The sequence below is a fragment of the Henckelia pumila genome, chromosome 4 (genome assembly GCF_033568475.1).
Source record: "Henckelia pumila isolate YLH828 chromosome 4, ASM3356847v2, whole genome shotgun sequence".
NCBI classification, from domain to species: domain Eukaryota; kingdom Viridiplantae; phylum Streptophyta; class Magnoliopsida; order Lamiales; family Gesneriaceae; genus Henckelia; species Henckelia pumila.
In genome coordinates, this window is record NC_133123.1 from 96,034,104 (window position 1) to 96,106,192 (window position 72,089).

General features: G+C 40.8%; 1 long non-coding RNA gene across 14 annotated transcripts; it reads right to left on the reverse strand.

Annotated features, from left to right (window-relative positions):
- Positions 1-25,420: 25,420 nt before the first annotated feature.
- LOC140865335 (uncharacterized) lies at positions 25,421-32,688 on the reverse strand. 14 transcript variants are annotated; one of them, XR_012144577.1, is made up of 12 exons: positions 32,439-32,688; positions 32,250-32,341; positions 31,997-32,151; positions 31,833-31,902; positions 31,590-31,736; positions 30,781-30,878; positions 27,894-30,310; positions 26,754-26,836; positions 26,048-26,149; positions 25,844-25,899; positions 25,703-25,745; positions 25,421-25,613 (listed from the first exon to the last, which is right to left on the reverse strand). It is a non-coding gene; the product is annotated as an uncharacterized lncRNA (long non-coding RNA). The 14 variants fall into 14 exon arrangements; XR_012144572.1 differs by having other exon boundaries at positions 26,048-26,836; positions 27,894-27,986; positions 28,112-30,310; positions 32,439-32,687; XR_012144574.1 differs by having other exon boundaries at positions 26,754-27,986; positions 28,112-30,310; positions 32,439-32,687.
- Positions 32,689-72,089: the final 39,401 nt, after the last annotated feature.

Here is a 72,089-nt window from a genome sequence, read left to right on the forward strand (position 1 = left end):
ACCCCTAAAAATGTATCCCCTACTTGTCATTGTTATTTATTGTAAATGCATTAGATTTAGTGGGAGATCAAGATTTGAAGATGGTGGGCCCAGCAGACAATAAAGACTGAAGAAATGTAAATTGGAAGCACATGTAATAGGATTGCATTGCATACTGCATATTACCTAGGATTGGACTAAGACCCGTGATTGGCAACCACGGGTCAATTAGAAATGGAATCGATCATCCTATATAATATTTGATATTATGATTGTATGCATGTTTATACATAATTGCGTGAATCCGGCAAGCATGCAATAAATTAAATATGATGAGACAAATATTTTTATAATTAAAAATCCCTCATTTTAAATATGATTTAAAATTTATATCAAGATAAATAAAGGAAATTTAAATTTGTTTAAATGTTCCCACCTTCCATCAACGGTCAATGTATGTGATGCTACCCGCGGATACGGTCCGGCTCATATTATTGGGGGGGCCCGTCCGTCGGAAAGCTGTACATTGGATCGACAAATGTTGTAAGTTGGGTGGAACTCCCATGGGATCGGCTCATATTATTGGGGGATCCACATAGCGACCGTCCATCAAAACTTAATATTGATGGGTCATCTTGACATGTCACTTTAAACGGCGTCATATTATTGGGCCCTTATTGGACATGAGGTAAACACATGGGGGTTGCTTTGGAAGCAATTGGGCTCTACCTTTTGAGAATTATGGTTGGCTGATATTATTCGGGACCATAAGTTTGTCAATTGGACTCCATGTTCTCACTAAGGAAAAAGTTTCCCGTTTTCACTAGAGGGTGGTGAAATCGTTAAAATAGTGGGAGTGAGATTCATAAAATTAAATTCGCCTATTTTATGTCTTAGTAAATTGTTAAACAATCATTGATATATGTCTGTTTTCCTTTTCAGTATTTCATACAATGAATTCGCGAAATCCTTTATTCTCGATCCTCGAACAAAACAAGTTGACTGGCGCCAACTATACGGAATGGTTCCGGAAGTTGAAGATTGTCTTAACTTCGGAGAAAATGCTCTACGTGTTAGAGAAAGCACCTCCGAAGGAAGCACCAGCTGACATAAGTCCGGAGGAATTGGCCAAACTTGATGCATGGTGTGACCATGACATCAAGACCAAATGCTATATGCAAGCCTCGATGTCTGATGAACTCCAGAGGCGATTTGAGGACACGGTGAATGCTGCTGACATTCACACGCAACTCAAGGAACTTTTTGGGGCTCAGTCGAGGGCTGAAAGGTTCGCTACTGTTAAGGAGCTGATGACGTGCCACATGCGTGAAGGGACTTCGGTCCGTGATCATGGGGTACGAGTGATTTGGCTCATACAAAAGTTGGCGACCCTAGATTTGGTGTTGGAGCATGAACTCAATGTGGATTTATTGCTTCTGTCTCTTCCTTCTTCATTTGATGGATTTGTGATAAATTTTAATATGAACAAGATAGAGGCCACCCTTGAAGAGATGGTCAATATGCTCGTTACATATGAATCCACACTTAAGAAGGATAAGCCAGGTTTCTTGGTGGGCTCCTCATCTTCTGCGAAGAAGGGGCCAAGTATGAAGGGCAAGAAACGTTCTACCCCACCCAAGAAAGTCGAGCCCGAGAAGAAGCAAAAGACAAAGGCTTCAAACAATGGAAAATCCAAGGATGTTTGCCATTACTGCAAGAAGCCGGGTCATTGGAAGCGCAACTGCAAGGAATATCTTGAGCAGTTGGGAACTGCAAAGGGTATGTTCTATATTGAAATAAACATGTCACTTAATACAACTTCTTGGGTATTGGATACCGGATGTGGATCTCACATTTGCAATGATTTGCAGGTGATGACAAGAAGTCGCAGGCTTAGAATGGGTGAGACCCAGCTGAGGCTCGGGAATGGTTCCAGAGTTGAAGCTACGGCCATTGGAGATGTTTGTTTGACTTTGCAGAATGGTTTTAAATTATTGTTAAGAGATGTTTTATTTGTGCCAGATTTAATTAAAAACATTATTTCTATTTCTATGCTTGATAGAGATGGTTATTCTTGCAATTTTGTGAATGGGATTTGCAATATTTACAAGAATGAATGTTTAATTGGAAATGGACAACTTGAAAACGATCTATACAACTTAAAACTAAAAGACGTTCCAATGAATTATGTTGATAAACCGGCGACAACAAACAAAAGGAAAATCGATAGTCAAAACCCGGCAAACCTTTGGCATGCTAGGCTAGGTCATATTTACTCAAGGAGGATGAACAAGCTAGTGGGAGAGGGCATGTTTGATATGTCTGATATTAATTCTCTACCTACTTGTGAATCCTGCCTAAAAGGAAAAATGACTAAATCTCCTTTTAAGGGGAAACCTGAGCGTAGTCAGAATCTGTTGGATTTGATCCACACAGATGTTTGTGGTCCATTTAGAGTAGGGACTCAACATGGCCACACCTACTTCATTACCTTTACTGATGATTATTCAAGGTATGGGTATTTATATTTAATGAAATATAAGTCTGAAGCATTTGAAAAGTTCAAAGAATTCAAGGCTGAAGTAGAAAACAAGCTAGGTAAAAGTATTAAAGCACTTCGATCGGATCGAGGTGGAGAATACTTGAGTACCGAGTTTTTGGACTATCTGAAAGAGAATGGGATTCTCTCTCAGTGGACTCCTCCTATGACACCACAGCTTAATGGTGTATCGGAGCGTCGTAATCGAACTTTGTTGGACATGGTTCGATCTATGATGAGCTTCACTGAGCTTCCACCTTCGTTTTGGGGCTATGCGCTTGAAACGGCGGTATTGTTGTTGAACAACGTCCACACTAAAGCAGTGGACAAAACACCATACGAGTTATGGAATGGCAAAGCTCCTAAGTATTCGTACTTGAGGATTTGGGGATGTCCTGCTTACCTGAAGCGGACAGTGGGAGATAAGTTGGATAGTCGATCCAGCTTATGTTATTTTGTAGGGTATCCGAAGAATTCAATCGGATATTATTTCTATTATCCTGCTGAAACAAAGGTGTTTGTTTCTAGGAATGCCACCTTCTTGGAGAAGGAATTCTTATTGGATAAGAAAGGCGAGATGATGGAACTCGAAGAAGTTTGAGAAGAACCCGAAATACAAAATAACGATCCTACACCTCAGGAACCATTGCTGGACACGCCTGCACCTAGAAGATCCGAAAGGACTTCTAGACCTCCAGTTCGATATGGTCTTCTTCTTGAAGGGGATCAAGATGAACCCGACATTGGATGTGATCCAAGAAACTTCAAGGAAGCAATTTCTGATGCGGATTCGAATTTATGGCTTGAAGCTATGCAGTCAGAATTGGATTCGATGCATACAAACCAAGTTTGGTCTTTAGTAGATCCTCCCGATGGAATTGTTCCGATAGGGTGTAAATGGATCTACAAAAGAAAGCTTGGGCCTGATGGTAAGGTATTGACCTACAAGGCGCGATTGGTGGCTAAAGGTTATACTCAAAGGCAAGGAGTTGACTATGACGAAACCTTTTCACCAGTTGCAATGTTCAAGTCCATAAGAATCCTAATTGCCATAGCTGCATGGTATGACTATGAGATATGGCAAATGGATGTGAAGACTGCTTTTCTTAATGGAGACATTAAGGAGGAAATCTATATGAAGCAGCCTGAGGGGTACACATCCATGGGAAGCGAGCATAAGGTATGCAAGCTTCAGAGATCAATTTATGGTCTAAAACAAGTATCAAGAAGTTGGAACCAGAAATTTGATGAAACAATAAAAGATTTTGGTTTCATCAAGAACCCGGAGGAACCTTGCGTGTACAAGAAAGTAGTTAAGGATGCGGTGACATTCTTAGTACTTTATGTTGATGACATCCTACTCATTGGGAATGATGTAGGGATGTTGCAGTCAACAAATATATGGTTATCAGGTAGATTTTCGATGAAGGATTTGGGAGAGGCATCCTACATTCTTGGGATACAGATCTATAGAGATAGGTCTAAGAGAATGATAGGACTCACTCAATCAACCTACATCGATACCATATTGAAACGGTTTTCAATGGATGGGTCCAAAAGAGGACATCTACCCATGTGTCATGGAGTTTCTCTATCCAAGTCTATGTGTCCCAAGACTGATGAAGAGATAGAGAATATGACACATGTACCATATGCGTCAGCTATAGGTAGTATCATGTATGGGATGATATCTACCAGACCGGATGTAGCATTTGCTCTGAGTGTCACGAGCAGATATCAGTCTAATCCTGGTCAAATGCATTGGAAAGCCGTGAAGGACATTCTTAAGTACTTGCGAAGGACTAAGAATATGTTCATGGTTTATGGAGGACGAGAACTCAAATTGGAAGGCTATACCGACTCTAGCTTCCAAAGTGATGTGGATGACTCGAAGTCAACCTCTGGATTTGTGTTCATGCTCAATGGCGGTGCTGTCTCTTGGAAGAGTTCCAAGCAGGACACCACAGCGGATTCCACCACTGAGGCTGAATACATTGCAGCATCAGCTGCTGCTAAAGAGGCCGTTTGGATGAGGAAGTTCGTCCAAGAGTTGGGCGTCATTCCTGAATTTGTTGGTCCAGTCCCGGTGTACTGTGACAACACGGGTGCCGTTGCTCAAGCAAAGGAACCAAGGTCTCATCAAAGATCCAAACACGTACTGAGGAAATACCACATAATCCGGGAGATTGTGGAAAGAGGAGACATCATTGTCGAACGAGTGGCCTCTGCAGACAATATCGCTGATCCGCTTACTAAGCCCTTGCCAGGACCATTGTTTGACAAACATCGCGAAGCAATGGGTCTACGTAGTATGACTAGTTGGCTATAGGGCAAGTGGGAGATTGTAAGAGTGGGTGCCCAGTGAGCCAACTGTGTGGCTATGGGCTTTGATGACTCTTTGTATAAACAATCTTTTGTTTAATATTATTTACACTTTTATGGCAATGACTTTATATTACTTCATATTGTTATATTGTGATATACTATTGTTGTTTTGATAAAGACCTTGAATATACTATAGTGTATGTAAGATGTGGTAGAACATGGAGATGTCTATCATGAAATACATCTTATAGTCACTGTATATTCTAAAAACCGTTCCTAGTCGATTGAGCCGTCCGATAATAAGGATAAGGATCGCTCGAGTTTGAGACTAGCATTTGCGATGCGGAGTACCACGTTTCATTGGTAGGGAACATGGAGATGTTCGAAGCATGCAAATGGATATTCATAGGATGAATAATCGAACTACCCTATCCGGACTTTCCAAGTGGTTATCACTTATCGAGTGGATAAAGTCCGCGGTTTTGGTTGTACACCATTAGTCCTTACGACTTGAAACATCATGGAGACTCTATATGCTAGTGCTGTGCTTTGACTCGTTTACCGACTCTATGGGGGTCATCAGGTGTCGAGATTGGGTACAGTTACGACACATATAGGAGTCAATGCATTGTTGTCAAGGATTCACCACATACTTACGAGTGTGGATATCCTATGCGATCTGAGGAGATATTAGTGTGACAAATCTCTGGCCAGAGTACTTGATGTGATTTAAGAAATGGTTTCTTAGTAGCACATGCGATGTCACTAATTTGATCTTCAAGATGTATTTCATAGTTATCGAATCTTGAGCGACTCTCGATATACCAATGGTTGTTGATTCGATCGGGATATATGGATGAAGGGACCGTACTGTACGCTAACCAAAATCTACTGGTTCTTGTAGGCACTATCAGTGATACCTAGGGAATCATGGGGCGATGTTGCTAGGCGCTTTACCGTGATTCGTTGGGCAAGTCGGAAAGTGTTGTTCCGAGTCACAAGGAGTTGTGAGCCCACGGCTAGCTGTATCCCTGAACCATTGAGGGTCACACAGTGTAATGGAGTTTTAATCCCCGTTGAGATAGTTAAATTTAAAGAGTTAAATTTAATGAACTAAGGAGTTGGACTTCTTAATTAAGAGTAAGGGAGTAGGGTTTCCTAAAATGACATAAGGATGGACATTTTTGGAAACCACTGAATTCGGATTCAGGAAAATTTATTTTGACTTTAAAACGTGCAGAAATGGTTTCTGTGCACATTGGTGAAATCGTTTCATCAATCGGAGTCACGATGAATTTTATATTAATTTCTGAACGAGCGGGCTTTGCTTGTCAGGCCCCAGCTTATGATTAATGGGCCCTAAGGTGTTAGTGGCCTGCATTATAAATAAGTTATTTCAGTACAGAAATTACACACAACAGGTCATAATTTTTGAGAGCAAAAATCAAAAACCCTAGTTCCTCTCAAAGGTTGTTTCGGCCGAACCCTCCCCATACTCTGCCCGAGATTTTCCGGTCTGTGATTTTGAATCGCAGTAAGGAATAACGAATCAGATTCGTTTATTCTCTTCGCAGAAAACTTCTGATAGATTTTCTAGTGCAATCTATCAGAGGAATTAAACCTCTGTTCGTGGACCTGATTGAAGGAGTTCATCGGTTCCAGGGAGAGACAACAAGAGCAGATCAAATCTGTTGGTGTCCATTAATCTCGTTGCGAGATTGGAGGTAAAATTTAATTAATTGTTATTTGAATTTTACACACACAATAATTTAATCGTTGAATGGTTGATACCCACACCATGGAATTGTTCCATGATAAAATTTTTTAACTTCCGCTGCACCGGGTATCAATCGTGATTGATCTGACCGCCAGTTTTCAAACAGAGATTACTTTACATGGGATTGTATAATGTTTATTGGTTTCCGCAGTTTTATTCTGATATCTGTTTAAATTAAGTTAATTGCATGCCTAAGTTCTGTTAGTAGGTGATCAGGGTAAGGGTCACTACATTTATATCAGAGCATGGAAAAGAATTCTTGGGATTTGGTCTCATCGTGAGGTATTTTTGTAGATGGCAAATCATGACGATCGGAGTTCTCATGGCAGTGTTGGTGGGCGTTGGGGTAATGCCGACCGGGAGCCTCGTCGAGAACGGCGTCATCGTCATCATGACGACGAGCGTTTCACTGTGCGTCGATTCTTAGCTATGGGTCCTAAGCCCTTAGTTGGAGGTGAGTCTCCGGAGGATGCGGAGAACTGGTTAGACCGCATGGAGATGACTTTTCAGACTTTCCAATGCACCGAGAAGCAGAAGGTGGAGACCCTTGGCTATCTTCTGGATGGGCGTGCGCGCAGGTGGTGGAGGTTTACTTCTACACCTTTTGTTGCGGCGAGAGGAGTGGCCACCTGGGCCGAGTTCCGCACAGCTTTCCAAAAGCGGTATTTTCCTCCTGCACTCCGTCAGTCGAAGGCAGGCGAGCTACTAAGTCTACGACAGGGAGCCATGTCTATTGATGAGTATCAGCAGAGGTTCTTTGATCTGCTATCCTATTGCCCCGAGATTGCTGATAGCTCAGAGATGAAGTATAATCTGTTCCTTCAGGGCCTTAACCCTGAGATCCATGACCGTGTGGCGGTTGGCGACGACATGTCCTATGAGGGTTTGGTGAGCCGTTGTCACCAGGCGGAGGATAGCATTCGGCGAAACAGGTCTTTCCCTCAGTCAAGGCCTGCTAGTTCTTTGGGTCCCCGTGCCCAAACTTTCAAAAAGTCCGGGTCTACTTCTTCCTCTGGTTCTGGAGGTGTTGTCCGTTTCGGTAAGAAGGACAAGTGTGATCACTGTGGGAAGAACCATCCATCCGACAAGTGCCGTAGAGCTTCTGGAGCTTGTTTCCATTGTGGAGAGACTGGTCATATCCGGAGGGATTGTCCACTGTCTGGGGGAGGCGGTTCTGGATCTGGTTCAGGATCTGGTTCTCAGGCCACCGTTCAGCAGAGGTCAGAGGGACAGTCTGCTGGGAGTTCTCATTTGAGGCCACGAGCTTTTGGCCAGGTGTTTGCCCTGAGACATGATCAGGCTGTGGAGGAGAATGAGAAAGTCATCGCAGGTACATTTCTGCTTTATGGTATACCTGCTCTTGTACTTATTGACACTGGTGCATCTCATTCCTTCATTTCTGCACGTTTTGTTAAGAGGCATAAGTTACCATGCATTGCACTAGACGTAGTGATGTCTGTTTCTACTCCGATGGGCCAATCTGCTTTGGCTAAGCGTCTAGTGATGAGTTTCCCTTTAGAGTTCGAAGGGAACATTCTGTTAGCGAATCTCATGGTCCTATCGATGGACGACTTTGATTGCATTCTGGGAATAAATATGTTGACTACCTATCAAGCTTCAGTGGACTGCTATCAGAGATTAGTACGCTTTCATCCGGAGGGGAGTGAGAGTTGGTTTTTCTATGGTGAGGGAGCGCGACCCCCGATGCCTTTGGTATCAGCTTTGAGAGCCTGTCGAGCTCTAGAGTCTGGCGGGGAAGGCTACCTTATCTATGCAGTTGATTTGTCCGCTGAGAGTATTGGGATAGAGAGTATTCCTGTTGTGGATGAATTCCCAGACGTTTTTCCTGATGAGATTCCGGGTTTTCCTCCTGCTAGGGAAGTCGAGTTTGGCATAGAGTTGATGTCGGGTACTTCGCCTATTTCTAGAGCACCGTATCGTCTGGCTCCATCAGAGATGCGTGAGTTGAAGAATCAGCTACAAGATCTTTTGGACAAGGGGTACATTCGTCCTAGTGTATCTCCTTGGGGAGCTCCTGTTCCCTTCGTAAAGAAGAAGGATGGGTCGATGCGGCTGTGCATTGACTATCGGCAGCTAAATTGAGTCACTGTGAAGAACAAGTATCCGTTACCTTGTATTGATGACTTGTTTGACCAGCTGCAGGGCACATCAGTCTACTCCAAGATTGACTTAAGATCTGGGTATCATCAGTTGAGAGTCCGTGATCAGGACGTAACCAAGACTGCATTCCATACTCGCTATGGGCATTACGAGTTCCTAGTGATGCCATTTGGTTTGACTAATATGCCGGATATATTCATGGATCTGATGAACCGTGTCTTTAGGGAGTATTTGGACAAGTTTGTCGTGGTCTTTATTGACGACATCTTGGTGTATTCGCGTAATACGGAAGAACATTTTTTCTCACTTGCGGTTAGTACTACAGACTCTTCGAGATGAACAGTTGTATGCCAAGCTGAGCAAGTGTGAGTTCTGGATGGATAGAGTGGTCTTTCTTGGCCATATCATATCCAGGGAAGGGATTTCTGTTGATCCAAGCAAGATTGAAGCGGTACTTAATTAGTCGCGTCCATCGACAGTTGCTGAGATCCGTAGTTTTCTGGGTCTAGCAGGGTATTATCGTCGCTTCATTTTGAACATCTCTCAGTTAGCCCGACCGTTGATGCAGCTTACCCACAAGGGTGTGGATTTCGAGTGGTCCTCCGAGTGTGAGGAGAATTTCTGTGAGCTTCGACGGCGGTTGACTTCTGCGCCAGTGTTGGCATTACCGTCCGGATCTGGAGGGTATGTGGTATACACGGATGCTTCTCTTCAGGGGTTAGGTTGTGTCCTGACTCAGAATGGGCATGTGATCGCATACGCTTCTAGACAGCTGAAGCTTCACGAGGATAACTACCCAGTCCACGATTTGGAGTTAGAAGCCATTGTGTTCGCTTTGAAGATCTGGCGTCATTATCTGTATGGCGAGAAATTTGAGATCTTCACCGAACATAAGGGTCTCATGTATTTGTTCACTCAGGCGGAGTTGAACATGAGGCAGAGACGTTGGATGGACTTGCTTAAGGACTATGATTGCGAGATTAAGTACCATCCGGGAGCTGCTAATCTCACCGCTGATGCTTTGAGTCGCAAGGTGCGACTATCCACACTTCAGACTTGTTTGTTGTCTAGTGCGATCAGTGACTGTTGTACTTCAGGTTATACCTTCAAGCATAAGAAAGGTATGCAGAGTATCCAGATGTTTGCGATATTATCTGAGCCAGCCTTGTATTCGCGGATCCGAGATGCTCAGATGTCTGATTCGAAGACCCAGTGTTTAGCTCGTCTAGCTAACGAGGGTAGCTCGTCTGGATTTCATTATCAGTCAGATGGCTTTCTGTGTTTGTCTGGTAGGCTTGTGATTCCGCAGGATGAAGAGTTGCGAGAGGAGATTTTGTCTCAGGCGCATCGCACTAAGTTGAGTATTCATCCTGGGAGCAACAAGATGTACAAGGATCTACGTACTCGTTTCTGGTGGAAGGGAATGAAACGCAGTGTTTATCAGTTTGTTTCGAGATGTTTGGTGTGTCAACAGGTCAAGGCAGAGCACCGACGACCTGGAGGATTGCTTCACAGTCTGCCTATTCCTGAATGGAAATGGGAGTTTATCACAATGGACTTTGTGACCCATTTGCCGGTATCCCCGAGGAACTGTGATGCTATCTGGGTTGTGGTGGACCGACTCACCAAGTCAGCGCATTTCATTGCCTATAGCCGAGAGTACTCTGTGGATCGTATGGCACGGATGTACATTCAGGAGATCGTTCGACTTCATGGAGTGCCTGTGAGCATTGTCAGCGATCGGGACCCCAGGTTTACTTCTAGATTCTGGGGGAGTGTTTAGCGTGCGATGGGTACTACTCTCAGTTTGAGTACAGCCTATCATCCGGAGACTGATGGTCAGTCAGAGCGCACTATCCGTACGTTAGAGGATATTCTTAGAGCGTGCGTCATGGATTTTGGTTCAGCCTGGCAGGATCATTTACCGTTGATCGAGTTCGCTTACAACAACAGCTATCACACTAGTATTGGGATGACACCTTTTGAGGCGTTGTATGGGCGACGTTGTCGTAATCCACTCTTCTGGGAAGAAGTGGGGGAGAGACAGGCTGAGGGACCGGAGTTTATCCAGCAGGCGATAGATATTGTTGATCAAATCAAGAAACGGATTAAGACTGCACAGGATCGTCAGGCCAGTTATGCTAATATCAAGCGTAGGCCCTTGCAGTTCGAGGTCGGGGAGAAAGTGTTTCTGAGAGTGTCACCTTTCCGCAAGATTCTCAGATTTGGCCTTAAGGGCAAGTTGTCTCCCAGATTTATCGGTCCGTTTGAGATCTTGGAGAGCATTGGCGATTTGGCTTATCGACTAGCTTTGCCACCGCATCTATCCAATATTCACAGCGTGTTCCACGTATCTCTGTTGCGACGGTATGTGGCGGATGAATCTCATATTCTGCAGCGGTCTGAGGTTCAGGTAGACAAGGATTTGACTTATGTTGAGAAACCTCTTCGTATCCTGGATTATAAAGATAAGGTTTTACGGAACAAAATCATTCCTTTGGTTTTAGTTCAGTGGCAGCGCCGAGGCACTGAGGAAGCTACTTGGGAGCTTGAGGACAGGATGCGTAAAGACCATCCTGAGTTGTTTTGATTTCATTCTTTAAGTTGTATTCAGTTGCAAACTCTGTAAACGTTTGATTTGAATAAAGAATGTTTCTGATTTCTGTATTTGCATTCGGTACTTAAGATCTGATTTCGAGGACGAAATATCTTAAGTGGGGGAGAATGTAGTAGCCCGTAACCAAAATCAGTAATTAAGGAATTAATCATAATTACTTGGGTAGAGTTCGGAAGCTCCGAAGGTGAATTCGGAAGCCCCGATCAGGATCGGAAGCTCCGAACAGGATCGGAAGTTCCGATCGATATTACGTCAGGCATGACGTGTGGCATGATCGGAAGCTCCGATCCGGACCGGAAGCTCCGATCACCCTTATCCAGAGTCAACAAGTGATATTTTGACACGTGGCAGATCAGGATCTTCGGAAGCTCCGATGGTAGGATCGGACGTTCCGATCGAGGTTCGGACATTCCGATCAAGGATCGGAAGTTTTGATCGTTGTCTATAAATAGAAGGCCAAGACTTCACTTTCATTTGCCAATTCCGAGTTCTCTTTTCCATTCTAGTCCTTTTGGAGCTGTTCTAGTCTTCTTAGGCTTGGTCTGGAGGTCGGCGAGGCGTTCAGTAGTCGTAGCGGAGTTGTGCCCAAGTTCTGGAGGCATCGACATCAAAAGGCTAACGACGGACGAAGGTATAGCTTTTGCTTTCTATAAATATTTAGGAGTATGCAATAGCTTAGTTAAGGCTTTTAGAGCAATTTAATGATAGTAGTATCATTTGGCAGTGTAGAGCAGACTATAGGCGAGGACCTAGAGTTGGTAGAGCTTGCACTGTTTTGAGGTACGAAAGTACTGTTCGAGATATCCTGACTGAGTATGCATGTATTATGTGACTGCATGATTTATATGCCATGATATTATGCTGCATTCATTTGCATCTTGCTGTATCTCTTCGAGATGTCTGTTAGTAGGGTTGTACCCTATCCTGTTAGTGGATGGACTTCCATCGATTTGGGTCCGGCGTATCCACGGTTATCTCGTTATGGGAGCCACCTCCTAAAGCGACGGCACAGCGTGCTACATACCAGGGCCCGGTCTGTCTCTGTTATCTGATCCTTGACCTCGAGTCTATAGGGAGTTCACTTTGCATGCATGTATACTCATACTCTCGTACTGAGCATTTTATGCTCACGTCTCGTACTCTGTATTTTTCTGGACACCCTATTCCATGGGGCAGGTTTGCGATTGGACGAGGAGGGTGGATCCAGGAGGGGCTAGTCAGTGGTTGGCCAGCTGGAGCTTCGTCTAGGTTTTATTACTGTTGTTTGGGTTTATACAGCTATTAGATTTGGTTGTATATTATTGGATAATTACAGATTCCTTTACTTGGGATTGTATAATGTTTATTGGTTTCCGCAGTTTTATTCTGATATCTGTTTAAATTAAGTTAATTGCATGCCTAAGTTCTGTTAGTAAGTGATCAGGGTAAGGGTCACTACAGTTCACGAGCCGACTTGATTTTGATCAGGGTCCTTTTTGCAAATTTTGGATTTTTCAGGGACTAAAAGGCAAATATCGGTTTTATTAGATATTTATAAGGTAAATGACTTGTATTATTCATTCATCACCTTCCCTTAGCCGCCTCCCCTCCATTGAAACGCTTTAAATGTTTCTCCAAGCTCCCAGAATCCAGTCCGAGCTCAATCCGGCCGTTGGAATTTAATTCTGAAGGCAGATTATCGATCATTGCAGTGAGAGCTCTGTTATATTGTAAGTTCTTCGCCGATCGGATACATTCTAGATTTTGGATGTTGTTAGAATCATTCTAGATTCGAGTATGTTGTTCTAGACAGAGTTCTGATCGTTTATTACCTATCGATTTTGAAATAGAGCGACGTTCATATTTGTTATGATTTTTGGAAGCCATTTTCGAAAATCATGGTTTTGAGATTTGTTGGGTTTGCCTTGTTATGGTTGTATTGGCTTTGATATGAGTTGATATCGCTATTAAACTGCTGTCTGCGTTGTCGGTTTGTTCAGTTATAGTCGTTATGCCGTCGGTTTGAGTTTTGGGGATTTCGAACCGTTTTTGAGTTGTTGAACTTGGCTTGTAAGTCGATCATTGTAATTGATCTTTGATTTGTATCTGAACAGATTTGTTTGGAGTTTGTCAAGCCGTGTTAGCAGCATTGTTCGTCAAGAGTTGGACGAAGAACGGTAAAGAGATTACCTTGAACCGTTGCCTTTGTTGTTGGATTGTTTAGTTGTTGATTAAACCTTTTGTTGTAGCTTATCCAGAGTTGGAACTACTGCATTGAAAGGTAAAAACAGACATCGATAGCGGGATAGCATACTCGGGACAGTTGGTTCTCGAGTTTCCCTTAAAATCACATACTTGCATCTACACTCGTTCTAGCATGAGGAACTTGTGTTTTGTTGTTTTGATTGAGCTTTTGTTATATGGCTATGTTTTATGTTTCCGTTATGCATTCATCTTGAGCCAATCTTGTTTTCAGCGGGCAGAACCGCCCTTTTTGTTTAGACGTTTGGGAACTATGATTGAGTGGCCTAGGTCGTAGTCGTTTCGCCTAGTACTAGCATACTCATTATAGTTGCTCAAAGTCTAGGGGAGTGGGATACGTGGCACCACCTCGATTGGGTGAGTCGGTGATTCGTTACGTAATCTCATCCTCGAGATCCCAAAAGCACAGCAGCAATCCCTCGTTATCAGACTTGATATTCCGGTTTAAAGACATGCATTTCATTACATCGTTATTGACTTCGTTGTTGTCTTGAAAGCATGTTTATTGTTGTATTACTTGATATGTTGTTTTTACTGGGATTATCATTCTCACCGGTTATCCGGCTATTGCTTTGTTTTGTATGTGTACTTGGCAACAGGTGGGGCAGGACCAAGTCAGCGAAGGCCTGGTTAGCAACAAGAGGGAGAGCTAGTAGTGAGACCCGGTTTAGAAGTCATGTCAATATGTCTATCTAGTTATAGTAGAACATATTAGATCTCGAACTTCGTTGTTTATGTTATATCGATTATGCGAGTCTTATGTTGCATGTTATAGACTGGTTCGTAGTTGATCAACGTTATCATTTCATGTAATAACTGGAGAAGTTATGTTTTTAATGCATGAATTTGAGTTTGATGTTTGGAATAATTTTAGTTTGAGTTGCCAAGCTTTTTTTGCTCTGTTCTGTTTCTGCTGCAGAGGGCGCGCTCGAGCGACAGTTTTTGCCCGCCCGAGCGCACCCTTTTTTTTATTTTCCAGCAGCGCTGGAGTTTAGGATGCGCTCGAGCGGCAGTTTTTGCCCGCCCGAGCGCAGCCCCCTTTTAAAAAAAAAAAATTTTCTTTCTTCTTTGGTCTTGGATCTTGTATGCTTAATTGTTGTTTAAGCCGAGATTAGTTGTTTAGAATCGAGGTCTCACATTAAGTGGTATCAGAGAGTTAAGATTCTTGGTCGAACTAGAGTGAGCGGGTAGATCGAGTCTGCGTGTATTGGCTCCTCGCATGTGTTTGAATTATTTTAACTGTGTACTTAATTCCATGCGAGCATGCTTTATTATTGAGAATTATTGAATTACATGGTTATGTGATTTAATTTATAAAGCATGATCTACTTGAGATATAACTGTTTCTGTTATCGACTGGTATCCGGTATTCCAAGCGGTTATAAGGGCACTGATTTTAGCGATTGAGATATCTCGTGTCCTAACCTATGATTATCAGATGGGTCCTCGTCGAGTGATAAACAGAAACACACCGCCAGTTATTCCTGCGACTGAGCAAGCTAGCACTGAAGTTGATCAGTTGGATGCTTCAGCGACTCCTATGGAAACCTTGCTGAAGAGGTTTCAGTCATTCAATCCGCCGTTGTTGATGGGTTCAGAAAATCCAGTGGACTGTGAGAGTTGGTTGGATGATATGGATCAGTTGTTTGATTCCATTGACTACACCGATGACCGCCGAATCAGGTTAGTAATTCATCAGCTGCGTGGTGGTGCTAAGAGCTGGTGGATCATGACAAATAAAGCATTTGAGAGTAGAGGTACAGAGGTTACTTGGACTCTTTTTAAATCTGAGTTTTATAAGCGGTTTTTTCCTATCTCGTATCGCAAAGACAAGGGAGTCGAGTTTGCCAACCTGAGGCAAGGGAATCTGAACATTGAAGAGTACGTGGCTAAGTTTGATAGTCTGTTGCGTTTTGCGCCGCTAATTGCCGGGGATAAAGAAGCTAAGGCAGATCAGTTCATCAATGGGTTGAACCCCGACGTCTTCACGTTGGTTAACACCAACAGGCCTAACAACTTTGCGGATGCCATGAATCACGCAAAAGGAGCAGAAGCAGGCTTGTGGAGGCAAAGAGGTAATCAGGTGGCACCTCAGCAACAGAGGCAGTATCAGAACCAACCGTCTCAATATCAAAACCCACCATCTCAGCATCAGAACCAGCAGCAAAGGTATGAAAGTGGTAGCAGTGGGGGAAACAGAAAAGATCAGTACAAGGCAAGGGGTAAACAGTTTAAAAGGCAGGGGAACAGTTCGTCTAGTTCCAGTGGTTCCCGACAGTTTGGTTCAGGACAGAACTCTGGATCATCATCCTTGTACTGCAGCAAGTGTGGAGGAAGACACTCACCGGATCAGTGTGTGGGAGTCTTTGGAAATTGTAACACCTGTCAGCAACCGGGACACTTCTCTAAGGTGTGCCCACAGCGTAACAGAGATAGATCTCAGAGTGGGAGTTCGTCTAGACCTGCAGTCAGCCTGAGAGGCAGTCCTCTGCAGTTCACTCTTTCCAGCCCCAGCAGCAGAACAGACAGGGAGGTAACACTACTGCAAGCCAGCCCCCGAGACAGCAGGCACGAGTTTTCGCCTTGACATAGGATCAGGCTCAAGCGGCACCTGATGATGTTATAGCAGGTAACTATTCGATTTTTGGTCATTCTGCTCATGTTTTGATAGATACAGGTGCTTCCCATTCCTTTATCTCTGAGAAATTTGTATTATTGCATGCTTTCCCTACTGAGTTGTTGCCTATAGTGGTAGCTGTTACTCCACCTTTGGGTGGAGGAATTGTTTCTGTCAGATTATTCAGGAACTGTGAACTGTGTTTTGAAGGAAATTTGTTAGAATTCGACAGTATCGTACTTGGCCTGTCAGATTTTGATTGTATTGTCGGTATAGATGCTTTAACCATGTACAGGGCAAAAGTCGATTGTTTTCTGAAAGTTGTCAGGTTCAGACCTGAAATGGCAGACGAGTGGAAATTCTTTGGTAAGGGTTCTCGATCTAGAATTCCTTTGATTTCAGTGTTATCTATGACTCGTTTGCTACAGAAAGGTGCAGAAGGATTTTTGGTGTATGCAGTTGATGTACTGAAATCTAGCCCAACTTTGGTAGATTTACCAGTGGTTAGAGAATTTGCTGATGTGTTCCCAGAAGATGTTCCTGGTTTGCCACCTATTCGAAAAATCGAATTCAGCATTGACTTAGTGCCAGGTACTCAACCTATCTCCAAAGCTCCGTATCGTATGGCACTTATTGAATTGAGAGAGTTGAAGGAGCAGCTTGAGGATTTGATTTCCAAGGGATACATCAGACCTAGTGTATCGCCTTGGGGTGCTCCTGTTCTTTTTGTTTGGAAGAAGGATGGTTCTATGCGGCTCTGTATCGACTACCGTCAATTGAATCAGGCTACAGTTAAGAACAGGTATCCTTTACCCCGAATAGATGACTTGTTTGATCAACTGCAGGGTTCTTCTGTCTACTCTAAGATCGATCTGAGGTCAAGTTATCACCAGTTGAGAGTGCGAGATGAAGACGTTCCTAAGACCGCATTAAGAACAAGGTATGGTCATTTTGAGTTTATAGTCATTCCGTTCGGTTTGACTAACGCCCCAGCGGTTTTTATGGGATTGATGAACCATATCTTTCAGCGCTATCTAGATGAGTTCGTCATTATCTTCATCGATTATATTCTTATCTATTCAAAGAACCGTACTGACCATGCAGAGCACTTGAGGATCATCTTGCAGATCTTACGAGTGGAACAGTTGTTTGTCAAGCTGTCGAAATGTGAATTCTGGCTAGATCGAGTTGTCTTTCTCGGTCATATTATTTCTGAAGATGGGATTTCTGTCGATCCCAGCAAGATTGAAGCGGTTATGAATTGGCCTAGACCTACTTCAGTACCGGAGATCTGAAGCTTCATGGGTTTAGCTGGTTATTACCGTCGTTTCATCGAGGGTTTCTCGTATATTGCCAAGCCAATTACCCAGCTGACTCAGAAGAATGCGCCTTTTGTTTGGACTCCAGATTGTGAGGCTAGCTTTGTTGATCTGAAGAGGAGACTGACTAGTGCTCCAATTCTTTCTATTCCGAAGGGTACTGGAGGTTTCACAGTCTATTGTGATGCTTCTAACCGAGGCTTGGGTTGTGTTCTTATGCAGCATAAGCATGTGATAGCGTATGCATCGAGGCAGCTGAAACCGCACGAGACTCGTTATCCGGTTCATGATCTTGAACTAGCTGCGATCGTCTTTGCTCTAAAGATCTGGCGTCACTATCTTTATGGTGAGTCTTTCGAGATCTTTTCTGATCATAAGAGCCTTAAGTACTTGTTTTCACAGGCAGAGCTGAATATGAGACAGAGAAGATGGTTAGACTTGTTGAAGGATTTCGACTGCGAAATCAAGTATTATCCGGGAAAGTCGAATGCAGTTGTAGATGCCTTGAGCCGAAAGCTATGTTCTTTATCTCTTTCTACTATTGGTGTTTCTCAGTTGATCGATGATTGTTGCACTTCTGGTTTAGAGTTTGAAACAGATAGGGAGACTATCAGAGTGTTTGCTATTAAAGCCGAACCGGAGTTGTTTGTTGCAATCAGAGAAGCACAGAAGTCTGAGCTGAGCATTCAGGTTTCAGTAGAGAAAGTCAGATCGGGACATCAGTCTGAATTCCAGGTTAGAGATGATGTTTTGTTGATAAATAACCGTATTGTTGTGCCTGATATTCCGGAGTTGAGACAGCGTATTCTCTGAGAGGCTCATTGCAGTCGGTTCAGAGTTCATCCTGGAGGTCGTAAGATGTACAACGATTTGAAGATGCAGTTCTGGTGGAAGAGAATGAAGAGCGACGTAGCGAGGTTTGTATCTCGGTGTTTGAATTGTCAGCAAGTAAAAGCAGAGAGAAAGCGACCAGGATGTCTTTTGCACAGTCTATCTGTTCCTGAATGAAAATGGGATCACATTTCCATGGATTTTGTCACGAAGCTACGACGATCCGTTCGAGGATGCGATGCTATTTGGGTAGTGATCGACCGATTGACGAAGTCTGCTTGTTTTATTCCGTACAGGATGACGTATCGTCATGATCAGATGGCTGAGTTGTATGTTAGCAATGTTGTGAGATTGCATGGTGTGCCGAAGTCGATCGTTTTAGACAGAGATCCTAGATTCACTTCGCACTTCTGGCATAGTCTTCAGGAGGCACTTGCTACTCGATTGCATCTGAGTACAGCTTATCATCCTCAGACAGATGGACAGTCAGAGCGGACTATCCAGACGTTAGAGGATATGCTGCGAGCGATAGTGCTAGACTTTGGCACTAGTTGGCAGGATTCTTTGCCTCTTGTCGAGTTTTCTTACAACAACAACTTCCAAGCGAGTATCGGTATGGCGCCTTTTGAGGCTTTGTATGGTAAGAAGTGCCGATCTCCGTTGTTTTGGGATGACTTGTCCGAGTCACCATATTTGGGACCGGAGATGCTTAGAGATATGGCAGAGCAGGTTAAGATCATTCAGACCAGAATGAAGTCAGCTCAAGATAGACAGGCCAAGTATGCGAATGTCAGGCGTAGACCTCTAAGTTTTGATCAGGGAGACCGAGTCTTTCTGAAGATTTTACCTTTCAGAGGCACTGTCAGATTCGGTAAGAGAGGGAAGTTATCTCCGAGATTCATCGGGCCGTACGAGATTCTCGAGAAGATAGGCGATCTTGCCTATAGACTTGCACTTCCTCCGTCTTTATCTAGTATTCACGACATTTTTCACGTCTCTATGCTGCGAAAGTATCATCCAGATCCTTCTCATGTTCTTCAGCCTGACGAAGCCGAGTTAGACGAAACTCTGAGATACTTTGAGCGACCGATTCAGATCCTTGATCGGAAGGAGAAACAACTCAGAACCAAGTTGATCCCGTTAGTGAAAGTGCAATGGAGCCATCACGGTGTCGAGGAAGCGACTTGGGAGACAGAATTTGACATGAGGCAGCGATTTTCGGAGTTATTCGGATAACGTGAGTTCTTCTTACTGTCTTTAGTTCTTTATTCTATCTTATGAGTTGTGGTTCTTGTTGATTTTGAGGATGAAATCTCTTCTTAGTGGGGGAGAATTGTAACGCCCCGTTTTTATCTTAAATGAGTTTATTTGAGTTAATCGGAGATTACAGAGTTCACGAGTCGACTTGATTTTGATCAGGGTCCTTTTTGCAAATTTTGGATTTTTCAGGGACTAAAACGCAAATATCGGTTTTATTAGATATTTATAAGGGAAATGACTTGTATTATTCATTCATCACCTTCCCTTAGTCGCCTCCCCTCCATTGAAACGCTTTAAACGTTTCTCCAAGCTCCCAGAATCCAGTCCGAGCTCAATCCGGCCGTTGGAATTTATTTCTGAAGGCAGATTATCGATCATTGCAGTGAGAGCTCTGTTATATTGTAAGTTCTTCTACGATCGGATACATTCTAGTTTTTGGATGTTGTTAGAATCGTTCTAGATTCGAGTATGTTGTTCTAGACAGAGTTCTGATCGTTTATTACCTGTCGGTTTTGAAATAGAGCGACGTTCAGATTTGTTATGATTTTTGGAAGCCATTTTCGAAAATCATGGTTTTGAGATTTGTTGGGTTTGCCTTGTTATGGTTGTATTGGCTTTGATATGAGTTGATATCACTATTGAACTGTTGTCTGCGTTGTCGGTTTGTTCAGTTATAGCCGTTATGCCGTCGGTTTGAGTTTTGGGGATTTCGAACCATTTTTGAGTTGTTGAACTTGGCTTGTAAGTCGATCATTGTAATTGATCTTTGATTTGTATCTGAACAGATTCGTTTGGAGTTTGTCAAGCCGTGTTAGCAGCATTGTTCGTCAAGAGTTGGACGAAGAACGGTAAAGAGTTTACCTTGAACCGTTGCCTTTGTTGTTGGATTGTTTAGTTGTTGATTAAACCTTTTGTTGTAGCTTATCCAGAGTTGGAACTACTGCATTGAAAGGTAAAAACAAACATCGATAGCGGGATAGCATACTCGGGACAGTTGGTTCTCGAGTTTCCCTTAAAATCACATACTTGCATCTACACTCGTTCTAGCATGAGGAACTTGTGTTTTGTTGTTTTGATTGAGCTTTTGTTATATGGCTATGTTTTATGTTTCCGTTATGCATTCATCTTGAGCCAATCTTGTTTTCAGCGGGCAGAACCGCCCTTTTTGTTTAGACGTTTGGGAAGTATGATTGAGTGGCCTAGGTCGTAGTCGTTTCGCCTAGTGCTAGCATACTCATTATAGTTGCTCAAAGTCTAGGGGAGTGGGATACGTGGCACCACCTCGATTGGGTGAGTCGGTGAGTCGTTACGTAATCTCATCCTCGGGATCCCAAAAGCACAGCAGCAATCCCTCGTTATCAGACTTGATATCCCGGTTTAAAGACATGCATTTCATTACATCGTTATTGACTTCGTTGTTGTCTTGAAAGCATGTTTATTGTTGTATTACTTGATATGTTGTTTTTACTGGGATTATCATTCTCACCGGTTATCCGGCTGTTGCTTTGTTTTGTATGTGTACTTGGCAACAAGTGGGGCAGGACCAAGTCAGCGAAGGCCTGGTTAGCAACAAGAGGGAGAGCTAGTAGTGAGACCCGGTTTAGAAGTCGTGTCAATATGTCTATCTAGTTATAGTAGAACATGTTAGATCTCGAAATTTGTTGTTTATGTTGTATCGATTATGCGAGTCTTGTGTTGCATGTTATAGACTGGTTCGTAGTTGATCAACGTTAGCATTTCATGTAATAACTGGAGAAGTTATGTTTTTAATGCATAAATTTGAGTTTGATGTTTGGAATAATTTTAGTTTGAGTTGCCAAGCTTTTTCTGCTCTGTTCTGTTTCTGCTGCAGAGGGCGCGCTCGAGCGGCAGTTTTTGCCCGCCCGAGCGCACCCTTTTTTTTATTTTCCAGCAGCGCTGGAGTTTAGGACGCGCTCGAGCGGCAGTTTTTGCCCGGCCGAGCGCAGCCCCCTTTTAAAAAAAATAATAATTTTCTTTCTTCTTTGGTCTTGGATCTTGTATGCTTAATTGTTGTTTAAGCCGAGATTAGTTGTTTAGAATCGAGGTCTCACACAGACCCTGAAGGAAATGATCAAACTTGGCCACAGAGCTCTCAGAGATATGCGGACAATAAGGTAGAAGATCAAAAAACTTTTGCTGATACTCCTCGATAGTCATCGTCCCCTGTCGCCGTCCAAACAACTCACTAGCTTTTGCCTGACAAAGGGCTGGAGGAAAATACAATCTCTTGAAAGCGGTACGAAACTCAGTCCAAGTAGCTGTTCCTCTCGCTGCTACAAATGGTGCGAAAGTAGATCTCCACCACTTCCTCGCTCGTCCCTCTAGCAGGAAACCAAGCGTCTCCATCTTTTCCGCATCTGTAAAACGGAACTCTCTGAAGCAATGATCCATCCTCTCTAGCCAATCCTCAGCAGCCTCTGGGGTCTCTCCTCCGCTCTTCGCGGTGTCCACGGTGATGTCGACGACCGTCTCCGACATCCTAACGACCATCACCTCCAATATTGTGGCTCTTGTCGGTAATCTGCCATTTGTCAATTAATAACAGATAATGTATTAATCCTCTTTGCTAATTCCCAGTTTCAATGCGCTCTGATACCAATAAATGTAGCGACCCTACCCGGATCACTACCTAAACAGAGTTAATAAAGCGCATACAATAATACTTAAAGCGTAAAGAGAGGAATATTTAAAATACAACAAATCCAATCGGCAGAATACAACCGACGATAACAAAAGTGTATAAATACTATTATACAACCAAATTAAAAATCTTTGGGTAACAAACCCTACCACTAATGCCTCACTGCAATAGGTGACAACCTCAACCCTGCTGCGAATCACCTGAACCGTTCAGCCTCAAACCTGCCCCGTCACAAGAAATCCCAAAAATAAACCAACAAAAGGGCGTGAGAGACAACGCTCAATACGAAAGCAATGATATATATACTAATATGCAGCAAGAAAATGACTAAAAAATACTGGGTAAAACAGTCTACTCAAGGCGCCATGAATACACAGTACTGTGCTAAGAGAGCAACTCCGCGGGTTACTCGTGTATTCCCTTATCCACTATAGCGTCAACTCCACTGTCGTGGTCGCTCCTAGTTATAGCAAAACCAGGGGCTGAGTGTCCCCAGACATGAATCCATAAGGAGTAACTCATCACCGAGGGAAACTGTCCCGACTCTCATCATACCAGATGTAGTCTACCGTAAAAACATGCATGTGCTAAAGCTGTAAAACATGGTTCAACACATAGCACATATGCATGCAACATATAATCATATATATCATGTCGGCTATCTCAGTCAGTACTTACGTACCTCTAACACTGCAATAAAATCCTAGCACCACTGGTCTAGATCCCACGCCTACAGGTCCGCACTAAGGCGTCTACAATGCAAATACCCATGCATCATTAAATAAGCACTAAAATCCTTAACTAAGCTATTCCATACTCCTAAATATTTTTAGGAAGCCCAAGATATACCTGCATCCGTCGTCAGCCTTTTGCTATCGCTTGCCTCAAAACTAGGCCACAGCTCCGCTACAACGCCTAGATCACTATGCCACTTCCAGATTCCCCATAGGACGCCTAGAATTCCCTAGATCTGAGTTAAAAGGCTAAGTAATCGAGAGAAGAGAGGAGTTTGGTGCGCTTGAAAATGAATCTCGGCTCCTCTATTTATAGACGGAGTTCGGACCGTCCGAACCCAGTTCGGAGCCTCCGAATAATGATCTGATCGTCCGATCCCGACTTCAGGTCGTTCGATGTCCCATCTGCACGTAAGCAATGACGCCACCTTGCTGATGTAATTGATGAAGTAAGCCCTAGCCCTGATCGGGCCGTCCAATGCTGCCGAAGGATCGTCCGATCACGATCGGAGCCTCTGAACTCCACTTCATAGCGTTCGATTTGCGCTGGCCCATTTTTCTTACTTTTAATTAATTAATCCCTTAACCACTTCATTGGGTTACGGGTTACTACATAATATCCCGTTTATCATGTTTAAGAAGCATGGATCTAGCTCGACCCATTTTCAATCTCATAACTTACAATTGAGCTCGATTTTGAACTTGATTCAAACTTGTTAAGAAAATAATATATGAGCCGAGCCTATTAAACGAGCCACCTAAATGAGCCGAACTTGAGCTCGAGCTTAGAAGCCTATTAACGTACATGTTTTCGAGCTCAAGACAAATATCCTAAAGCTTGATCTTGGTTTGATTAAATTGTTGAACTCAAAATAAGGCTTGAGATTGTGTTGGGGATCTTGGATGTGTGATCTGCTTTCTTGAATGGAACTACTTTCTTTACTTGGTGCGAGAAGCTCAATTATTCTAATGTGTCTGCTGCTGGGCAGTTGAACTATTGTTCTTTAAAGTATGAGTCCAGTTGTGATTAGCAACCAAACTCTAGTATTTTTCGTGTGTCAATGTTAATCATCCAACAGGTAACTGTGTGGAATGAGACCAACTAACAGATTGAATAAATATCAAATGATTTTTCGGAAGAAAATAAATAACACAAACTTATTTATGGATGTTCGGAGACTTAATTACTCCTACGTCACCCCTTCTTCCTCATGGAAAGGATACAATAGAAGACTTTGACACTGAATACTTTTTGACTTTCCCCATGTATTTTAATTACCTATATAGTCTCTAAACTGGTCTAGAGTTGTAGTAGTTTCTATGTGGACCATTCATTGAGTGATTCTTAGCTCGACTGGTCTTTGGAGGCTTTCAGTCATGCCTAGCATTCGAGCTCTCTGGCACATAACCAATCCCACGCCTCCTTCCAATTGCTTGAGTTTCCACAAATTTTTCAATTTTATGGGAAATGTCACCATGATCATGTACCATAGTGGATTTCAAAAAGTGAATATACTTTTCTTTGCACATATCCAGTTTTGGGCTAGTACTTGATTTCTCGTTGCACTCACTGTTGCTAAAGCCTAGACCTATATTTTCTCCCGCAGGCCTTTTAAACTCATGAAATTCAGTAAGGGTCACTGAAGATTTGTTCCAGGTTTTTACTAGATCAGTTAACCTTTGATTCTCATTACTCATCTTCTGGTAATCAGCCAGTACTTATATCATTCTCAGTTTTAATCTTGGCAATCTATAGCGACCCACTCCCGTGATCGCCTACTAATCAAGAGCTTACAGATAGATTTAAATTAATTAAATGATAATCAGAAATAAACAACGGAATCCATAATCTAGTTACAACCCCAAAGAAAGGAATCTGTAACCTAATTAAAATTTACAACCAAATCGAAATAATCTTTGGTACTCAATTTATCAAGGTACACTACAAGAAAAACGGCCAAAGACAACGCTTTTTTCGCATTGTTAATGTCCCCGAAAAAGCGTTGTCGTAGCCAGTGTTGTAAAAGACCACGCTCAAAGACAACGTGAAAAAAGCATTGTCGTTTCTGAAAAAGACAATGCTTTTTTAAGTGTTGTCGTATCTAAAAACGACAACGCTTTTTCCGCGTTGTTTTTGTCACAAAAAAGCGTTGTCGTAGCCAGTATTGTGAAAGGCCGGGGTCAAAGACAACGCTTAAAAAGCGTTGTCGTTTTGAGCAAAAACAACACATAAAAAACATTGTGATATTTGAAAAAGACAACGCTTTTTAAGCGTTGTCTTTTTTAGTAACGACAATGCTTTTTCCACTTATGACAACGTTTAAAAAGCGTTGTCTTTTCTCAAATAAAAAACAAAAAAAAAATTAATTCACAAATTTTCAATATTATCACTCAATATTCAAAATTTTTAAAAATTAAATCTAATATACAATTTTTCAAAATTATAAATCATTCAAATATAACAAAAATCATTCAAATATAACAAATAATCGAATTCTTCATGTTCATCTCGGCCATGTCAAAGTTCTTGTCTTATCACTGCAAATGGTAGTTGCTGATCCCATAGTTTCACAAGCTGAAATCCTACGCACCTGTAGATCAATTTGTATCAGCAATTTTTTGAAAAATACAATATCAACATTGAACAAAGCCTGACAAAGAACCATAATTAATGACATACCAAGGCCATGTCAGCCATCATTTTCTTCATTGAGTAGACTAGACTGTAGGAAATTAAAGAGAAATCAAGCTCATGAATAACAAGATTGGAGATGGGAAAATGGTAGGTGGCTGATAACAGACAACTTAATGACACACTTACGTCAAGGTTACTGCCAATGGTAGCCCTCCAAGAACCGCAACAACAACAATCGTGACCTATACCAAACAACAATCAGTGGACAAAAATGGCACCAAATGAACTATTTATTCAGAAATAAAAACTCACAGCAGCAGTTATGATGTGTATAAATCTGTAAATATTAGAGTTTGTTGGGAATGTAAGAAGTACAGGTGAAGAAGGTACCTGCAACAAACTGCTAGTAATGAAAGCTGTGTTGAAGCAAGCATAGAAGAGACGCCCTCCAATTAGTTTTTCATAGAAAATTATTCGAACATCTCCTCTAATCTGCTCGAATCTCAAAATGAATCAGTTTTTGTGGTGTTCAAGTGCCAAAACAGTCGACCATTTTAAAAAATATCAGGAAATCTTAATTGTACTGGTTTCTCATAAACATAACCAAGACAACACTTTTGGTAAATTATGAACCTTTCGGTACCGAAAATCATTTTCAAAATACGTGTCAAACAAAAAATAATAATAATAAAGTAGAATATGAACTAACTTAGCGTGGAATGTATAGACTCAACAACAAAGATATTCAAGAAGTTAGAATGTTGATTCGGATCAGTGGGAAATATAACTCACTCCAGCTACTTTAAAAATCCTTATTTATTTGAGTTTCAGTATTAAAAAAATACATCAGACCACCATCTTTGTTCATGGGATTCATACGCTTGCTCACAAATATAACTCACAAACATAAATTGCAACAGTTTCGTAACCCTAGCAGAAAAAGATATGAAAATGAAAATATAACAGAGTAATAAGCTCTACAACAAAAAATACAAACAAATATTCAAGAAAATGAGACATTTATATAATTTGAATTTGAATTTATCAGTATACTTGCAAAAAATTGTATAAACGGACAACAACTTAAGAAACTTACCCCACTGGCACTTCAAGGTTGTCCAAGGCAAGCTTAGCCAGGGAAAGGAGAGTTTGGAATAATCATAATCATGTCAAGATAATCTGGCAACAGTTCAATAACTTTCATACCCTAAACACTCACGTATATCAGTGATTCAATAAAATGAAAAAGAATGACATCGAGGTACGGTTCAAGCCAAGAGCTAAGCATTCATTATCAACATTAGTATTGACTCATTCATTGATATTTGGTTTGACTTAATTCACGTATATAGAAGAGGCGCGCACACAACAAAGAATTATAGAGACTTGTTAAATTTTTTTACACATGAGGAATATTTACAACACATAAGGCTGCGAGATATAAATATTGAACACGCATAATTTGCACAAGACTATAGAATATACATACGGATCGAGAAGTCAAAAAATTAAATAATCATCATCAATGCCACCCACTTGGCCCCAACCCATAACTACATCCAGATCAACCAGATTAAGGCCTTACATCTATGGGTGAAGTCTAGATTCTGTCTCACTGAAGCATCAGGTCTTTAGAAAATATGGCCCAAATGCAATCTTGATGCATAGCAAAACAGATTTGAACACTACCGAAAATTACAAGAAAACTTGAACAAACTTTATAGATAGGTAAAATGCTCGAACAAGATCCCAAGATCACCAATAAACTAAATTCATATTTCTTTTATATTGAGCAAAGGCAAGATGGGATCAATGGGTTTAGAATAATTCAGCTAACTTATACATAAAATGAGGATTTTCATATTTAGCTCTAAATGCTAAAAACAAGTCATTTAACTCTTCTGTCATAACAAGTAATGAAGCACCTCGATAAGCCCAACAAAGCAAAAAATAGCAGAGCTCCTGTGGAAAGAGTTAAATGGCTCGAACATCATCAATCCTAGTCCATACATCAACAAATATGATGGAGAACAGCACTGGCACAACTTTCAAAGTGACATCATGTAGGGTAAGTGGCATCCAGAACTCTGGAGGCCACTCAACACAATGCCAGATCGGATGCATTTAACAATTATAAACTTTGATTATCCAAGTAAATTGCATTAACAGTTGATTCAAAAGTCATCAAGCATTAAACATTTGTAAGAGAACCCAGCTACTTACCAAAATTGCCTACCTTAATGGCATTCCTGCTAAGGTCTCTTACATTCTTCACATGAACTGTAATCTTTTTACCTTTTTCAGAAATAGGTCCACCGACGGCCTTCACCTGCAAAGCACATGAAATTAGATCTAGAGTTGACATTGGTAAAAATAAATTAAAGAGAATAAAATAAAGAGAACTGACATCGGTATATAAAATAGAGATAGAGTTGACGAATCACAAATGCATACCTCAGAGTTACCGTAACCACAAGCATCGCAAAAGGAATCCATAACAAAAACTTCTCTAAAATAAGGAATATCTGTCAATAGTTAAGGTTGTCAATTCAATGACAAATAATCAATGCATCAGAATCCTAAACAATCACAGGCTGAATATTGTATAATTGTTGGAACAAATAGCTTATGTGCCTGCATATGCTTCCAAAAGTTTTCACTCTCCATGAAAGAATTTATACACTCCATGAAATAATTTATAAAAAATAACATATGATATCATATGTATAACAATATTTATTTAAACAGTCAAAGAATCTCACACAGCCACCCAACAAGGATATATAATCATTTCATATACAATTAATTAACCCCAGTACTGTTCATCAACTAATTAATTAAGATAAATCAATAAAAACAAAAGCACCACCTGCAAAACTGAAACATACAGCACCAACTGACAAATTAATAATGTCTTGTTTCTTTCGTTATTTCTCGAGTGACAGCCTTACCATAGCAAAGGTCGCATTAGCTGCAACAACTTTCCACCCATAATGTCCCAACATCTTTGCTGAATGAATCGCAGCTCCCCCCCTCAACAAGGGGCAGAGTGATCAAAGCAGCTATGGAACCACAAAATATCCCAGTAGCTATTGAATGTACAGGACTTCACCTAAATGGACGCACTTGCACAAATTTAATTAACCGTCAATTCATCAGTCATAATCATCTTTGTTTTTTCTGACCATCAAATAAGACAAGAACTAAATACTAATAAACCAATTAGTAATTGAAATGTTACTGATATATATCTGTAATTGATTACTATTGAACCACTTGGTAAATAAATATATATGTTTCTGATAAAAATTGAATGTGTAGGTTTTACAGCTCAACCTATAAAACTTGAACATAAAATGTTGTCTATTAAGTGTTGTGAATTAAGGAATTTCTTGTAGTGACCTTTCAAAACAATGTTCATCCCCATGGCATCACCTGTGTTGCAGCTAAATTTAACGCACATATTTTTCCCCGCAATATCACACTGGATTCTGAGGAGTCTTGAAAATCTACTTGACATGTTCCAACATTGAAAATTCATACATTTTCAGTAACAGAATTAAATTCAATGCATATAACCATATCAAAACAAGAGCAACTTAATAAAGCATGGTTTTGGTGTCAAGATTACGTACGGAGTGGAACCACCAACTCAAGAAAATGCAAGAAATATCAGTGCGTCATATTGCATACGGAGTGGAAAAAAAGAGAACGTCAGTAAGAACCACCAACTCAAGAAAATGCAAGCAATATCAGCAAGATCAGAAAAGTTCAAAGTAAGCAAAATGTCAATTAATTTTTGGAATTCAGCACGAAGAATTGAGTAGCTGTTCTAGTCTATCAAAAAATTGCTAGCAAATAATATTCATATCACATAACTAGCTTAATAATAATAATATATAATACAAATCCATACACAGAAACCAATTAATCAACCTAAAGGTTAAACCGGCAATATTGAATAACAATTGAGTAGCTTGTAACAAGCTGATTAGAACCAAAAAGAATCAAAGAATGAATAGACTTTCCAATGAAATGGAGTCTTCTGTAAAATCAACTTGATCTTGAGCACTAATCATCTAAGAAACTTAGAAATTTCAATTGAATAGAGAACTTCATTAATTATTAGGTACAAACCACCCACACACAAAAAACACTGCATGCAGGAGACTTTTTCTTAAGGTAACTGTTTTACTCAAACTTCTTGTCGGTGAAAATGAGTAAATATTTGTGAAGTAAGATTCCATGATTCAATATTATACCAGTGTTTTGGAGATATTAGACGTTGATTGTAATGACCATCTGGCAAGGCAATTGATTAAAACGTGCATCAAGAGAAGAAAAAACTGATTCTCATCATGGCAGGGACTGAGAATGAAATTTTACACAGTAGAAGCACAATCTATCATGGATGATAAGAGTATTATAATTTATTTAGATTATCACCAAACATAATTGAATTGAGCACTCATGGGCATAAAGAAACACTACAAGAAAAAGTAAGTGTGATTTATTCAACATAAAATAATCATAACATGAAAAAAAAACTGAATCATTTCATAGGTAGGCAACTAACAAACCTCTATAAGTTCCTGTTATGTTCCAAGAAGTGAATGAACCCAATTCATGCTCTTCCTTCCCTAGATGAAGCCACTGATCGAAGCAAAAGGCCATAAACATTAGAACAATTTAAAAAACTCGGGAGAATAGTGAAAGGAGACAAGCACAAACACACACAGAAACAAAGTTGTACGTAATAATTTAAGCACTGAAATAATACTTGGAAAGGGACATAACAACTAAGACTACAATCCAGTGTCCACAGCTAAACTAGTTCAACAAACCCAAATCTTTTTACGCATTATGGAATTCTTACAGGAGTTATTTCTTTAATTGTCACACTTCCAGATAATGAAAATGACAAAAAATTTTATAATTCTGAAAAATTCCATTGGTATGTACAATTCCACGGCACAAGAACTCAACTTCTGTAAAATCATCGTGCAAAAACATACACAAGACCGAATAATTCCAAACCATACTTGACACACAAAATAAATCGAGAAAAAACGAAAACAACTAAAAAAATTCCCAAATTTAAAAACATATAATTCGAAAGATACCTCCAGGTTTCGAAATAAACCTCCAAACAACCAGAAAAACCTTCCTTCTCTCCTAGGCGACAGTCGGCGACGGCAAAAGGACGGCAAATCGAAAATAGCTGAAAAAAGGTTTGACGGAGCGTGCTTAAAAATTAGGGAAATAGGTACTGGAAGGAAGCCCTCGACGAGAGAATTCTAAATCTGTGCTCAAATCAATTTTTCAAGCAACGATGAAGAGTAGATCGAAGCTTGAAATTTCGAAATGGTGAAGGGAGAGAGGAATAAGATAGATCGGCGAGAGAGAGAATGCGAGGAGAGAGAATAATACTTGTAAGCAAATATTTCATTTTGAGGCCAAATTCGGTAGGTTTTAAAAAAAATATTTAATAGAAAACTCTTTTTAAAAAGCATTGTTATAGATAGTAAAAAAGACGGTCATAGACAACACTTTTAAAAAGTGTTGTTGTAGATAATTAAAAAACGCTCAAAAGCGTTGTCGTAGATATCAAAACGGGTTGTCTTTTATAAATTAAAAAAATTATAGACAACGCTTTTCACTAAAAGCGTTGTCTATAAAAAAAACACAATGCTTTTTACAAAAAGCGTTGTCTTTTAAGTGTTGTGTATGAGCTTTTTTCTTATAGTGAACCAACCACTACACGTACGTAGGGTGAGCGCCCTACTGTAGGATATCTCAACAGATACAAGATCAATATGCTCGTGAATGCGACATACCGTGATGTCATGCATATAAAGATAAAACATATAAGACATGCAACCACATAATACATGCATACTCAGTCTGGATATCTCGAACAGTACATTCGTACCTTAAACCGAAATCGCTACCGATTTCATCAACTGCGCTAGTTTATCCGTCTAGTCTCCAGGATTACCCTAGGCTTTCAAAATATGATACACACTTGGAAAACACTTGGTTCACACAATGAACCCTTCGGCCAGCCCCTAGGATTGTGCTATCCAACATGCAAAATACCATTTAACCACACTTAGTCATGCTTGAACATAATACTCAATCTTTGAGCTTAACCAAGCAATATGCCAACTTTTACCTTGTATCACTCGTTTCCACTCAATACATGCATAATCAATCTATGTGTTGATCATCATAATTTCCAGAACCTACACTTTAAAACCATAATTCATGATATTAAAGATTAGCAAGTCCTAAGAGCCAAGAATTACCAATATAAGTTGAGAGAACCCCAAGGCTCACCCCAAGCCACCTTGGCCGAACCCAGCTTGGATTGCCTAAGGGGAGGTGGCGAAACCTATATGGTGCTCAACCAGGGTGTTTTCACTTGATTATAAGCTGGTCAAGTGATGGTGAAAGTTTGATCCCAAGTTAACTACTTCCAGTTAAGCAAGTACCTTGAATCACAAGTTTATCAAGTTAAACTTTGATAAATCATTAACCTTATCATTTATGCATTTTCAGCACATGTCTTGAGATGTTATAAGGTCCTTACCACAGTTAGTATTCCCCTAGAAAAGGTGATGGTAGTCGTGCCCTTCCTTGATCCTAGGAATGCCAAATCCAAGCTCAAACTTGACTTGTTCACTAGCTTGTACAAAACCAATTATGATAAGTTAACATGTCCAGATTTTCAAGCATCTTTTAGCCAAGAGCTTAAGCATATCATAGCTTAGTTCCTTACCTTGTTCAAGCACCAACTTTCTGGATTTTTGAAGTTGATGAATGTGATCATAAGGGTGATGGCCGAACCCTTAACCCTTCAACCCTTCTTGATTTCCTAGCTTTGTGATGCTATGATTCTTGTTATCTTCAAGCTTTAACTTTCCTTGAAGCCAATAAAGCTACACAAGGCCGTAAGATATTCTCCCTCAAAGCCCAAGAATGTGTTGTATAGATAGTTGGGAAAATGGTTAGTGATTGGGAGTGAAGGTAATGGCCGAATGCATGTATTTATCTTGGCTCCACTTAATTAACAAATCACAATGGATCACATGGCATAAGATTCTCTTTTTCTTCAGATTATTTCGGCTCATAGACAACCAAGTGGTTGGAGTTTAAATGTTTGAGAAACTTTGCATCCAATCATGCAATTCCGTCGGCTAATAGGCTTTGCATTTCCTTAGGTGGCACTCACATGCTCCACTTATTTTGTCTTGCATTAAATAATTACTTGTCACCTCCTCATCATCAATCTCACGTGAATACCAAGCATTAGGTGTTGAAATTTCTATTCACCCTTGCATGCATTAATTTTTCATGACATTTGCATGTCATCTTGCATGCATTTGCATGGCATTTAAGATATTTAAATGCATGCATCCCACTACAACCTACCTCACGTTAAGCTTGTCCAAGGGATGGTGATATACATTAAATTCTTGCATGCATTTCATTTGCATGGCCTTAAATAAATGAAATGCTTTGTACTTAAGATGATCTTAAATATGCATTAAAGCTAATGTCTTATTATTAGCGTATATTGTTCGTAATTAACCCTTAATCATAAATAATTAATGATTAAGATCTAGGGTCATTACATTCTCTCCTTACTTAAGATATTTCCTTCTTGAAATACATCTTAAGTAATAAAATTCAATTCTGAAATAACATCCTTTTATTTCAACGGAATGTTTACAAGATAAGACTAATATACAAGTACAATCAGAACAATTCTGGATAATCAGTACGTATGCGACTCTCAAGTTCCCAAGTGGCATCCTCAGTGCCTCGGCGTTGCCACTGAACTAGAACAAGTGGAATCACTTTAGTGCGCAACATTTTCTCTTTACGATCCAGAATCTGCAAAGGTCTCCCCACATATGTCAAATCTGTATCCAGCTGTACCTCAGTCGGCTGTAAAATGTGAGACTCATCGGCCACATACCGTCGCAACATCGATACATGGAATACATCGTGGATGTCAGACAACTCTGGCGGTAAAGCCAAACTGTAAGCTAAATCTCCAACAGTATCCAGAATCTCGAATGGACCAATAAATCGAGGAGATAACTTACCCTTGAGACCAAATCTCAAGATCCTGCGGAATGGTGAAACCTTCAGAAATACTTTTTCACCAACCTCAAACTACAAAGGTCTTCGTTGAATGTTCGCATAACTAGTCTGTGGATCTTGTGATGTCTTAATCCGTTTCTTGATCTGCTCAACAACGTCAGCAGTCTGCTGGACTAACTCTGGTCCTTCTGCCTGTCGCTCCCCCACTTCTTCCCAGAACAGTGGAGTACGAAAACGTCGTCCGTACAATGCCTCAAAAGGTGTCATTCTAATACTGCTATGATAACTGTTATTGTACGCAAACTTGATCAAAGGTAGTTGATCTTGCCAAGTTGGACCAAAACCCATAGAACAAGCCCGAAGCATGTCCTCAAGTATATGGATAGTACGCTCTGTTTTTCCATCAGTATCTAGATGATACGATGTGCTCAAACTGAGAGTAGTGCCCATATAACTCTGTAAACTCCCCCATCGAGAAGTAAACCTGGGGTCTCGATCACTAACAGTACTCATAGGTACTCCATGTAATCAGACAATCTCATGAATGTACAAATGGGCCATCCCATCGAAACAGTAGTCTCAGCTACATGGAATGAAGTGCGCTGAATTGGTGAGGCGGTCCACCAGAACCCAGATAGCATCACACTTCCTAGAAGTCAAGGGAAAATGGGTCACGAAGTCCATCGTGATATGCTCTCATTTCCACTTGGGAACAGGCAAGCTGTGAAGCAATCCACCTAGTCGTCTGTGTTCTGCCTTAACCTGCTGACAAAACAGACATCTGGAAACATACTAGTAAACACTGCGCTTCATTTTCTTCCACCAAAATTGATAATGGAGATCCCTATACATATTATTCATCGTCTTGGAACACATACTTGTTCCATAGTTTCTGCTTTCATCACGAAATCGACCGTGTCTATCTCTGACTAACTCAAACGATAGTCCTGAGTAACCACTGATGACCAATCTTAAAATAGTGTAAACTAATCACAATTTTTTTGGTCAAACAACCATGAACAACTGAGTTCTTAACCTTCACTATCCAAGTGAATTCTCATATTGGTGAATCCAAGTTGTAACCAAGTAGGCTTATGTCATCCTTAAAGCCACTAACTAGATCTATACATCTAGTAGTTCCCAAAACCTCTCGGTACAGAATGCTCATAGTCAGAAAACACTTATCCCAAGATAGTTCTGTCCACTGAGAATAAAATCAAGCATCTCTTACAAGATAATCAAGTTGGCACTAAGTTATACTTTAACGTACTGCTGCAATGATCACCAGACTGGGGTAACCTTCCCTTCTGAAGTACAAAAGACTTCCAGAGAAACATTGGGAACACACACCACGTCTAATCCTGATCACAATCCATGTATCTCAATATGATTCATCTCTGTGTCTTGATGAAAATTGTCATTACTTGACAACCGTAAAAAATAAAATGTAATGACCCTAGATCTTAATCATTAATTATTTATGATTAAGGGTTAATTACGAACAATATATGCTATTAATAAGACATTAGCTTCAATGCATATTTAAAGTCTAGCTCAATGGTACCAGGGATCTGAAGACTTTGTACTTAAGCCTAGAGGTACAAGGTTCGATCCCTGGAGAGGGCAAAAACTCCCCTAGCCAGGTGGGGAGAAGGCCATGAGTTAGAATATGGTTGCGGGCCCCCTGAGCTGTGAAGGGACGCACCCAAACCATTACAAATGGTATCAGATCCATGTCCTTCCACCGCATCCCTCCCCAGCCTATATCATGGGCTCGGACCGCATGGTTCGATGGGCATCGCACTCATGACCTCCCCACTCCTGGCAGTGGCTTTTGCCCTCCTCAGAAATCGAACCTTGTACCTCCATGCTTAAGTACAAAGTTTTATGATTCCTGGTACCATTGAGCTAGCAACTGATGTTCCCAACTAGGCTCAGTCGAGGATTCTAGCAGATCACTTTGCTTAGCTTTAACCTTATCAAGTAATAAAGATAATCTTTGGCACCCATTTACCATATCATGAAGTGCAATGATTAAATCCTCTCGTGTAAAACTTTCTAAGCTAATGTCAAATACATGTTCACTCGTTGATGGCTGACTATCATTAGCCATGATACACTCAACTTCCTCATCATCACTGGAACTGGTAGAACATTCTGACTCTGATGAGTCACTATCAGTTTTTGCCCATTTGGCCTCGTTGTCTTCAGCTACAAGAGCCTCATGTTTCTTATTGTGAGTCCTTCTGTCATTTTGGACTTCCTTCTCCTCTCAATTGGTCTTTTGTCCTTCTCGGCTGCTCATTTTTCATCCTTCTTTGGATTTCTGTGGTCGGCCGGTCGGCAATAAAGTGACTGGTCTTGCCACAATTTTAGCAAGCTCTAGAATCCTCAACTGACTACTTCTTATGGTGTGGCGTATTGGAGTAGTGGTTGTTTGTGGAGAAACTTCCCCGATTATTTCTCAAAAAATTTCCAAATTTATTTACAAACAGTGACATGGAATCATTGCTTAACTGCTCGACAATCTTCTCAACAGATACTGATGGTTCCAGTCTCACTCCTGCTAAAGCTTGAGCGATTGTGGTCGCTGACTGAATGCCTTATCTACTCCGAAGCTCAAACTCATAAGCTTTCATGTGAGATCTCGATTCTAATCATCTAATCTCGGGATAAACAATTATTAAGAAAACAAGAACAAAGATTAAAAGCAAAGGAATTTTTTTTTTGTGAATAGTGCTCCGCTCGATCGGTAAGATCTTACCGATCGAGCGGGCAAGTTTTCAGAAAAACAGAAACTTGGCTAAAAATCACTCGCTCGATCGGTAACATCTTACCGATCGATCGGTGACAGTTCTGAACTAAAAATACAGCAGAAAACTTGTCCAAACTCAATCCAAATCATGCATACACCAATACATAATTCATCCAAACATCATACATAGATTCAAACAAGATAGTTCCAAAGTTATCGTCCATTCCAAACTATTAGAACATGCTTTCAATCTAAGTTTACAAACCAAAATACAAATCGAGTTCGAATTACAATTCGACTTCTAAAACACCAAGGCTTCACTCTATCAACTCGACCACCTAGCCATGCTGTGACGCCCCGTTTTTATCTTAAATGAGTTTATTTGAGTTAATCGGAGATTGCAGAGTTCACGAGCCGACTTGATTTTGATCAGGGTCCTTTTTGCAAATTTTGGAAATTTCATGGACTAAAACGCAAATTTTGAGTTTAATATATTATCTACACTTGGAAAAGACTTGACTTAGTCTTCACTTCTCCTCCTTCTTCCTCTCCATCGATTCCTTCCATTAAAGCTTGAGGAAACGCTTCTTTAAGCTTTCCAAATCCAGTCCGAGCTCGATCCGTCCGTTGGAATTTATTTCTGAAGGCAGATTATCGATCACAGCAGTGAGAGCTCTGTTATATCGTAAGTTTTTCTACGATCGGATACATTCTAGTTTTTGGATGTTGTTAGAATCGTTTTAGATTCGAGTATGTTGTTCTCTACAGAGTTCTGATCGTTTATTATCTGTCAGTTTTGAAATAGAGCGACGTTCGGATTTGTTATGATTTTTGGAAGACATTTTCGAAAATCATGGTTTTGAGATTTGTTGGGTTTGTCTTGTTGTTGTTGTATTAGCATTGAATTGAGTTGTTATCAGTATTGAACTGTTGTCTGCGTTGCCGGTTTGTTCAGTTATAGCCGTTATGCCGTCGGTTTGAGTTTTTGGAGATTTTGAACCGTTTTTGAGTTTGAACTTGGCTTGTAAGTTGATCGTGATTATTGATCAATCATCTCTTGTATCTGAACAGATTCGTTTGGAGTTGTCAAGCCCAGAGTTAGCAGCTGTTTGATCGTTTCAGAGAATTGGACGAAGAACGGTATATAGAGTTTTCCTTGAACCGTTGCCTTGTTGTTGTTAGATTGTGTAGTTGTTTATACAATCTCTTTTGTAGCTTATCCAGAGTTGGAGCTACTGCATTGAAAGGTAAAAGCAGTCATCGTAGCGGGATAGCATACTCGAGACTGTGGTTCTCGAGTTTTCCCTTTTGAAATCACATACTTGCATCTACACTTGTTCTAGCATGAGGAACTTGTGTATTGTTTGATTGTATTGGTTTTTGTTAAAAGGATTATGTTTTATGTTTCTGTTGTGCATTCATCTTGAGGCAATCTTGTTTCAGCGGGAAGAACCGCCCTTTTTGTTTAGACGTTTGGGAACTATGATTGAGTGGCCCAGGTCGTAGTCGTTTCATCTGGTGCTAGCATACTCATTATAGTTGCTCAAAGTCTAGAGGAGTGAGATACGTGGCACCACCTCGATTGGGAGAGTCGGTGAGTTGTTACGTGATCTTATCCTCGGGATCCCAAAGGCACAGCAGCAATCCCTCGTTATCAGATTTGATATCCCTGCTTAAACACATGCATTTCATTACGATGTTATTGATTTCGTTATTGTATTGAAAGCATGTTTGTTACTTGTATTACTTGTTATGTTGCTTTTACTGGGAATGTCGTTCTCACCGGTTATCCGGCTGTTGCTTTGTTTTGTATGTGTACTTGGCAACAGGTGGGGCATGAACAAGTCAGAAGAGGCATGGTTAGCTTCGAGGGCAAGTAGTAGAAGTGAGACTCGGTTTAGAAGTCGAATTAGCATGTTTATCTAGTTTAAGATTGAAGCATGTTAGAACTCGAACTTGATATGTTTTGTTATTCGAATTAGTTTGTATTCGGATTGTAATCTAAAATCGAAGTATGTTGTTGTTGTATCGATTTAGACTTCTAGTTGTTTTTAGGCCTTCTGAAAGCATGACTTGTTATGGCATGTTTCCCTACACCCTGTTATTGCATATGTATTTGAAGGCATGTCGGACCAAGCGCGGAATCCTTTCTTTATTTTTCTACAGCCTGAGCATTTTCTGCCCAGGCCTTCCGCGCGCGGGCGAGGCATTCCTCGCGCGCGCGCGAGCTTGGTACCTCGCGCGCGCGCGAGCCTTTGGTTGGTCTCGGTTGTTGAAGCCCGCGCACGCGCGAGCTTGGTTCCTCGCGCGGGCGTGCGGCGTTTAAAAAAAAAAAAAAAACTTTGAATTGTTTTACTCTTGGATTCTTGTTCGCTTAATTGTTGTTTAATCCGAGATTAGTGGTTTAGAATCAAGGTCTCACATTAAGTGGTATCAGAGACGTTAAGGTTCTTGGTCGAACTAGAGTGAGCGGGGTAGATCGAGTCTGTGTGCAATGACTCCTCGCATGTGTTTGAATTATTTTTATTGTGTACTTAATTCCATGCGAGCATGCTTTATTGTTGAGCATTATTTGAATTACATGGTTGTGTGATTTAAATTAATAAAGCATGATCTACTTGAGATATAACTATTTCTGTTCTCGACTGGTATTCGGTATTCCAAGCGGTTCTAAGGGCACTGTTTGTAGCGATTGAGATATCTTGTGTCCTAACCTTTGATTATCAGATGGGTCCTCGTCGAGTGATAAACAGAAACCCACCGCCAGTTGTTCCTGCAACTGAGCAAGCTAGTACTGAAACGATTGAGATGAATGCTACAGCGACACCGATGGAAACCTTGCTGAAGAGGTTTCAGTCTTTCAATCCGCCGTTGTTGTTGGGTTCAGAAAATCCAGTTGACTGTGAGAGTTGGTTGGATGATATCGATCAGTTGTTCGATTCCCTCGACTACACCGATGATCGCCGAATCAGGTTAGTTATTCATCAGCTTCGTGGGGTTGCAAAGAACTGGTGGATCATGTCAAAGAAAGCTTTTGAGGGTAGAGGTACGGAAGTTACTTGGACTCTCTTTAAATCTGAATTTTATAAACGTTTCTTCCCTATCTCGTACCGCAAAGATAAGGGAGCCGAGTTTGCCAATCTGAGGCAAGGAAATCTGAACATTGAAGAGTATGTAGCGAGGTTTGATAGTTTGTTGAGGTTTGCACCTCTAATTGCCAACGATGAAGAAGCAAAGGCAGATCACTTCATCAATGGGTTGAATCCCGATGTCTTCACGTTGGTTAACACCAACAGGCCTAACAATTTTGCGGATGCCATAAATCACGTAAAGGGAGCAGAAGCAGGCCTGTGGAGACAGAGAGGTAATCAAGTGGCACCTCAGCAACAGAGGCAGTATCAGAACCAACCATCTCAGTACCAGAATCAGCCACCTCAACATCAGAACCAGCAGCAGAGGTATGAAGGTGGAAACAGTGGGGGAAACAGAAAGGATCAGTACAAGGCAAGAGGTAAACAGTTCAAGAGACAGGGGAACAGTTCGTCCAGTTCCAGTGGTTCAAAGCAATTCGGTTCAGGACCGAGTTCTGGGTCATCATCCTTGTACTGCAGTAAGTGTGGAGGAAGACACTCACCGGATCAGTGTGTGGGAGTCTTCGGCAATTGTAACACATGTCAGCAACCGGGACACTTCTCTAAAGTGTGCCCTCAACGTAATAGAGATAGAGCTCAGAGTGGGAGTTCGTCTAGACCTGCAGCTCAGCCGGAGAGGCAGTCGTCTGCAGTGCACTCTTTCCAACCCCAGCAACAGCAGACAGACAGGGAGGTAGCTCTAGTGCAAATCAGCCTCCGAGACAGCAAGCATGAGTCTTTGCATTGACAGAGGATCAGGCTCAGGCAGTACCTGACGATGTCATAGTAGGTAACTGTTCGATTTTCGGTCATTCTGCTCATGTCTTGATAGATACAGGTGCTTCCCATTCCTTTATCTCTGAGAAATATGTGTTATTGCATGCTTTGCCAACTGAATTGTTGCCTATAGTAGTAGCTGTTACTTCACCTTTGGGTGGAGGAATTGTTTCTGTCCGACTAGTCAGGAACTGTGAACTTTGTTTCGAGGGGAATTTGTTAGAATTCGACTGTATTGTGCTTGGGTTGTCAGATTTTGATTGTATTGTCGGTATAGATGCTTTGACCAAGTACAGGGCAACAGTTGATTGTTTTCTGAAAGTTGTCAAGTTCAGACCTGAAATGGCAGACGAGTGGAAATTCTTTGGTAAGGGTTCTCGATCTAGAATTCCTTTGATTTCAGTGTTATCTATGACTCGTTTGTTACAGAGAGGTGCAGAAGGATTTTTGGTTTATGCGGTTGATGTACTGAAATCTAGCCCAGCTTTGGTTGACTTACTAGTGGTTAGAGATTTTGCTGATGTGTTTCCGGAAGATGTTCCTGGATTGCCACCCATTCGAGAGGTTGAATTCAGCATTGACTTAGTGCCAGGTACTCAACCTATTTCAAAAGCTCCTCATCGTATGGCACTTGTTGAATTGAGAGAGTTGAAGGAGCAGCTTGAGGATTTGATTGTCAAGGGATACATCAGACCTAGTGTATCGTCTTGGGGTGCTCCTGTTCTATTCGTTCGGAAGAAGGATGGTTCTATGCAGCTCTGTATCGACTACCGCCAATTGAATCAGGCTACAGTTAAGAACAGATATCCTTTACCCCGAATAGATGACTTGTTTGATCAAGTGCAGGGTTCTTCTGTCTACTCTAAGATTGATCTGAGGTCAGGCTACCATCAGCTGAGAGTGCGAGAGGAAAATGTTCCTAAGACCGCATTCAGAATGAGGTATGGTCACTTTGAGTTTATAGTCATGCCGTTCGGTTTGACTAACGCTCCAGCGGTTTTTATGGGTTTGATGAACCGTATCTTTCAGCGTTATTTAGATGAGTTCGTCATTATCTTTATCGATGATATTCTTATCTACTCGAAGAACCTTACTAACCATGCAGAGCACTTGAGGACCGTACTGCAGATTTTGCGAGTTGAGCAGTTGTTTGCCAAGCTGTCTAAGTGTGAATTCTGGTTAGATCGAGTTGTATTTCTCGGTCATATCATTTCTGAAGATGGGATTTCTGTCGATCCCAGCAAAATCGAAGCGGTTATGAATTGGCCTAGACCGACATCAGTACTTGAGATCCGAAGCTTCATGGGTTTAGCTGGTTATTACCGTCGTTTCATCGAGGGTTTCTCTTCTATTGCCAAGCCTATTTCCCAGCTGACTCAGAAGAATGCGCCTTTTGTCTGGACTACAGATTGTGAGGCTAGCTTTGTTGATCTGAAGAGGAGACTGACCAGTGCTCCAATTCTTTCTATTCCGAAGGGTACTGGAGGTTTCACAGTGTATTGTGATGCTTCTAACCGAGGTTTGGGTTGTGTTCTTATGCAGCATAAGCATGTGATAGCGTATGCATCGAGGCAGCTGAAACCGCACGAGACTCGTTATCCTGTTCATGATCTTGAACTTGCAGCGATTGTATTTGCTTTGAAGATCTGGCGTCACTATCTTTATGGTGAGTCTTTCGAGATCTTTTCTGATCATAAGAGTCTTAAGTACTTGTTTTCACAGGCAGAGCTAAATATGAGACAGAGAAGATGGTTAGATTTGTTGAAGGATTTCGACTGTGAGATCAAGTATTATCCAGGGAAGTCGAATGCAGTTGTGGATGCCTTGAGCCGAAAGCTTTGTTCTTTATCTCTTTCAACTATCGGTGTTTCTCAGTTGGTCGATGATTGTTGCACTTCTGGTTTAGAGTTTGAAACAGATAGGGAGACTATCAGAGTGTTTGCTATTCAAGCCGAGCCGGAGTTGTTTGTTGCAATCAGAGAAGCACAGAAGTCTGAGCCGAGCATTCAGGTTTCAGTAGAGAAAGTCAGAACTGGACATCAGTCAGAATTCCAGGTTAGAAATGACGTTTTGTTTGTGAATAACCGTATTGTTGTGCCTGATATTTCGGAGTTGAGACAGCGTATTCTCCGAGAGGCTCATTGCAGTCGGTTTAGCATTCATCCTGGAGGTCGTAAGATGTACAATGATCTAAAGAGTCAGTTCTGGTGGAAGAGAATGAAGAGCGACATCGCGAGGTTTGTGTCACGGTGTTTGAACTGTCAGCAAGTGAAAGCAGAGCGGAAGCGACCAGGTGGTCTATTGCACAGCTTATCTATTCCTGATTGGAAATGGGATCACATTTCTATGGATTTTGTCACGAAGCTACCACGATCCGTTCGAGGATGCGATGCCATTTGGGTAGTAATCGATCGATTGACGAAGTCAGCTTGCTTTATCCCTTACAGGATGACGTATCGTCATGATCAGATGGCTGAGCTTTATGTTAGCAATGTTGTGAGATTGCATGGGGTGCCGAAGTCGATCGTTTCAGACAGAGACCCGAGATTCACTTCGCACTTCTGGCATAGTTTGCAAGAGTCGCTTGGTACTCGATTGCATCTGAGTACAGCTTATCATCCTCAGACAGATGGACAGTCAGAGCGGACTATCCAGACGTTGGAGGATATGCTGCGAGCGGTAGTGCTAGAATTTGGCACTAGTTGGCAGGATTCTTTGCCTCTTGTCGAGTTTTCTTACAACATCAGCTTCCAAGCGAGTATCGGTATGGCGCCTTTTGAGGCATTGTATGGTAAGAAATGCCGATCTCCGTTGTTTTGGGATGATTTATCTGAGTCACCAGATTTGGGACCGGATATGCTTCGAGATATGGCAGAACAGGTTAAGGTCATTCAGACCAGAATGAAGACAGCTCAAGATAGACAAGCAAAGTATGCGAATGTCATACGTCGACCTCTGAGTTTTGAGCAGGGAGACCGTGTATTCCTTAAGATTTCTCCGTTCAGAGGCACCGTCAGATTCGGTAAGAGAGGAAAGTTATCTCCGAGATTCATCGGTCCGTACGATATTCTCGAGAAGATAGGCGATCTTGCCTACAGACTTGCACTTCCTCCGTCTTTATCTGGTATTCACGACGTTTTTCACGTCTCTATGCTGCGAAAGTATCATCCAGATCCTTCTCATACCCTTCAGCCTGACGAAGACGAGTTAGACGAGACCCTGAGCTATTTTGAGCGACCGATTCAGATCCTTGATCGGAAAGAAAAGCAACTCAAGACCAAGTTGATTCCGTTAGTGAAGGTGCAGTGGAGCCGTCACGGTGTTGAGGAAGCGACTTGGGAGACAGAGTCTGACATGAGACAGCGTTTTCCAGAGCTATTCGGATGACGTGAGTTCTCCTTACTGTCTTTAGTTCTTTATTCTATCTTTGAGTTGTGGTTCTCGTTGATTTCGAGGAAGAAATCTCTTCTTAGTGGGGGAGAATTGTGACGCCCCATTTTTTATCTTAAATGAGTTTATTTGAGTTAATCGGAGATTGCAGAGTTCACGAGCCGACTTGATTTTGATCAGGGTTCTTTTTGCAAATTTTGGAAATTTCAGGGACTAAAACGCAAATTTTGAGTTTAATATATTATCTACACTTGGAAAAGACTTGACTTAGTCTTCACTTCTCCTCCTTCTTCCTCTCCATCGATTCCTTCCATTAAAGCTTGAGGAAACGCTTCTTTAAGCTTTCCAAATCCAGTCCGAGTTCGATCCGTCCGTTGGAATTTATTTCTGAAGGCAGATTATCGATCACAGCAGTGAGAGCTCTGTTATATCGTAAGTTTTTCTACGATCGGATACATTCTAGTTTTTGGATGTTGTTAGAATCGTTCTAGATTCGAGTATGTTGTTCTCTACAGAGTTCTGATCGTTTATTATCTGTCAGTTTTGAAATAGAGCGACGTTCGGATTTGTTATGATTTTTGGAAGCCATTTTCGAAAATCATGGTTTTGAGATTTGTTGGGTTTGTCTTGTTGTTGTTGTGTTAGCATTGAATTGAGTTGTTATCAGTATTGAACTACTGTCTGCATTGCCGGTTTGTTCAGTTATAACCGTTATGCCGTCGATTTGAGTTTTTGGAGATTTTGAACCGTTTTTGAGTTTGAACTTGGCTTGTAAGTTGATCGTGGTTATTGATCAATCATCTCTTGTATCTGAACAGATTCGTTTGGAGTTGTCAAGCCCAGAGTTAGCAGCTTTTTGATCGTTTCAGAGAATTGGACGAAGAACGGTATATAGAGTTTTCCTTGAACCGTTGCCTTGTTGTTGTTAGATTGTGTAGTTGTTTATACAATCTCTTTTGTAGCTTATCCAGAGTTGGAGCTACTGCATTGAAAGGTAAAGCAGTCATCGTAGCGGGATAGAATACTCGAGACTGTGGTTCTCGAGTTTTCCCATTTGAAATCACATACTTGCATCTACACTTGTTCTAGCATGAGGAACGTGTGTATTGTTTGATTGTATTGGTTTTTGTTAAAAGGATTATGTTTTATGTTTCTGTTGTGCATTTATCTTGAGCCAATCTTGTTTCAGCGGGCAGAACCGCCCTTTTTGTTTAGACGTTTGGGAACTATGATTGAGTGGCCTAGGTCGTAGTCGTTTCGTCTGGTGCTAGCATACTCATTATAGTTGCTCAAAGTCTAGAGGAGTGAGATACGTGGCACCACCTCGATTGGGAGAGTCGGTGAGTTGTTACGTGATCTTATCCTCGGGATCCCAAAGGCACAGCAGCAATCCCTCGTTATCAGATTTGATATCCCTGCTTAAAGACATGCATTTCATTACAATGTTATTGATTTCGTTATTGTATTGAAAGCATGTTTGTTACTTGTATTACTTGTTATGTTGCTTTTACTGGGAATGTCGTTCTCACTGGTTATCCGGCTGTTGCTTTGTTTTGTATGTGTACTTGGCAACAGGTAGGGCAGGAACAAGTCAGAAGAGGCATGGTTAGCTTCGAGGGCAAGTAGTAGAAGTGAGACTCGGTTTAGAAGTCGAATTAGCATGTTTATCTAGTTTAAGATTGAAGCATGTTAGAACTCGAACTTGATATGTTTTGTTATTCGAATTAGTTTGTATTCGGATTGTAATCTAAAATCGAAGTATGTTGTTGTTATATCGATTTAGACTTCTGGTTGTTTTTAGGCCTTCTGAAAGCATGACTTGTTATGGCATGTTTCCCTACACCCTGTTATTGCATATGTATTTGAAGGCATGTCGGACCAAGCGCGGAATCCTTTCTTTATTTTTCTGCAGCCTGAGCATTTTCTGCCCAGGCCTTTCGCGCGCGGGCGAGGCATTCCTCGTGCGCGCGCGAGGCCTCCGTTGGGCCTCTGAATTGTTTGCCCGCGCGCGCGCGAGCTTGGTACCTCGCGCGAGCGCGAGCCTTTGGTTGGTCTCGGTTGTTGAAGCCCGCGCACGCGCGAGCTTGGCTCCTCGCGCGGGCGCGCGGCGTTTAAAAAAAAAAAAACTTTGAATTGTTTTACTCTTGGATTCTTGTTCGCTTAATTGTTGTTTAATCCGAGATTAGTGGTTTAGAATCGAGGTCTCACACATGCGATCTCTGACTCGGTCCTGCCCCACCTGTTGCCAAGCACACATACAAAGACAAGACAACAGCCGGATAATCCAGTGAGAATACAATTCCCAGTAAAAGAGACTAACATGCAATATCAGATAAGCATCTCAAAATGAAATATATCAACTTCCAGATATTCAATATCAATCATGCAATTCCAAGAGAAATCAAAATGAAATGCATGTCTTTAAAACTCTGGGATTATCAAGTCCGGATAATCAATAAATTGCTGCTTTTTGCTTTTGGGATCCCGAGGATGAGATCACGTAAACAAATCACCGACTCTCCCGATCGAGGTGGTGCTACGTATCTCCATCCTCTAGACTTTGGTGCGACTATAAGGAGTATGCTAGCACTAGGCGAACCTCTACGCCTAGGCCACTCGCTTAAAAGTCCCCAAAATGTCTAACATCAAAGGGTCGTCCTGCCTGCTTAAAATCAAGAATTCTTGGCTCAAGATGAATTAATGCAAAACATAACTCATTCAATAAATTCAAGTAAATCAATTAACATGCAAGTATGTGATTTCTCCGGAACACTCGAATCATGTCGGATTCGAGTTACTCGTTCCATTCCAATCTAAGTCATCTTATACCTCTTTCAAACGTCGATGCTCCAACCTGGTAACAACAACAATACTCATTCAAGATTCAATCAAACTTCCTAGTCGATAATAAGAAAGTCGATACTATACCGGCTACAATCTTCAAAGCGATTCAACTCCTTAAATCTCACAACTCAATGGCCTTTGAACGAATCTGTACGGAGGCAAGAGAAAATCAACAACAATGATCAAACTCAATAGCCAAATATCATCAATTCAAAACGGTTCAAAATCCCAATTTCAAACCGGCGGCATAACGGCTATATTTTAATAAACCAGAAACGCAGACAACATAATATCAATCCGATAAACTCAAATCAACCAATATTCAACCAAAAAAATCCAATTCCAACAAATCATAAAAACTCAACTTTCGAAAATCCCTTCAAAATTCATCACAAATCCGAACGACGCTCTATTTCAAAACCGACAGAGAATAAACGATCAGAACTCTGCCAAGAACAACATACTAGAAACTCAATCGATTGTAACGACATCCAAAAAATAGAATGTATCTGATCGGAGAAAAACTTACTATAGAACGAAGCTATTGCAGCCGTGATCGCTAATCTGCCTTCAGAAATAATTTCCAACGGACGGATCGAGCTCGGGGTGAGATCTAAAAGCTTGAAACTCACGTTTGAGTTCTTCAACGGAGGGAGAGGCGATGGAGGAAGGAGAGAATGGAGGAGAAGAAGTCAAAGCAAGCTTAAATATCTATTTAAGTCCAAAATTACATTATAGTCCCTGAAAAATCCAAAATTTTCAAAAAGGACCCTGATCAAAATCTAGTCGTCTCTTTAACTCTGGAATCTCCGATTATCTCAAATAAAGTCAATTAAGTTAAAATCGGGGCGTTACAATTCTCCCCCTCTAAGAAAATATTTCGTTCTCGAAATCAAACACGGTTCCAACACGAACTCTGTCTCTCGAATTACTCCTTCAAGTCCGTCAAAGCAAAAGTCTACTCATTCTTGTCAAAAATCTTCCTAAGCTCCGTCACAATCGAATCATCTCTGGTTCGAATTCAAGGCATAACATCTAAGTTCGACTCGTCTGACCTGGTTGTCCGTCGTTCTGAGGGTATTAAAATAGAATGCGGTAGCAGATTTCATCAATCAGACAATCATAAACAGATAATATATAAAATAAGATTAAATCTTACGGCTCAAGACATCAGTTGTTGCATAAAATTCTTCAGATAAAGATTCGCAGTCAGAAATCTCATAAAATCTAATCCTCTTCTCTGCCTCCAAATCAGTTCCGTCTGCGAAAATAAATACTCCACTTGCTAAGATTAGAAAAGATCGCGGAAATTCCCTCATAAGGAAATAGATAACAAATCTCCTAATCAATAAGATCGATGCGAGCTCAAAGTCCAGATTCAGACATCGTGTCTCGAGCGTCTTCAGCTGTCTCGATGTCTAGACTAGAGCGCGATTCCTCTGAATAAGATACATCCCAAAATCTCGATAAGAAGAGAGCGCTGATCGGCATAAATTCCATCATCAAATCATACAATCGAAGAAGACCATTCGATCCAAAAATAATTCAGACATCGAAGAATAGTATACAACTGCTCGGCACAAACATCTGCTATGTGATTCTCAAAAGCTCTGAAAGATCAGTATAATTCTCATTCCAAAAAGTTAAGAAATCAACAATAAGAATTCCTGGTCTCGACTAATTCTTCTGAAAGATCCGGTTAATAAAAATTTAACAACATTACAGGAGTGTTCGTCAATTCGAACAATTCAACAAATGTTTAGAGGCACGTTAAACATAAAACAGATTCTTCAATAAGAGGCAAGAGACTCACCAGTATCTAACAGTCCAATAAGAATGGAAAATCAAAATTGAACGTTACCTGATCTGTCATTATCAGGTGCAGCCTGAGTCTGCGGATCCTCAGACAGAGCAAAAACTCGTGCCTGCTGTCTGGGAGGCTGGCTTGCATACTGATTACCTTCCTGCCTATTCTGCTGCTGAGATTGGAAAGAGTGGACAGTAGTTGATTGCTGCTGAGGATGAGCTGACTGTCTCGAGAAATTTCCACTCTGAGCCTGCTCGGGGACACGCTAAGGACACGCTCTGGCAAAGTGCCCCGCCTGGTTACAGATATAGCATCTTCCAAAAACACCTCTACATTGATCACTGGAGTGACGACCTCCGCAATTGGCACAATACATGCCTGACTGAACCGAACTCGTCCAGATCCATACTGCCTCGAGCCACTAGAGCTCAAAGAACTGCCTTCGTGCTTCTTAAACTTCTTCCCCTTCAAATGATAGTAATCCTTTCTATTACCTCCACTGCTACCACCCTCAGAACTCGGTGGTTGATTCTAAAATTGAAAAGACTGATTCCCGAAATGATATGGTTGGTTTTGGTATTGAGAAGGTTGTGCCTGGAACTGTCCTTGCTGCTACTGAGGCACAAACTGACCTCCTCTCTATCTTCACAAACCTGCTTCAGCTCCTTTTGCGTGATTCATGGCATCCGCAAAATTATCTGGCCTAGCAGTGTTTACCAGCGTGAAGATATCAGGGTTCATACCATTAATGAACTAGTCGGCTTTAGCTTCTTCATTGTCGGCAATGTGCGGTGCAAATCTCAGCAAACTATCAAACTTGGAAACATACTCTTCAATATTCAAATTCCTCTGCTTTAGATTTTCAAACTCGGCTCCCTTGTCCTTTCAGTACGAAACTGGGAAAAACCGCTTATAAAACTCAGACTTAAATAGATTCCAGTTAATAGTTGTACCTCGATTCTCCATGGATCTCTTCGTCATGATCCACCAGTTCTTTGCAACACCATGAAGCTGATGAATGACCAACCTGGTCCGGCGGTCGTCAGCATAGTCAAGAGAATCGAACAACTGATCAACATCATCCAACCAACTCTCACAGTCAACTGGATTTTCTGTACCCAACAACAAGGGCGGATTAAACGACTGAAACCTCTTCAGCAAGGTTTCCATTGGCGTCGCTGTAGCATCCAACTGATCAACTTCAGTACTAGCTTGCTCAGTCGCAGGAGTAACTGGCGGTGGGTTCCTGTTAATAACTCGTCGAGGACCCATCTGATAATCAAAGGTTAAGACACAAGATATCTCAATCGCTGCAATCGCTGCCCTTGCTACCTCTCAGAATTCCGGATACAGGTGAAATACAGTTCATATCTCAGATAATTCATGTTTTACAATTCAAATCACAAAATCATGTAATTCAAATAATTCTCAACAATAAAGCATGCTCGCATGGTATTTAAATAAATCAATTTAAATAACTCAATCACATGCGAGAATTCAATTCATGTGGACTCGATCTACCCCGCTCACTTCTAAATTCAGTCCAAGAATCTTATGTCTTTGATACCACTTAATGTGAGACCTCGATTCTAATCATCTAATCTCGGGATAAATAATTATTAAGCAAACAAGAACACAGATTAAAAGCAAAGGAAATATTTTTTTTTGTGAATAGTGCTCCGCTCGATCGGTAAGATCTTACCGATCGAGCGGGCAAGTTTTCAGAAAAACAGAAACTTGGCTAAAACTCACTCGATCGATCGGTAACATCTTACCGATCGATCGGTGATAGTTCTGAACTAAAAATACAGCAGAAAACTTGTCCAAACTCAATCCAAATCATGCATACACCAATACATAATTCATCCAAACTTCATACATAGATCCAAACAAGATAGTTCCAAAGTTATCGTCCATTCCAAACGATTAGAACATGCTTTCAATCTAAGTTTACAAACTAAAATACAAATCGAGTTCGAATTACAATTCGACTTCTAAAACACCAAGGCCTCACTCTATCAACTCGACCACCTAGCCATAAGATTTCTGGCTCGGTCCTGCCCCACCTGTTGCCAAGCACACATACAAAGACAAGAAAACAGCCGGATAATCCGGTGAGAATACAATTCCCAGTAAAAGAGACTAACATGAAATATCAGATAAGAATCTCAAAACGAAATATATCAACTTCCAGATATTCAATATCAATCATGCAATTCCAAGAGAAATCAAAATGAAATGCATGTCTTTAAAACTCTGGGATTATCAAGTCCGGATAATCAAGAAATTGTTGCTTTTGCTTTTGGGATCCCGAGGATGAGATCACGTAAACAACTCACCGACTCTCCCGATCGAGGTGGTGCTACGTATCTCCATCCTCTAGACTTTGGTGCGACTATAAGGAGTATGCTAGCAATAGGCGAACCTCTATGCCTAGGCCACTTGCTTAAAAGTCCCCAAAACGTCTAACATCAAAGGGCCGTCCTGCCCGCTTAAAATCAAGAATTCTTGGCTCAAGATGAATGAATGCAAAACATAACTCATTCAATAAATTCAAGTAAATAAATTAACATGCAAGTATCTGATTTCTGCGGAACACTTGAATCAAGTCAGATTCGAGTTACTCGTTTCATTCCAATCTAAGTCATCTTATACCTCTTTCAAACGTCGATGCTCCAACCTGGAAACAACAACAATACTCATTCAAGATTCAATCAAACTTCCTAGTCGATAATAAGAAAGTCGATACTATACCGGCTACAATCTTCAAAGCGATTCAACTCTTGAAATCTCACAACTCAACGGCCTTCGAATGAATCTGTACGGAGGCAAGAGAAAATCAACAACGACGATCAAACTCAATAGCCAAATATCATCAATTCAAAACGGTTCAAAATTCCAATTTCAAACCGGCGGCATAACGGCTGTATTTTAATAAACCAGAAACGCAGACAGCATAATATCAATCCGATAAACTCAAATCAACAAATCTTCAACCAAAACAATCCAATTCCAACAAATCATAAAAACTCAACTTTCGAAAATCCCTTCAAAATTCATCACAAATCCAAACGACGCTTTATTTCAAAACCGACAGAGAATAAACGATCAGAACTCTGCCAAGAACAACATACTTGCAACTCAATCGATTCTAACGACATTTGAAAAATAGAATGTATCTGATCGGAGAAAAACTTACTATAGAACGAAGCTCTCGCAGCCGTGATCGCTAATCTGCCTTCAGAAATAATTTTCAACGGACGGATCGAGCTCGGGGTGAAATCTAAAAGCTTGAAACTCACGTTTGAGTTATTCAATGGAGGGAGAGGCGATGGAGGAAGGAAAGAATGGAGGAGAAGAATTCAAAGCAAGCTTAAATATCTATTTAAGTCCAAAATTGCATTAGTCCCTGAAAAATCCAAAATTTGCAAAAAGGACCCTGATCAAAATCAAGTCGGCTCTTGAACTCTGGAATCTCCGATTATCTCAAATAAAGTCAATTAAGATAAAATTGGGGCGTTACATTTCAAGTCTGCAAAAAGATCATGTAATTCACATTTATTCGGATCTTTCGATTCTCTCATGGCCATGGTCTTTACATCCCATTCTCTGGGCAGTCCACGAATGACTTTCAGAATTACTTCTCTATTTGGATAGACTTTTTTCAAGAGCAGCCAATTCAATGACAATGTTGATGACTGTCATCAAACTCTATCATGTATTCTCCAGTCTTCATTTCATATTATCGAATTTCTGAGTGGCAACTGATAGTTTTTTTTCCTTGATTTGCTCGTTGCCTTCACACAGCTGGATTAGCTTCTCCCAAATTTCCTTTGCTGTCTTACACATCTTGATTTTAATGATTTTATTCTTATCAAGAGTTTTATAAAGAATGTCTGGCCATGTTATCAAAAATATTTTTCTTTTTATCGTCAGCCGTCATTCACATCTTGTCTTTTCAATCATCTGAGGTGCACCACTGCGGATAGCATTTGTAACGATCCACTATATCAAGACGGGTCTTTTCAGCGTGCTTTTGTCCTCACTCACACGCACCCTGAGAAACTTCCCAGGAGGTCACCCATCCTATAATTTCCCCAAGTCAAGCATGCTTAACTTTGGAGTTCTTATGTGATGAGCTTCCGATAAGAAGGTGCATCTTCTTTTCAGGAGCTCATCATATAAGAACTCCAAAGTTAAGCGTGCTTAACTTGGGGAAATTATAGGATGGGTGACCCCCTGGGAAGTTTCTCAGGGTGCGTGTGAGTGAGGACATAAGCACGCTGAAAAGACTAGTCTTGATACAGTGGGTCATTACAGCATTAGCAGTATTGGCCTTTCTTATAGTGATAGGACCATCTGTGATGACATACCACATGTCATAGTCTTGTGCAATTATGTGAGCCTGCATTCTAATCTTCCATTCATCAAAATCTTCTTTTGAGAACATCGGGATCTTGTTATATGATGACATCTTGATGTGTGTTCTAATCAAGAAGGCATTCTTGCTCTGATACCACTTGTTAGGATCGATAAGTACAAGTAGAGGATGGGGTGAATATGCCACTTGCACTTTTCTTCGAAATAAAAACTTGGTTTAGTCGTGATTATAACTGAACAACTTGTTTCCTTCTTGACTGTCTATGTTAAGCGATCGAAAAATGAAATGTGCGGAAAAATATGAACTTAATAGATGGAACAAAAGGTAGAAAGATTTGAATGATAAATTAAGAACATAGAAATTGTTTTGGATTTTCGGATACTGAAACTCCTAAGTCACCTCTTCTTCCACTTGGAAGGATTTTCACCAGAAGATTTGAGTGATACAACAACTTGGTACAATCCCAATTCATTAAGGACTTAACAATTCCTTAAGTTGAATATGTTAGATTTAATACAAATTCAGTCATCGACTAAAATTACAAAAAGTGTATGAGATGCTTGAATAGTCTAGCACAAATGTGATCCTCAATGATCAAATATATAACTTAAATAAGTGTGCCTTTTTATTGTGTAGACTTCTTAGAATTTTATCACTTGACTGAAGTCTTGATCACGATAATGTCTTGATTAATGCAAAGTGTTCGAGAGAGTTTCTTGACTGAACTCATCTCAATTCATATCCATTGATATGCAAAGGACAAAATTATATACAAATATATATGTTCCTCACATTTGATTTCCCGTTGCTAGAGTTGTAAGTCTTGGATACAAATTAGTTAAATAGTACACTCCTGCGCACTACTACTATTCTGGCGGCTTCTTGAGTGTTTTGTCTTTTTCTTGAAATTATAGTAATTCAAAAGAATTTGACTCTGATAGTTTGGTGAATGTCGGACTGATCGTAACTGACTTTCTTGAGTATTACTTGTAATTTATAAGTCTTATGATCTTTAGTCAAGTATCCGTAAATGATCGTGATATTTATTTAGTCTTCTTCTAGTTTGTTTTCAGTCCTCAAAATACTCTGCTAAATTCAATCGTGATTCTATTGTTAGCTTTAGTCATCGAAACATCTGTTATATCATAATAATGGTTCTTAGGTTCGACTGATTTTATTCGGTTGAGTAATTATTCAGTTGTCCAACTTTTTCCAGTTGATTTGCTCTTTAACAATCGTCTTATTTTACCTTTAATTGTTAAACACCAAAACTTAAATTTGATCTCCAACAAATACTGAAAAATGATGCTAGATTCGTATGGACAGAAGACCATGATAAGAGCCTTATCCAATTAAAAGAGATTTGCAAGAATCTCCCAAAAATTGTTAGCCCTCAAGATTAAGATGAAATAGTATTATACACAGATGATAGTGACCATTGGTGGGCAATGGTCTTATGAAGCTCACACCAGATGGAGAATTGACAAGCAGATACTACAATGGTCTATTCTTAGATGTAGAGGCATCAAGATGTCATATCAACAAAAAAGAATTCTTTGCGGTGAAAAAGGCCTTTGAAAAATAACCATTATTTTTACTTGCTAAGAATTTACTTTAATGTTGACAATACACAGGTAAAATCCTTTTTAAAGAACAAAATTGAATCCAGTCCAGAAAAAGCTAGATTATTGAGATGACAAGATTTATGTCAAAATTATATTTTTGATATTATTATTATTATTATTATTATTATTATTATTATCATCATCAGATCTAATGAAAATATTCTTTCAGATTTCTTAATAAGGGATGGACAGCTTTGATGTCGATGTCATCATTAAAATTCAGAGACATTTGAGGGAACACCTTGAAATGCTTCAAAACGAGTTCAATAATCTTTCCTTAAATGCAGAAGTGGGGCTAAGCTACAATAAGTTGATAAGAGAACTGTTTTTGATCGAACAACATGACGCATACATGCTTATACTCAATTATGGTCTATATTACAAAAGTCGATCTTTTGTCTATTGAGAACCACTGGTTTCTCAAAATGAGAGTTTTCGAGTACAGGACTCTATGCCTACAGCATGGGATTTAAGTACCCCGAGCAAAAGTGCTAAGTTGAGATCATTTTCGGATGAGTCGATCCAAGAAAAAAAATGAGGTTTTAGATCCTTATCTCGAGGCATCAAGTCAACTCTTCACCTCGGAGATTTAAGAGGGAGAGATCAACCTTAGACATCAAATGGACAAAGGAAAAAATTTCCACCTAAAAAAATAAGGTGCTAACAATAAGTCACGAGAACAACTGACCAGCAATAATATAAAGAAGTTAGCAAGATTGAAGTCCGGATTTCAAATCCGTGAAGGGACTCTATAAATATCAAGTAGAAGAAATATGAAGGCATCGACCATTCTCTTCATTTTTTGTAAAAATAAAATCGTAATATTTTCTCTTTGTAGTTTATGTGTTTTGTAATTTTTGCTACTATAAGTAGCTAAACAAGTAATCTCCTCCTCTATAGGAGGTTACTAATGTAATAATATTTAGTATGTCTTAATAAAATTACAAGTTCTTCTTTCTCATGTTGTTTTCATTTACAAATTAAGTCTATTACTATACACCTTGAGGTAGGGAACGAAACAAGTTGTGCTGAGTGTTGCTGACGTGTGGTTAGACTGTGAGGAACAGTCTGTAAAATCCAGTTGATATAACCCGACAATATTCTAGTGGATATAACACGGCATCATTCTAGTCAAAGAGGTAATAACCTTAGTTTAATCTACGAAAACATGATCGGTTAAAAAAAAGGCAAATAAAAATGAAGAACAAAAGTAATATAGGATCTGCTCAAATTTAGGGATAATTTTTGGACAAAATTTTATGTGCATTGATTATGTCACGGATATTATGCTGCATGCATTATCACGCTGTTCTTTATCGTTGATATAACTAGTAGAGGGGTCACTCAGCCTCATTATATTCTGTGGATGGATACCATAGTTTTGGATCCGGATATGTCCACGATTTTATGGTATGGGAATACCTCCTGATGCGACGGCCCAGTGTGCTACATACCATGACGCCTTTGATTGAGCAGTATTCTACATAGGTTTCTGGTACCTTCACTAGAATTTAGCATTCATAGCATGTGTATACTCATACTTTTGTACTAAGCGTTGTTAGCTCACGTCCTCGGTTTTGTTCTGGACACCTCATTCCATGGGGCAGGACTTAGGTTGGATGGACCGGGTGTAGCAATCGTTGAGCTTCAGCAGGGTGGATTGTACTATACCAGATTTTTTATTTGTGGGATTTAGTACAATGTTTCGATTGGGTTGTATAAAATATACAATATTTTACTTTGGACCGGTTGTATCATGTCGGTGGTTGTAGTTGTATTATTTAAGTTTCCGCTGGGCTATCTGATTATCGCGTTTAAATTATTTTGCATGCTTAAGCTTTGATTAATTAGTGATTCTGAGACGGGTCACTACAGGGAAACCTCTTAAGACCGGATGAGATGACCTCAAAGGCTGAGAAATTAACTATAACAAGGGTTTGTGTAGAATTTGATTTGTTGATGACTCGACATCATTAAATTTTTATTGGTTTGGGTGAACATGTTGTGGAGCAGCGTGTGTTATATGAAAATCTACCAAATACTGTGTTGATTTTAGTCATGTTGGGCATAGCACTAAGGAGTGCTACGCCAATGGTTGGATGCCCCGTCCAGCTCCAAAATCATCTTGAGTGGCTGTGAATGGGGACTAGCGATCTTTTATTAACAATAAGCGGAGTCTTGAGGCGTGCGGCGGTGCTAATCAACCAGCTCAACATCCTGGTGAGTTGAAAACTAAGAGAGTGGAATGGAAAAAAAGTGAGTTCGAGTTCGAGGGGAGCGTCTTTTGGTATTGATGGATTTGGAGAAATTCAAAAGTGGGACTCATTTAATTTCAATAGGTTCGACCCACTGCTACTTTATCTCGAAGTTAATTAAGGTAGATGGAATGGTGGAAACTTCTGAGATAGCTCAGGCTAGCAAGGGAAAAAACAAAGTGGCGGGTGAATTTTTCGGACATTGGGAGAATGGATTATTTATTGGCAATGATGCAGAATTTGCTTCTACATCTAATGATGCCATATTTGAAAAACTTAAAGATCCTGCCTGTGGGGACCTCGGGTTGCTAATCTCATCTTAGGGCAATTAATGAACAATTAACATTCATTAAACATCAATTAAGAAACCAAGAGCCAAGTAAAAAAATTTTTTTTTTTAAATTCCAGTGTCTCGCTCGATCGGTGAAAAACACCCGATCGAGCGAGCACAATTGCTCAACTCTCGGATGGAACACAATTTGGCCTCGCTCGATCCGTCAACTTCCGCGGATCGAGCGAGCCATAAACTAAAATCTCTGTTTTGCAAAATGCAGGGCTCGCTCGATCCGTTAACTTCTGCAGATCGAGCGGGCTCCAAATTCCAGAAATACTGCATGATAATTTTTTGCTGTCAAAACCGAGCACTATCACTTCTTGTCATCAAGAACAACATGAGGCATGGTTTAAAAGATCCAAAACTTGCATATATATATAAACAAGGTCTCAAACATCTATACATGCATTTTATTACATCAAACAAGTCGTTAAAGATCGTAAACGACAACAACTATATCAAGTTTCATACATGTATTCCCAAAAACAACATAACTAAGGTTTAGTGCTTCTAAAGTTCAAGACATCATCTACAACCCGAGTTCTCATGTGCTAGACTCTCTCCCAGCTGTCAATGACGTCGATGACTAGCTCCTGCCCCTTCTGTTGTTATGCACACATACAAAACAAGACAATAGCCGGATAAACTCCGGTGAGAAACAATTCTCAGTATAACCAACATATAGAAAGCGTTAAATAAATCATCTTGGCTCTATTTAAACTCGACTCAAAAAATAGAGTACGTAAACGCTTTGAATAAGAATTGATTCATATAACTTCATGTCATCAAGATTCGTAAACGATCTTGACATGGATATCCATCTAACGAGTTCGTAAACGACTCGCAAATAAGGTTTACCACAACCTTGGCATAGAATCGATTCAATATAGCATCATATCAACTCGAATATAAATATCCACTACCTGAGATGGATCGACAACATCACAATCAAATCAAAAACATAAACAAGTATGTGGTTTTTGCGGGCCAACTCAAGATTAGTCTCTCTTGAGTTTCAAAGTCCCTACTTCGCGATGTCGTCATTATACCTTCGTTTATCTCGGTTCTGAACTCTTCAATCTGAAATATAACAACCAAAATACTTATATCAAACTTCATTCAAGATTATTATTTCAGAAACGAATCAAAACCAATAATCGATTGTCAGTCAAACTCATTTCAAACCTCAACTCTTTCTTCTTCGGTTCAATGTCGTGGTCTCGAGTCGTTGGCATTCCAAACTCTACTGAAATGGAAGAATAAAATTCTATAACATTCACATCATCAAGATAAGTGTTTCAGCTTAGCTATCGAACCTCAAAACAGTCCAAAAACTCGATTAAACGGCGTAGCGATTGAAAATCGGTAACCGACGTAATCCCGACTTCGAAACTTGTAACTCAAATTAATATATCAGCATATATCTTATAAAACTCAGTCACATAACATCATATCAGCAGCTAAACTCATCGATATACATGCTATAAGTCATATCCAAAACATTCAATCATCCAACTTTGATCCGGTTTCGAAAATAGAAGCGATACAATTCAAAAACATGATCAATGATTCAAAATCTGATAGCTGCCCTTTATTGATTTCGAAATCCATATAACACAACATAAAAATTACACGAGATCGAAGCCCTCGTCGTAAGGATTCCAGAACAATTTACGGAATCGAAATCGGATAACCGGTTCAAAAGTTACGAGACTTTGAATATCAAACTTTCAAAAGAAATGAAGAAGAACTCGGCTCTCTGCTTCAAAATTCTGATTTCGGAAAGAAGATACACGTTTCATGCTGAGTAAGCTAATAAAATCTGATAAGTTATATACAAATTGCAATTTAGTCCCTCAACTTTTCAATAATTGCAATTGGTCCTCAGCCCTTATTTTAATTCAATTCCAATCCTAAATAATTTAAGAATATTAGAATTTAAATCAAAACTCTAACTATTCCCAAATTAAATATACTCGAATTAAAATTCAATAAATTCGGATTAATATTAATTAATCCCGGGCCTTACACTGCCTAGGATATATCAACTATTCATCCAGAGGTCAGTGGTAGTTGTTCGAGGGAGGAAGAGCAAATGATGTCACCTGAATCTGTGAATGCTGATCTGATGGTGATAGAGCAAGCTGCCCACAAAATTGTTGCACCGGGGGGTATTAATGGTGAGAGTGGAGACAGGATGTTAGGAGGGGAGCACATTGTAGGTCATGTGGTGAATAATATAGTGGGTATGGACCCTTTACAAGCGATTTACCGTGAGGGAGAGGAACAGGGAGAAACATGTGGTTTGGATGTGGCCGAGGATGGAGGCTCGGATGGTGAAATAGGTGGTGACCAGGAAGGGTCTCTAGAGGATATAAACCCGGATGGGGAAGTAGTTAAATATCTTGAGATTACTAAAATTATTACTTTGGGTGCTCAATCTGGTTGTGTGAAAAATTCTCAAAAGAGGGGACGTGGCAGTCCACCAAAAAGAACTAAATCGGTGCCAGTCATGGCGACTCGAGGTAATTCAAAAAATCTGGATATGGGCTCGTCTGATATTTCCTTATGAATTGTCTTATTTGGAATGTTAGAGGTATTTGGAATAAATCTGCACAGAGGAGGATTAAACTCCTGAAAAAAGTTCATAAATTTCATTTCATGGCTATTTTGGAACCGATGAGACAACTTGACCAATCTCTGATGCCCAGAATGTTTGGTTTTTCGAATTTGGTAGCTAATATCAGTAATAAAATTTCTTTCTTCTATGATATGGAGGTCTCTATTTTGGTGTTGCATGATCATGATCAGTTCATGCACGTCAAAATTTCCTCTAGCATGTTCCCGATGGATGTATATCTTTCGATTGTCTATGCCAAATGTAACAGGAATGACAGACTTTCTTTATGGGAGGTTTTACTTGGATGTCAACCGGTAGATGGATGTCCGTGGGTTGTTGGTGGAGACTTCAATGTGATTGCTGACCCACTGGACCACTCCACGGGGGTGGTTAATCGGCCAGCTGTCATGCATGATTTCTCAGAGTTTGTCATTTCTGCTAGATTGACTAATGCTGGTTTTGTGGGGTGAAAGAGGTTGGATAGGGTTCTCATTTCTTCGGTTTGGGCATATTTTTTCAACTACTTTAAGGTAGAACATTTTCATAGTGGTTCTTCTGATCACTGCCCAATCCAGATTTCAGTCCTTTTTGCCCATAAAAGTTGGTTCCTTCCAATTTCAGAGTATGTGGCTCTTACATTCGGAGTTCTTACAGACGGTCAGACTAAATTAGGATAACCCTTGCAATGAGATGGGTATATCTCGGATGGTGATTAAAATGAAATGCCTTAAACACCATCTCAAGTGGTGGAACAAAGATGTCTTCGGTAATTTCTTGGATAGAGTCCGAGACCTGGATTTAAAAGCGGCCCAATTAGAAGAGGAATTCGATAGGGACCCCTCTGATTTGAGAATAACGGCCTTCTCGCTTTCTCGGGAGTATTGCCGAAGGTGAGCGGAACAAAAAACTCTTTCATAACATGGTGAATAGGAGGAGGGCGTCTAATAAAATTTATCATATTTGGGAATGACGGCTAATCCTTGGAGACTCCCATGCAAATTCAAAAATCCGGGGCCAGATTTTTTGAATCTCTGTTGTCTGGCGATCCAACTGTTCTTAAACGAGATGATTTTACTCATATTCCTAGATTGGTGCATGAGGGAGATAATGCCTGTCTGATGGTTGCTGTTTCTGAGGAGGAGGTGTTTGAGTGTGTTCAATCCTTGCATGAGGAGAGTACTACTGGTCCTGATGGTTTTTCTACGGGCTTTTTCTAGAGGTGCTGGAGCATTATCAAATCTGACTTGATGGTAGCAATTCAGGAATTTTTTGAGGGGTCTCCATTGCCTAGAGTTTTCACTGCTACCACTATTATATTGATCCCTAAGAATGATGATGCCCAGATATGGACTGATTAAAGGCCGATCAGTTTATGCAACGTTTTCAACAAGATCTTCACCAAAATTTTAACGCTCCGATTGAAGCCACTAATGCCTAAACTTATCTCCACGTCGCAAAGTGGGTTTGTTTCTGGACGGAAAATTTTTTATAGTATTCTCATGGCTCAGGAATTGGTTAATCGGCTCAATTATTGGGTTAGGGGAGGTAACTTAATTCTGAAGCTGGATATGGCTAAAGCTTATGACAGAATTAGGTGGGATTTTCTCCTTAATGTGCTTAAGGCTTTCATATTTTAGGATGGGGTCTATGACATGATTCTTCAGTGTGTGAATAACTACTGGTTTTTTGTAATGACCCGCACCGTGATCACCTACTTATCAAGAGCTTAGGCATGCAATTATATTAAATAAACATAATCAGAAATATAAGCTGTGGAAACCAATATTACAAACCCAAGGGAAAAAAAATCCGATATCATACAACCTTTTCGAAATAACTGAGTTAAAATAGTTTAACCAGGAACTAAAAACCAACACCAGAACCTATCTCCACCACTGATGAAAACCCCCAACTACGGTCTCCCTGAGCCTCCAGCTCCATCAAGTCTGAGACCTGCTGTAACGCCCCCATTTTATCTTAATTGACTTTATTTGAGATAATCGGAGATTCCAGAGTTCAAGAGCCGACTTCATTTTGATCAGGGTCCTTTTTGCAAATTTCGGATTTTACAGGGACTAAAATGCAATTTTGGAGTTTATTAGATATTTAAGCAAGCTATTGACTTTCTCTTCACTCCATCTTCCTCCTCCAAGCCGTTTCCTCCATTGATGAAGAGAGAAACGTGAGTTCAAGCTTCCAGATTTCAGTCCGAGCTCGATCCGTCCGTTGGAATTTATTTCTGAAGGCAGATTAGCGATCACGGCTATGAGAGCTTCGTTCTACCGTAAGTATTTCACCGATCAGATACGTTTCATTTTTGGGATGTCTTTAGAATCGATTGAGTTGCTAGTATGTTGTTCTTGGCAGAGTTCTGATCGTTTATTATCTGTCGGTTTCGAAATAGAGTGTCGTTCGGATTTGTTATGATTTTTGAAGGGATTTTCGAAAGTTGAGTTTTTATGATTTGTTGGAATTGGATTGTTATGGTTGAATGTTGATTGATAAGAGTTGTTTGGATTGATATTATGCTGTCTGCGTTTCCAGTTTGATCAGAATACAGCCGTTATGCCGCCGGTTTGAGTTTTGGATTATCAATCGGTTTGTAGTGTTTGAGCCAAGTCTTCGATTGAGTTGTATTTTGATCTCGAGCCTTTATTACTTCTTTTGACAGATTCGTTTGAAGGTCGTTGAGTTGCGAGATTGCAAGAGTTGTATCGCTTTGAAGATTGTAGCCGGTATAGTATCGATTTCTTATTATCGATTGAGGAAGTTTGATTGAATCTTGATTGAGGAATTATTGTCGTTGTTTCCAGGTTGGAGCATCAACGTTTTAAAGAGGTATAAGATGACTTAGACTGGAATGGAACATGTGACTCGAATCCGACTTGATTCGAGTGTTCCGAGGAATCACATACTTGCATGTTATTTGCTTTTAATCGAATTTAGTTGATTGAGTTATGTTTGCATTGCATTCATCTTGAGCTAAGAATCCTTGATTTTATCAGTCAGGACGGCCCTTTTATGTTAGATGTTTTGGGGACTATATTGTGAGTGGCTTGGGTGTAGCCGTTTCACCTAGTGCTAGCATACTCCTTATAGTCGCACCAAAGTCTAGAGGATGGAGATACGTAGCACCACCTCGATCGGGAGAGTAGGTGAGTTGTTTACGTGATCTCATCCTCGGGATCCCCAAAAGCAAAAGCAGCAATTTCTTGATTATCCGGACTTGATAATCCCAAATTTAAAGACATGCATTGCATTATGCATTTGAATTAAGTTTTGAGATGATTTTTGGAATTGCTTGTCTTGTATATATGTATCATGTTTTGATATATTATTTGATATGCATGTTTGTCTCTTTTACTGGAGATTGTATTCTCACCGGATTATCCGGCTGTTGTCTTTGTTTGTATGTGTACTTGGCAACAGGTGGGGCAGGACCGAGTCAGAGTAGACCTGGTTAACGTCAAGAGCAAGAGATAGAAGTGAGACTCGTTTAGAAGTCGAATCAGCATGTCAATCTAGTTTATGTTTTGCGAACATGTTTTGTCATTCGAACTTCTCGTTTTGTATTGTAAGCAAGAATTGATGTAGGTACTACCGAATCGAATGTTTTTCTTCCCTAAACTTTTCTTGTATTGTTATTGGCTTGTCAGATACTTTAAATGCAAGTGTTTAGGTTTGGTTGGATTTATTTTCGGTGCCTTGGATATCTGGGTGAGAGGACGGCGCGGGCGCGCGGATATTTGCGTGGGTGCGCGGCCTTTTGGCGAGGTAAGGGTACGGGCGCGCTGGTTCTTGGCGAGGCGAGGGCGCTCTGGCTTCGGCGTGGGCGCGCATTAGTTTTCCTTTTAAAAAAAATATATATTGTGATCGCTTCGATTCTTGGTTTCTTGTATGTTTAATTGTTGTTTACTCCGAGAATAATGGTTTAGAAATGAGGTCTCACATTAAGTGGTATCAGAGCGATAAGATTCTTGGACTGAATTTAGAAGTGAGCGGGGTAGATCGAGTCCGCATGAATTGAATTCTCGCATGTGATTGAGTTATTTAAATTTATTTGTTTAAATACCATGCGAGCATGCTTTATTAATTGAGAATTATTTGAATTACATGACTATGTGATTTAAGTTATAAAGCATGAATTATTTGAGATATGAACTGTAATTCACCTGTATCCGGAATTTTGAGAGATTGGAAGGACATCGAATTGCAGCGACTGAGATATCTTGTGTCCTAACCTTTGATTATCAGATGGGTCCTCGATGAGTTATTAACAGGAACCCACCGCCAGTTACTCCACCGAATGAGCAAGCTAGTACCAAAACTGTTCAGATGGATGCTACGGCGACGCCGATGGAAACCTTGCTGAAGAGGTTCCAGTCTTTTAATCCACCGTTGTTGTTGGGTACAGAGAATCCAGTTGACAGTGAGAGTTGATTGGACGACATTGATCAGTTGTTCCATTCCCTTGATTACTCCGACGACCGCCGAACTAGGTTAGTCATTCATCAGCTTCGTGGTATGGCTAAGAATTGGTGGATCACGACGAAGAGGTCCTTGGAGAACCGAGGTACAGCTATTAACTGGAATCTGTTAAAGTCTGAGTTTTATAAACGGTTTTTCCCAGTTTCGTACCGAAAGGACAAGGGAGCCGAATTTGCAAATATAAGACAAGGAAATTTGAATATTGAGGAGTATGTGGCCAAGTTTGATAGTTTGCTGAGATTTGCACCGCACATTGCCGACAACGAAGAAGCAAAAGCTGATCAGTTCATTAATAGTTTGAACCCGGATATCTTCACGTTGGTAAACACTGCTAGGCCAGATAATTTTGCGGATGCCATGAATCACGCAAAGGGAGCTGAAGCAGGTTTGTGGAGACAGAGAGGAAATCAGTTTGTGCCTCAGCAGCAGCAAGGACAGTTTCAGGCACAATCTTCTCAATATCAGAACCAACCGTTCCATTACCAGAATCAATCCTTTCAGTTTCAGAACCAACCACCGAGTTTTGAGGGTGGTAGCAGTGGAGGTAATAGGAAGGATTACTATCTCCCGAAGGGGAAACAGTTTAAGAAGCACGGAACCAGTTCTTTGAGCTCTAGTGGCTCGAGGCAGCATGGATTGGGACAGAGTTCGGGTCAGTCAGGCATGTCTTGTGCCAACTGCGGAGGTCATCACTCCAGTGATCAGTGTAGAGGTATTTTTGGAAGTTGCTATATCTATAACCAGGCGGGGCACTTTGCCAGAGCGTGTCCTCAGCGTGTCCCTGAGCAAGCTCAGAGTGGAAGTTTTTCGAGACAGACAGCTCAGCCTCAGCAACAAGCTCCTACTGTCCACTCTTTTCAACCTCAGCAGCAGAATAAACAGGAAGGTAATCAGTATGCAAGCCAGCCTCCCAGACAGCAGGCACAAGTCTTTGCTCTGTCTGAGGACCCACAGACTCGGGCTGCTCCCGATAATGATGGATCAGGTAACATTTGATTTTGGTTTTCTATTCTTACTGGACTGCTAGATACTGGCGAGTTAATTGCCTTCTTATTGAAGAATCTGTTTAATGTTTATCGTGCCTCTAAACTTTTGTTGAATCGTTCGAATTGATGAATACACCAGTAGTGTTGTTAATCATTCTATTAACCGGATCTTTCAGAAGAATTAGTTGAGACTAGGAATTCTTATCGTTGATTTCTTATCTTTTGGAATGAGAATTGTACTGATCTTTTAGAGTTTTTTGAGAATCGTATAGCAGATATTGGTACCAAGCAGTTGTTTTTTATTCTTCAATGTCGGAATTCTTTTGGATTGAATGGTCTTCTTCGATTGTTGGAGTTAATGATGGAATTTGTGCCGATCAGCGCTCTCTTCTTATCGAGATTTTGGGATGTATTCTTATTCAGAGGAATCGCGATATAGTCTGGACATCGAGACAGCTGAAGACCCTCGAGACTCAATGTCTGAATCTGGACTTCGAGCTCGCAGCGATCTTATTGATTTGGGGATCTGTTATCTATTTTTTTTCTTATGAATAGATTTCCGTGATCTTTTCTTTGATTAGGGAGTTGGAATAATTGTTTTCACAGTTGGAGCTAATTTGGAGGCAGAAAAGAGGATTAGATTGTTTGAGATTTCTGACTGCAAATCTTTATCTGAGGAATTGTATGCAGCAACTGATGTTTTGAGATGTTCTTATATTATCTACTATCTAACTTCGATTGACCGATTGTTGGAATCGGCTACCATTTCTGTACAGAATGACTTTCAGTCAAGACTAGAGGATTGATATCTTGTCAGAGGTCATCAGATGTCGTGTTTTTGCCAAAGTCTGTCAGTTTAGTTGGAGATCCTTGATGCACTCGTTCTTTCGGCAAGGAATTTGATGAGATTTTGTTGTCTGATTTCAACTTATTTAGTTCGATATCCTCAGAACGACGACAGCCAGATCAGACGAGTCGAACTTAGATGTTATGCCTTGAGTTGAAACTAGAGACGATTGGATTGTGTTTGAGCAGATGATGATTATGCTGATAAGAATGTGTCGACTTTTGATTTGCGGACTTGAAGGAGTATTTGAGAGACACAGTTCGCGTTGGAACCGTGTTTGATTTTGAGGACGAAATCTTTTCTTAGAGGCGGAGAATTGTAACGCCCCGATATTATCTTAATTGACTTTATTTGAGATAATCGGAGATTCCAAAGTTCAAGAGCCGACTTGATTTTGATCAGGGTCCTTTTTGCAAATTTCGGATTTTTCAGGGACTAAAATGCATTTTTGGAGTTTATTAGATATTTAAGCAAGCTATTGACTTTCTCTTCACTCCATCTTCCTCCTCCAAGCCGTTTCCTCCATTGATGAAGAGAGAAACGTGAGTTCAAGCTTCCAGATTTCAGTCCGAGCTCGATCCGTCCATTGGAATTTATTTCTGAAGGCAGATTAGCGATCACGGCTACGAGAGCTTCGTTCTACCGTAAGTATTTCTCCGATCAGATACGTTTCATTTTTTGGATGTCGTTAGAATCAATTGAGTTGCTAGTATGTTGTTCTTGCAGAGTTCTGATCGTTTATTATCTGTCGGTTTCGAAATAGAGCGTCGTTCGGATTTGTTATGATTTTTGAAGGGATTTTCGAAAGTTGAGTTTTTATGATTTGTTGGAATTGGATTGTTATGGTTGAATGTTGATTGATAAGAGTTGTTTGGATTGATATTATGCTGTCTGCGTTTTCGGTTTGATCAGAATACAGTCGTTATGCCGCCGGTTTGAGTTTTGGATTATCAATCGGTTTGTAGTGTTTGAGTCAAGTCTTCGATTGAGTTGTATTTTGATCTCGAGCATTTATTACTTCTTTTGACAGATTTGTTTGAAGGTCGTTGAGTTGCGAGATTGCAAGAGTTGTATCGCTTTGAAAATTGTAGCCGGTATAGTATCGATTTCTTATTATCGATTGAGGAAGTTTGATTGAATCTTGATTGAGGAATTATTGTCGTTGTTTCCAGGTTGGAGCATCGACGTTTTAAAGAGGTATAAGATGACTTAGACTGGAATGGAACGTGTGACTCGAATCCAACTTGATTCGAGTGTTCCGAGGAATCACATACTTGCATGTTATTTGGTTTTAATCGAATTTAGTTGATTGAGTTATGTTTGCATTGCATTCATCTTGAGCTAAGAATCCTTGATTTTATCGGGCAGGACGGCCCTTTTATGTTAGACGTTTTGGGGACTATATTGTGAGTGGCCTGGGTGTAGCCATTTCACCTAGTGCTAGCATACTCCTTATAGTCGCACCAAAGTCTAGAGGATGGAGATACGTAGCACCACCTCGATCGGAAGAGTCGGTGAGTTGTTTACGTGATCTCATCCTCGGGATCCCCAAAAGCAAAAGCAGCAATTTCTTGATTATTCGGACTTGATAATCCCACATTTAAAGACATGCATTGCATTATTCATTTGAATTAAGTTTTGAGATGATTTTTGGAATTGCTTGTCTTGTATATATGTATCATGTTTTGATATATTATTTGATATTCATGTTTGTCTCTTTTACTGGGGATTGTATTCTCACCGGATTATCCGGTTGTTGTCTTTGTTTGTATATGTACTTGGCAACAGGTGGGGCAGGACCGAGTCAAAGTAGACCTGGTTAACGTCAAGAGCAAGAGATAGAAGTGAGACTCATTTAGAAGTCAAATCAGCATGTCAATCTAGTTTATGTTTTGCGAACATGTTTTGTTATTCGAACTTCTCGTTTTGTATTGTAAGCAAGAATTGATGTAGGTACTACCGAATCGAATGTTTTTCTTCCCTAAACTTTTCTTGTATTGTTATTGGCTTGTCAGATACTTTAAATGCAAGTGTTTAGGTTTGGTTGGATTTATTTTCGGTGCCTTCGATTTCTGGGCGAGAGGACGGCACGGGCGCGCGGCCTTTTGGGGAGGTAAGGGCGCGGGCGCGCTGGTTCTTGGCGAGGCGAGGGCGCGGGCGCGCTGGCTTCGGCGCGGGCACGCGTTCGTTTTCGTTTTTAAAAAAAAAAAATATTGTGATCGCTTTGATTCTTGGTTTCTTGTATGTTTAATTGTTGTTTACTCCGAGAATAGTGGTTTAGAAACGAGGTCTCACACCTGCCCGGTGGAATAGGGTGTCCAAAACAGTACGAAGACGCGAGCATAAAACGCTCAGCACGAGAGTATGAGTATACAAATATTATATGTGCATGTATGCAAGTGTACGGGTACCAAGACACAAGGTCAAGAAATCCTGCTCACTAACTCGGGCCCCAGGAATATAGCACTTTGTGCCGTCATACCAGGAGGTGGATCATATACCCAATGTGGATATAGGTGACCTGATCACGAGTCCGCATGTCCAACCATCCACTACACATAGGGTGAGCGCCCTACTAACGACTATCTCAAGGGTACAAGCTCAATATGCTAATGCATGAAGCATAATATCGTTACAGGTAATATGTAGATAAAATCATGTCATATAAACAATGAAACACATAATACATGCATACTCAATTAGGGTATCTCGAATAGTACTTTCGTACCTCAAATAACCAACAGATAAGCAAATCATGCTCTACTGTCCAAGCCTATATTCATAAGATTATTATATCACTAAACCATATCTAAAAGCCATTACTAAGCTAATAGATACTGCCAAACTATTTATAGAACTCGTGTATACCTCCGTCCGTCGTCAGCCCTTTGAATAAGATAGCCCCAAAACTTGGGCAACACTCCGCAACGACTTCGGAATACCTCGTCAAGACCTCGGACCAAGCCTAAGAAGACTTGAAACCCTAAAAAATGCACACAACACGAGAGAGGAGTTGGGGAATTGGTGTACAAAACTGAATCTAGGAGGGCCTATTTATAGGCGGAGATCGGACGTTCCGATCCCCTACTTCGGACGCTCCGATCTCGCATGCAGGCCATGTTGCAGCATGCACAGTTCGGATTCTCCGAACTCACCTTCGAACGTTCTGAACTCCTGCGTGACCAAACAGTGTTGACACCACACCAGCTGTTTGGCCTAACTGAGTTCGGACGCTCCGATCCCTGGTTTGGAGGTTCCAAACTCCACAGAGCTTTTGAACTGCTTCGCCTCTTCCAAACCAATCATACCATCCGATCTCTTGGGCTTATGTAGTTCGAAACTTCCGAACTACTCGATATCAAAATTGCTCCTTAACCATTATTGGACATTCTGGATCCGATTTCTTGGTCCGTTTAATCGTATTAAAATCTCTTAATCATGTTTTACTTAATTCTAAACATGATTAATCACTTAATCTTCTAAAATAGGACCGGGCTACTACATTTTCAGTGAATATTAATGCTTTGTTGGCTGTTTTTTTTTTAGTCTAACAGAGGTCTTCGGCAGGAATACCCCCTATCCCCACTTGTGTTTGTGTTTGTAGTGACCCTTACCCGGATCACCTACTAAACAGAATTTAGGCATGCAATTAACTTAATAAAACAGATATCAGAATAAAACTGCGGAAACCAATAACATTATACAATCTCAAGTAAAGGAATCTGTAATTATCCAATAATATACAACCAAATCGAATAGCTGTATAAAACCCAAACAACAGTAATAAAACCTAGACGAAGCTCCAGCTGGCCAACCACTGACTAGCCCCTCCTGGATCCACCCTCCTCGTCCAATCGCAAACCTGCCCCATGAAATAGGGTGTCCAGAAAATACAGAGTACGAGACGTGAGCATAAAACGCTCAGTGCGAGAGTATGAGTATACATGCATGCAAAGTGAACCCCCTATAGACTCGAGGTCAAGGATCAGATAACAGAGACAGACCGGGCCCTGGTATGTAGCACGCTGTGCCGTCGCTTCAGGAGGTGGCTCCCATACCGAGATAACCGTGGATATGCCGGACCCAAATCGATGGAAGTCCATCCACTAACAGGATAGGGTACAACCCTACTACAGACATCTCGAAGGAGATACAGCAAGATGCAAATGAATGCAGCATAATATCATGGCATATAAATCATGCAGTCATATAATACATGCATACTCAGTCAGGATATCTCGAACAGTACTTTCGTACCTCAAATACCAGGTAGGCACTACCAGCTCTAAGTCCAAGCCTAAAGTCCGCCTACACAGCGAAATGATACTACTATCATTACAGTGCTCTAAAAGCCTTAACTAAGCTATTGCATACTCCTAAATATTTATAGGAAGCAAAAGCTATACCTTCGTCCGTCGTTAGCCCTTTGATGTCGATGCCTCCAGAACTTGGGCACAACTCCGCTACGACTACCGAACGCCTCTCCGACCTCCGGACCAAGCCAAAGAAGACTAGAACAGCTCCAAAAGAACTAGAAATAGAGAGGAAATCCGGAATTGGCAAGGAGAAATGAAGTCTCGGCCTTCTATTTATAGACAACGATCGGAACTTCCGATCCTTGATCGGAACGTCCGAACCTCGATCGGAACGTCCGATCCTGCCATCGGAGCTTCCGAAGATCCTGATCTGCCACGTGTCAAAATATCACTTGATGACTCCGGATAGGGGTGATCGGAACGTCTGATCCTGATCGGAGCTTCCGATCCAGCCACACGTCATGGATGACGTAATATCATCGGTGCCTTCGATCCTCATCGGAGCTTCCGATCCCGATCGGAGCTTCCGATCGTCCCTTCGGAGCTTCCGATCCGTCCAATCCCCAATTTATTTAATTAGCATTAATCCTTAATTACTCAATTAGGGTTCGGGCTACTACATTCTCCCCCACTTAAGATATTTCGTCCTCGAAAACAGATCTTAAGTACCGAATGCAAATACAGAAATCAGAAACATTCTTTATTCAAATCAAACGTTTACAGAGTTTGCAACTGAATACAACTTAAAGAATGAATCAAAACAACTCAGGATGGTCTTTACGCATCCTGTCCTCAAGCTCCCAAGTAGCTTCCTCAGTGCCTCGGCGCTGCCACTGAACTAAAACCAAAGGAATGACTTTGTTCCGTAAAACCTTATCCTTATAATCCAGGATACGAAGAGGTTTCTCAACATAAGTCAAATCCTTGTCTACCTGAACCTCAGATCGCTACAGAACATGAGATTCATCCGCCACATACCGTCTCAACAGAGATACGTGGAACACGTCGTGAATACTAGATAGATGCGGTGGCAAAGCTAGTCGATAAGCCAAATCGCCAATGCTCTCCAAGATCTCAAACGCACCGATAAATCTGGGAGACAACTTGCCCTTAAGGCCAAATCTGAGAATCTTGCGGAAAGGTGACACTCTCAGAAACACTTTCTCCCCGACCTCGAACTGCAAAGGCCTACGCTTGATATTAGCATAGCTGGCCTGACGATCCTGTGCAGTCTTAATCCGTTTCTTGATCTGATCAACAATGTCTATCGCCTGCTGGATAAACTCCGGTCCTTCAGCCTGTCTCTCCCCCACTTCTTCCCAGAAGAGTGGAGTACGACAACGTCGCCCATACAACGCTTCAAAAGGTGTCATCCCAATACTAGTGTGATAGCTGTTGTTGTAAGCGAACTCGATCAACGGCAAATGATCCTGCCAGGCTGAACCAAAATCCATGACGCACGCTCTAAGCATATCCTCTAACGTACGGATGGTGCGCTCTGACTGACCATCAGTCTCTGGATGATAGGCTGTACTCAAACTGAGAGTAGTACCCATCGCACGCTGAACACTCCCCCAGAATCTAGAAGTAAACCTGGGGTCCCGATCGCTGACAATGCTCACAGGCACTCCATGAAGTCGAACGATCTCCTGAATGTACAACCGAGCCATACGATCCACATTGTACTCCCGGCTATAGGCAATAAAATGCGCTGACTTGGTGAGTCGGTCCACCACAACCCAGATAGCATCACAGTTCCTCGGG